Raw genomic sequence first — 72,089 nt, 5'->3', positions numbered from 1 at the left:
TGTGTATTTGCTACAATCTGAGAAGTACGTCCTTTGTCAAATTTAGGACCTAGACATTTGAGAGTGTGGGAATTTGTAGCCTGTCCTGACACTCCAAACACTACATTCTATGTGAAAGCATACTGGATCTCTTGCCAACCATGACTGATGCAGGACAAAACAAACTCCTCAGAAAGCAGTTCACAAATTGCAACATCTTGCCCCCAGCAGAGAGGATGAAAACCCACTGGAGGTCTCGACACAAGCCAGACCTTTTTTGGCCACCCTGTTCTTCCTCAGTATGGATCCCTTTGAGGATTCGATGGCTTACCACAACCAAAGTATTTCCAAATACATGTGTTTACTATTCAAGGGGCTTATGGGTCTTGATTGTGTATCAAAAGTCAGATTGACCTCTTGAGGGAATTATTCTGTCAGTTTCTCCAGGTTTTACCACGTCTTTCTGTGCCAAGAACTTGATTTGCTTACATGAAGTAGCCATGTGTGAACATAAATGTGTATGCCTGTGTGTAAATCCCTCTACCCAGTGAGTGGTTGTTAAATGTTGAGCTCACAGGGATTACATAGTGACTGTGGATGCTGCCCTGGCAGGAAGTTCCCACTGCTTTCACTATCAGGGCGGAAAATGCATGTTTGTTAGAGATCCTAAACCCGCACCATGTCATTCCTTAGCACTGGCTCCAGCTCAGCCATTTTATCTATATCCTCTCCTCGCCATCCATAATCACGCAGATTAGGAGACAAGCAACTGCCAAAGGAGTTTGATTTGTTATATGCAAACCTGTTTTCACAGTATGTCCTGTGAGTGATTGGGGAGCCTGTCTCTCAAAACAGTCCCTTTGTTCATGGTATTATGCATGTTCACCTCCATTGTAACTAGTCTGACTGTTTATTCAAGAAGTCTTAAATCGGACAATCTGCTTAGTGATGTAACCATTAGAACAAGACATCAAAGTGCATGGATAACTTTGGTTCATTGTCTTGACTGGAATTTGTTCAGCTGACCAGTTATCGTTCCCAGTAGTTCCCAGAAGCACTGGTCTGAATGCCAGAAAAGAACAGTTTTTCCCAAGTACGGTCATCAAATGTGGGTAACACAAGCTTAGGTCTTAAGGTTGTTGTTATTTCTAATGCCTAAAGGGCTGAAGAGTCAAATGAAGCATTTGGATACTGTAACATTTATAGTCCAGTTGCTCTGGCATTGCATCGTCCAACCAGTGCCAGTGCCTGGTTAAGGCAAATCAATGTACTTGACCTTTCAGTCATTCCCATTTTCTTTGGATAGGTAATGCAATGTGCAAAGTTAAAATGCATCAGAAACGTTACTTTATTGGTATAGCAGCTTTTCACTGGAGTAAGTACTTTGAAAGGTACTCTTCTGTACCTTATTTAACCCAAAAGGGTCTATATGAAAAGAAATATGGAATGTAGCCGATGCACCAAAATTTGGTCCAACAGAAACCTTCTTGGAGGATTTAAATCAGAAATCTTAAACACTTTATAGGATAAAATTTATGAGCGGATGAGGCATTTCTGGCTGTCTCGAGTTTTCATGTTCTACTTGTGTCGGCGTTGGTTCCCATCCAGGTGCTCTAGTTTCCCCGTTGCCTTTGGCCTGAGATATTGGGATAGGCACCAGAATCCTGTGACTCTGCATGTGACATTTTGGAAAGTGGATGAATTTATTCATTTTTGTTGTTTTTGGCCAAATGTGGCCAACAGTGATTACTAATCAACTAACTACAGAGTGACAAGCTAAAGATATAGTGCCTTATTCTTAACAATGTAAGCACATGGTCTAAAGCGCACGGTGCGGATGCACTTCGGGCATGTCTGAATCCACTTTTGCTTGTTTAAAGACATGAAAAATGGTTGGCGTGCCGGGCGCATGGTCTAAACGTTTTGTCCCTATTTTCTTAATGAGTCATGGGTTGTAAGTCATTTTGGGTGTAACTTGCATTAACTCTGATTGGTTTAATGCACTTTACGCCTAAAACACACCCATGACTAGGGCTGCATGAAAAATTGTGCGCGATATCAAATGCGCATCTTGTCAGTAAAGCCGGTTCTGTAATCAGCAGTAAATCTCCATCACGTGTGTGCTTTCAGATAGAGCAGCGTTTACGACACAGAGTTGTAGTTCATTGACAAGCAATGTCAATGAACTTTCAGGAAACTATTCAAGAACCTATCCATTCCATTTACGAGAACAGGGGCAACCCTATTTCCGTCCTTAAACTAGGACGCACAAATGGGTGCAAATGCATTTGCTATTTAAATTACGTGCACAGGATGTCAAAATGATATTTACACTGAGCTGAACTAGCAAAAAACACTTGCGTCTCACTGGGTGTACGATAGCGCCCTCAATGTTTTCTGTCATTTTTGTTATGCTAGTACTCTTAAAAGGAAAAAGATAGAAATCTTGATTGACATTTGGCTCTATATAGACCATTCCTAGAGACCCCATATTGTTATGATTTTCCCCATTTCATTTTCTACATGTGATCCATCTCGTTCCCTTTATAATGTTCCTGCTAAAGCATTACTGCAACAACCAACTCTAATGTCTGTAGCAGAGAGGCGAAAAGCTCCAGAGATGACAGGAAATATTTCAGCACCTTCAGCTAAAAGACGCCCCCCAATGTGATCAGAGCAGCTTCACTACCGTTTCACTTTGTTGAAGGCCTGGCCTGCAACACAACCACTGCAACCCTTGGATCCTGTTTGACGGACTTAAACTCAGGCCCAGCAAGCCATCTAAGCCTTCCCAAAAGCAGGAGCTCTGGATTTGGTTTCCAACCCCGCAAGCCTGGGGCTCAGCTTCCTGCCCCTGGAGCCCCAGAGACTGCAGGGGCTCAGGCTAGAAAAAGAGAGGTATGTTCAGCCAATATCCTCATCAGGACAAGTGCTTTGATGATGGGTTATACTGGCTGCGAGCACACAAAACAGCCCAGGAATAACACGCTGTAAAGCAAGACTGATTGAGATTGGACATAGGCTGTCAAAACTTAAAGGGAACGTTTTCTAAAAGATGAAAATTCTGTCATCATTTACTTACCCTCAAGTTGTTTCTTCTGCGCAACAGAATAGAAAGTCATTGTTTTTTCCATACAGTGAAAGTCAGAGGGGTCCACCATGGGGTTTGGACCCAACAGTTCTTGAAAATAGTTTCTTTGTCGACAATCTCTAAGAAGTCGCCTTCACTTCACTACATTTTCTAGGGCTGCTTGCTTAGCAAATGCATCAAGTTGTCACTGATCTAGATGTCAAAGGAATGAAATTTGCCTTTGATCACACCCTCAAATGTTGACATGAAAATAAATCTTACTAACTGAAGATGCATGTTGGAGGCGACACCAAAGCATCTTGCTCCTATCCTGGAGCCACAGAGGCTGCAATGAGGAAACAGATCTTGCCAAACTTTGACAAATAGCAATTCTGGTCTTGTCAGATACCCAAACAAGCACCAGAATTTCACCAGAAAAGTTTGTTTGTTCTAAAGAACAAACTTTATTTGGTTACCAAACTCTCTCAACCTATTATTTTAGCATTTGTCTGCATTTAGATAGGATTTAGATTGCAAATGATCCAATAGATCCTAATATATACTTAATTATACAAAATTATGCTCAATGGCGAAAGAAACAAAGTTATGGTATGAAATAAAAGAGGCCGTCCTTAATGTATCCACCTCACTTGCTGTAGAACGACCCCACTGACTATTCAAACATCAGCGGCCTCTTCCAGAATCCCACACTCTTTCTATAGTCTGTGCCTTTAATCAAGCTGTGGATCTATCCTAAAATCCCTTTGCCATTAAGTGAAGATTTGGCATGACAAATGGGAACACTGTGTACTGGGAGTATCCAGCAAAAATGTGTCCAGCTGTGTTTTTCGTTCCATATGAGAGATTGGAAAAAGAGATTGAAGAGGCAAATATGACAAAGGCTGGGGGTTTCAAGGCAACTTTGGGTGTCCACTAGGACACAAGGTTTGCAGAGTACTTATTATAAATTAAGTGAGTCTATATATTTCTCCTTGTCTTTCAGTAAGGTTGCTACAATATTGCCTTATTGACCTTATGCATCAGAGAAACAAGTTCACAGTCATCTTTAGAATTCTATAAAAACCTCTGTTTGGTGAGTAATTAGCTGGTCAGTAGACGGTGAGGATTTTAAACTGAGCAGTTCATTCATAAATTTGTATGACATTACCTTTATGCTGTGGAAATATGAACAGAAGACAACAAGTGCAATACTACTGAAAATTGTTTCAGGTATATGTACTTAATAAGTATTGTAATTTTGGAAAACATTGACTTTACTCCAAAGCCTGTTCTGACTTTTCTGTTCCACCAAATGTTTTAGAAAAACATGTAATTCCTTGTTATTTTAAAGTAACAAGACCTGATGCCAATATCTGACTTGGGAAATAGTCATTTTATTTAAGAAAATTATTTTCAAAAAACTAATTTACATATAATTTTGAACTATTTATTTGTGAATTTGAATGTCACGTTTTGGCCAAGCGTGGTGTATGCAGGAACACAAAGACGAAGATTGGAACCAACAGACTTTATTAACGAAAGGATACAGCACCAAACTGAACGTAAACATTACCAAGAACTGACAACTAAGTGAAACACAGGGATATAAATACTAGAGCAAACAAAGATAATTAATTAATGAAGCACTAGCTGGACTAAAGGACTAATCAAATGAGTAATCATAGAACTAATTAATGAATTCAGGTAGGCAGGAAGACAGCACTGACTGAAAACAAACTAAAAATAAAACATGACAGAAGTTGGTTTTCCATCCAAAGCTGCAAATTTAATTTATGCGCACAAACATTTGCGAATAAGCAAAGTTTCCATCCCACAAGTCAAAGAGAACAAAATGGTAACTTCCTGATAAACTGGCACTAAATATGACTAAGTAGGAGAAGCCACTGAATATAATTTGGGGCAGTCGTGAACTAATGAAAAGTAGAAAGTCGGACTTGTAACCCAAAGTTCACAGGTTTGAGTCTCAGGTCCGGCAAGATGAGTATGGAACACCATACTTGGTCACAAAACACATCCTTTCCTTTCCGTCCTTTCCTAATCATTTTCATATATAATAAATTACTTGCGACTCAAAGCAAGCAGACAAAACACAATAAATGCAGTCATTGCTTTCGGAGGTGGATGCCTGCTGTTTAAGACAGTTCTGGGAGGCAATTATACAGAAATACTTTGACAACAGACTATACTGGGGCATTTAAGAATGACAATAACAACATTTGAGATGATGTGCAACAAGATCAGTCTACTGGTTATGCAATCCCATAGTGCAAAGTCTTGACTTTTTTGATGCACATGGAGGAATTTATTTATTTAGCGAATGCCTTTCCATTTCTAATTATTCACATGAGTTTTTTGCACAAGTCAAATCCACCGCATATTAGTGAATTAAGGGATTTTTATTTTAACTTTATTTTCATCACTTGTTTTTGATGCAATACTTGTTTATGATACTTCAAAATAAAATAAAAAACAGGATGATGGAAACAGCTTGTGACAGATGTGACTACAGTAGTTAACAACTCACTCAGTGATCTGCCCAGAGTGAGTCTGAAGTTAAGAAACTAATGATATTTTGAGAAGGTTATGGAATAGCATATACCAAATAGCAAAAAAAAAAAAAGAAAAAAAAAAGTAGGTCTAAATGGCATACTGCTCATTGATAATTATCAAAACTAATTTTACTTTTAAAACCTACAGCAAGTTGTGTACGTTGAGAATGTACTCAGAATTACTTTAACTTATTTAAATGTACAGATATTTAATCAGAATATCTGTACACTTTTGTAAAAAAAAATGGTGTAAGAAAATTATTTCAGTCTTTTTACTTCAAAATGTCACGTTTAATTCAATGTGTTAATCTTATTTGTAAAATGTCAGGATTTTTTTTTTTTTTTTTTTTTGTGGTGTAGTTTAAATAGTTCAGAATGTTGTACCTTGTCAACTGAAAATAAGCTTCAAAATGCAATTAAAGGATTAATTCACTTCCAGAATAAAAATGTCCTGATTATTTACTCACCCCAGTGTCATCCAAGATGTTCACGTCTTTCTTTCTTCAGTCACAAAGAAATTAAGGTTTTTGAGGAAAACATTCCAGGATTTTTCTCCATATATACAGTAGTGTAAAAAGTGTTGGGCCCCTTCCTGATTTTATTTTTTTGCATGTTTGTCACACTTTAATGTTTCAGATCATCAAACAAATATAAATATTAATCAAAGATAACACAAGTAACCACAACATGCAGTTCATGTTCATTTTTGAATGAAGTTTTTTATTATGAAGGGAAAACAAAATCCAAATCCACATGGCCCTGTGTGAAAAAGTGTTTGCCCCCTAAACTTAATAACTGGTTGGGCCACCCTTAGCAGCAACAACTTCAATCAAGTGTGTGCGATAACTTGCAATGAGTCTGTTACAGTGCTGTGCAGGAATTTTGGCCCACTCATCTTGGCAGAATTGTTGTAATTCAGCCACATTGGAGGGTTTTTGAGCATGAACTGCTTTTTTAAGGTCATGCCACAGCATCTCAATAGGATTCAAGTCAGGACTTTGACTAGGCCACTACAAAGTCTTCATTTTGTTTTTCTTCAGCCATTCAGAGGTGGATTTGCTGGTGTGTTTTGGGTCATTGTCCTGCTGCAGAACCCAAGTTCGCTTCAGCTTGAGGTCACGAACAGATGACCGGACATTGTCCTTCAGGATTTTTTGGTAGACAGCAGAATTCTTGGTTCCATTTATCACAGCAAGTCTTCCAGGTCCAGAAGCAGCACAACAGCCCCAGACCATCACACTACCACCACCATATTTTACTGTTGGTATGATGTTCTTTTTCTGAAATGCTGTGTTACTTTTACGCCAGATGTAATGGGACACACACCTTCCAAAAAGTTCAGCTTTTGTCTCATCAGTCCACAGAGTATTTTCCCAAAAGTCTTGGGGGTCATCAAGATGTTTTCTGGCAAAACTGGGACGAGCCTTTATGTTCTTTTTGCTCAGCAGCGGTTTTTGTCCTGGAACTCTGCCATGCAGGCCATTTTTGCCCAGTCTCTTTCTTATGGTGGAGTCATGAACACTAATCTTAACTGAGGCAAGAGAGGTCTGCAGTTCTTTAGATGTTGTTGTGGGGTCTTTTGTGACCTCTTGGATGAGTCATCGCTGCGCTCTTGGGGTAATTTTGGTCGGCCGGCCACTCCTGGAAAGGTTTACCTCTGTTCCATGTTTTCGCCATTTGTGGATAATGGCTCTCACTTTGGTTCGCTGGAGTCCCAAAGCTTTAGAAATTGCTTTATAACCTTTCCAGACTGATAGATCTCAATTCCTTTTTTTTTTTCATTTATTCCAGAATTTTCTCCTCTAACTTCAAAATTGTCTGACATCATTGTTTTACCTTATTATGTAAAGGGTGTTTGACTTTCTTGTCACGCATGAGGTCGAGCTAGTGCAAGTTGAGCATTTGTGGTTTAAATGTATATAAATGTGTGTTTTTCTTAGAAACTGACCAATCGTTTCACTACGTAAGACCCTTATTCCTCAGCATAGAGTCTTTTGAAGCTGCACTATATGAAGAAAAATCCTGGAATGTTTTCCTCAAAAAACGAAAGACATGAACATCTTGAATGACACATGAGGTGAGTAAATTATCTGGAAATTGTTATTCACAGGATGATATCCATCCGGTGTTTGGCTTGCAGGCTGCTGTTATGTGATGCAATCCTGTTCCACATTACATTCTGTGCTTTGGGTGTGTATTACTAGAACGTAATTTAATTAGTGCCAATGGAAGTAGAAGCAATTTCCTCACATTTGGCATTTTCATTGGCATGTCTTTTCTAAATTAACTTTGCCTTGTTGTCCCTCGACTTTGAATAATGTGGAAAAATGAAAAACAGCCAGGTGCTTTTGTGTATAATATATCCCAAATGATTTCCAGCATATGACAACAAAACTCAGTTAGCACCACATGCTAACTCTCAGGCGTTGCTTAGCAGACAGAGGAAAAACCATTTAAATATAAAGCATGTTACTCAGTGATTTACAAGGTTCCAGAGCTTAGAAAACAACACATCAGACTTTACAATGAACAGTAAGTCTGCACTAAAAGACTGAAGGGGGAGGAGAGATTTATGTATAGAAAATTACAGATGGAATTGAATAAAGTGAGGTTTTACTACTGCCTGCATCGTGTGTGATCTTCCTACATATTGGTTTTACTGGTGAGTAACTAAGTGCTTTAATTTCACACTCGTGCTGCTAGCCACTTACTGTAGACCTTGGTGGCTTCATGGGCCGAGTTGTGGAACATTCCAGGCAATCAAACAATCAGGGTGCGTTTAAAGGGAGATCTGGCGGCTATTTCATGCAACGACGGATCTTGCCAAAACAGCGATGTTTGAATTGGACGTGCTTTACTGAGAAAGGTGTGATAGTGTGCCGTGCCAGGATAAGAGGAGGGTGGAACTGTGTGAACTTGTTTACCTTGTAACCCAGAACACATTCCATATTGCTGATCCTCCGTATGCTGACACTTTGATTTTTCAACTTGTTCGCCAGCGTGATCAAAGTCTCTGGTGGAAAACCTTGTTTAATAATATTTGTTGTTGCAATCAGGTCCACATGTGCTCTGGAACAATTCTGGCATAAGAGTCTGGATCAATTTGAATGTGTTTGCATTGACAAAAGAGATTTGGCAAGCCAAAAGGACTTGCTGGATATTGCTGGTGGTGTGGCATGCACATGTTTTCTTCAATCACTGTGCATGACTGAGTTGTCTTTAGGTATTCTTTAGGATTAGATGAAATTAAATAAAGTTATATGAGAGGAAATATGCCTATAAAATGAGGTGGTACTTTGAAAGCAATGATTTTGCTGAAAATGGACTCACCCTCAGGCCCTCCAAGTTGTTGATGAGTTTGTTTCTTTATTGGAACAGATTTAGCATTACATCATTTAGCATTACATCACTCCAGTGCAACATTTAACATCTTGTGAAATAAAAAGCTGCATGTTTGTAATAAACAAATCCATCATCAAAATGTTTTAGCTTTAAAGCATCTCTTCTGGCCAAAATACTACTCTATCCATGATAATAATGAAAAAGTCTATGCTTGTTGTTCTCACACATCAAAATACGCAGACAAATTTATTTTGAACTGTTTTGAATTCTAAATAATGCTTGCTCTGTGCATATTTCTCTTATGATTCAGAAGAGGCAACTTTTTTGTACTGGGGAAAGCAATATCGGAGAGAGGTTAAAAGCTCCTTAATGATGAATTTGTTTATTACAAACACAAAGGTTTTGCTTTACTGGAGCTGTGTGGATCACTTGTGGATTTTAATGTTTTTATCAGATGTTTGGACTCATCCTGCAAAGAATCCACTGGTGAGCAAGTGACGTAGTACTACATTTCTGCAAATCTGTACTGATGAAGAAACAAACTTTTCTACATCTTGAAAGGCCTGAGGGTACGTTTTCAGTATATTTTCATACTATTCCTTTAATGAGTAATTTAAATCATTGAGTTTTCAGTCTAAAGGACTGCACTGTATAATTTACAACATTAGCATAGCACTTTTTTTTCCTGTAAGAGTGGGCGTGGCTGTATGTAAATTTTATGGGTGTGGCTTCGGGACTCATCTGCATCCAGCTATTTTTAGCTGTACAAAACAGCTTGTTTTGCTGCTTGGTATTGCAAATTGGTGTGTCTTACCATATAATTCTAATGTATTATCTTAATTATGAGCACACTTGTAACAGTTTTACCATTTACTGCACGTTGTTATTCTTCTTGTTATAGCGGCTAATGAACTGGAAGTCTCACCCATATAGACTTACTTCCGCATTGAGGAAAAATGTTGGCTGTTGAATGCTTGAATCTGATTGGATGAAGAACGTTCTAAGGTATGCAATTATTTTCAGTTAACTGCACAGCTAAAGTTGTTCCAGGCAGGTCTTGACCACATTACATGCCCATATCAATTTGCCTAATGATTTAAGTTATTTCAAAGATCCTTAAGGCCTTTAAAAGCAAAAGAATCAAAACCAACAAAGACACTGACTGAACAAATAGACCAATTTGGAGTAGACATCACAGTTACGTAACTTGCAGCTCTGCATGCATTGTGGTGGCAGAAAAACACTGGGAACAAGTGGGGTGAAACGGGAAAAATCCACAAATTAGAGATAAAATGTGTTGTTGTGCCTTTGCATGTTAGAATCGGAATGCAAATCATTTTTTATAGAATACTGTTGTCAAAAATGGCATTTGAAGCTAAACGCAGATATTTAAACGTACAGGCTATGGATGAAACCTGCTATGATTACTCTACTCTTAAAGCATAAATTTGATTTAAACAAAATGTCTACAAAATATTCACGTATGCAGTTCATAGAAAGCATATTATGTTAGCCCTACAGTTACAGCTTGAAATACTATTCAAACCTTTAACATTTTACATTAACCTGTTTTATCTCACAATTCTGATTTGTTTTCTTGCAAAAAGTTCATATTTCGTATTTCAGACTTTATAATTAGATTTAACTCAACAATAGCAAGTTTGTCTACTTCTGAGGGGAAATAAAAGCCAGAAGAGTGGGAAATAAACTTAAAAGAGAAAATTATGAGTTTTTTTTTTCTTTATCAGAATTGTGAGACATAATCTTGAAATTGCGAGAATAAAGATTTTTTATATATATTCTTTTATGCCATGGTTTCCATAGACTGCCACTTGAAAACGGTCATTTTCTCTGAGTAGTATAGTAATTTAAAGCGTTCTATAGATACATTTATTGTGTCTGTGAGGCAAATATTTGCTTAGTTTAAGATCATTTTTGTGAAGCGCTCCTCTTCAAGGCAGAGACTGCAGAAAGGGCATGTTTGTTTTCTTTAGCTATTATACAAAAGCATAACGTTTTGTTGATATTGTAAGTGCACACAAATAAAAGTAGACCTTTTGCAGTTCTGAATGATGTATTACACTTACCTTTATGAGCAAAAATGATGGCGTATTTTAGGTTTCCACTGTTTTCCACTGATTGCGCTGGCATTTCTATGTCCTGCAAAGTGCTTTTTGCTTCCACTCTCCACGCAAACGATTGTATATGCATCTAACAGCGCACATTTATCTAGGTTAAATATGTTTAAATTAATATTGTGAAATGCATCAAGTGTTTTATGTCTATAGATTTTATTTTAGGCAATGCTAAATTGATCAAGCATGCTCAACTCATTGCCGTTGACACCTTGGCCATTATTTAAAAAAACTGAAGCTTGCATTTAACAAACATAAAATGTTCCAAATATATTTCCAAATTAAATTAATAAAGCAACTAAATGAAATCTAGCCATTAAAATACAAAACGTAACTATTTTAATGGTTGCATCACAGGCTCTGTTCTGATAAGTTGTCGGACAAGGGCAGAGCTTGGGCTTGAGCGTCTCGGGCCAGAGCTGGGTCCGTGCAGGACTCATTCCCTCTTTTAAAAAAAGTTCCCCCTTGGCTCGGCGGGCCCCCAATCTGCCCGGGCCCATATGCACCTGCATACCCTGCATACCCAGATGCTACGCCCCTGTTTCCAGGGTAAGAATCTTGACAACATTTGTGTTTGTTCTTATCATTTCCAGTCAGGTACAGTAGGTGAAATATTAGGCTAATATCCGAATTAATACTGCTTGCACATCTTTAACACCTTATTAACTTTAGTTTGTCAAAATATTGCACTCTTTCCTGCTTACTAAGTCATTCTCTATATGACTTAGTAAGCACATTTTTCCCCATGTTTCAGACAGCATAAATTAGCAGAACAATGTATTCAGTAGTATATTTACCACACAATCCATGCTGTTGTTTACATCCGAGTATCACCAATATGTCCGTGCATCCTGGTAACTGACCAAATCTTGACGCAAGTGCAAGCCCTCTATTCTTGTGATAAAATCAGAGCTACATGTGTGACCTAGACTGCAGTCCACAGAACAGCTGCTATACATTATTTAATTTTTAAACAGTCTCTGTTGTTTCTGTTTGCACTAATTAAGCTGAATTGGTTATTGTATCAAAAATGATAAACATAATTTGCACCTTCCGTCTATACACCGTTGACAGAGTGCTGTTGGTGAGAGGTTAATAGCTAGCTACAAGAACTTTCATTAACCAAGACCGGTATTTAATTAAATGTAAAATATATAATTGAAGTCAGATGGTGCAATGAGGCGGTAGTTTTATTTCTGATTGACCGAGTGAAATGAGCTCCAGCGTTTGCTTTCATCACACAGATTAGGCATCTGAGAAAACAGTGTGAATGTGATTCTAAGGTAATGAAGTATAAATGTGATGTAACTCAAAACATTTCAAACAATGATGTTTGGACACACATGGTGCACTGCTCCACGAGACAACAGAGCATTAAAGCTCCCTGAGGCACTTGTGATGGTCAGGGCCAAAGTTTTACTTCAGTGCTGTAAGCTGAAGTTCATGTGCGATTGTCTTTGGAGGACTGTAAGCGTGTGCAACATTTTACAGGACATTAGAGCTTTTGAGAGCCATTGTTTTGGCAGAGTATAAGTCACTTGACAGTTTGGATGTGTCTCAGTGCAGCCTAATTGGGTTTGAGAGCCAATAACTTACAGTCCTTTTACAGTGTTACTATAATCTAAATGATATACAATGGAAAACAGACTGCCTCATGCTGTTGTCTTTCTCTAATCAATCCTATTTTTAGGAGCTTCTTGTGTCTTGAGTTTGCGGCCCTACCAGTTTTCCACAAATTCTGTTGTGCCACATTCATGCAATCATGGACTTGGTTTTGTGTAGTGAGCTCTTATTATGGACGTTTCAATATTGCATGTAACTGGTAATCAATGGAAAATGTCCTTACACTTGTTTAAATGATCACTATTAATCAATTTGTAAGCACTGACAGACAAACAAGTGAAGATAAGTGAGATCCTCTGTATTTTGGTTTCATTTTACAATAATATCCATAAAAATGTCTTTATAATATCTTTAAAACAAGATATATTTACTTGTAGTTAACACTAGTTTTCATGAAAAATATCTTGAATTATGTTTAACACACATTGTTTTATTATCAGTTATCTAAACCAGGCTGAATGCAAATGGAAAAAGGACAGATTGCAGGTTTCTTATGAAGTTTTGAGAAACTCCTGTAACATGTTTCAGAAAGCTTCTAAGGCTGCAAAATGCACATTTTGTCTGAACTTATCACAAACTATTGTCATAAACCTCAAGTTTTTTTTTCTACTATTAACTCGGTCTTAAATTCCTCTGTGCATTCTATTCTAGAGCCCTCTATTTCTCTCTGTGACGACTTTGGAAAGATTTTTTGTTGTGAAGATCACAACATTAAGATCTAAGCTGTCTAATTCAGTATACATTTTGCATGATGCTCCGCTATTTTCTTTTACTTGGTTCTTTACTTAGTTTCAGCCTATTGATCTGATTTCATGTAATGAAATTGTTGCTCACCTAAAACCAACTATCTGCCTCTTTTCCTTCATAGACATAGTTGGTCCTGGCTTGTTATTAGAATAGAATAGAATAGAATAGAATAGAATAGAATAGAATAGAATAGAATAGAATGGAATAGAATAGAATAGAATAGAATAGAATAGAATAGAATAGAATAGAATAGAATAGAATGCCTTTATTGTTACTGTACACATACAATGTACATTATATGCATGTACAAAGAGATTGAGTGCAGCTCACTACTCAGTGCAAACATGTAAATATATCTTATTGGTTATTAAATGTTTGTCTACTGGTTCCTTCCCTACACTGCAAAACATTTTTCTTACTTAGATTTTTTGTCTTTTTTCCAGCCAAAATATCAAAAAATTCTTAAAGTAGGAAGGATTTTCTAGACAAGTAAAAATTTTCATGTTTTCAGAAAAAAACAAGTCAAAATTAAGTGAGTTTTTGCTTAGAACAAGCCAAATAATCTGCCAATGGGGTAAGAAAAAAATGTCTTATTTCAAACAGAAAACAAGATTATTTTTCTTACACCATTGGCAGATTATTTATCTTATTAAGCAAAAACACACTTAATTTTGACTTGTTTTTTCTGAAAACAAGAAAAAATTTTCTTGTCTAGAAAATCCTTTCTAATTTAAGAATGTTTTTTTCTGAAAACAAGACAATAATTTTTACTTGTCTAGAAAATACTTCTTGATTTAAGAATTTTCAGATATTTTGTCTGGAAACAAGACAAAAAAAGTAAGAAAAGCATTTTTTTGCAGTGTAACAGTCTTAAATGTGCTGTGGTGAAGCTATATCTTAAATAACAAACCTGGATCCTTCCATTTTTCGCAATATTTCTAATTTACATTTTATCTCAACAATCCCTAAAAAAAGTAGTACTGGCTTAATTACAGTCTGTTCATGAAAGGTTTCAATCTGGTTTTAAAGCTTTACCCAGTACTGACTCTACCCTTTTAAGAGTCTCAAGTGATATTTTTACAGAAGCTGATTCTGGGAAATCCATGGCTTTAGTTTTATTAGATCAGAGTATTAGATCCGCCTTCGATTTGGTTGACCATGAGGTCCTGTGGACACGCATGGAGATATCTGTCAGCCTTCATGGCAGAGTCTTACAGTGGTTCAGTTTTTGCCTGAATAACAGATGTTTTAGTATTCATATTGGTCATCAGACCTCCTCTAGTATACCTCTTAATTGTGGAGTTCCTCAGGGTTCGGTTGCTGGGCCGTTTTTGTTTACCCTGTACATGCTACCTTCGGCTTCGATTTTTAACAGATATAGAGAACCCTTTCATCTATATGCTGATGATACTCAAATCTATTTTCCTCTCAATCATATTGATTAAAATGGTTTAAAACCTCTGTTTTCCTGTTTGGCTTTTATTATGAATATGTTAGCCTCAAGGTTATGTATAAGCTTATGTGCTCCAAAACAATGACAAAATTTGCATTTACAAGATATAAGCATTCAAAACTTAACTTAAACTTAAACTAAATCAACGATTTTGATGACATCACCCTGCACTTCAGCTTCTCATCAAACTTTCTGTCCAATCAAATGCTCTCTAGAATCCGAAGCATCCTACCCCCTACACTATAAATAGATGCAGAATCTGCACCTGAAATTGGTCACTTGTTCACAGAATTAGTATTTTCGGTACGCTGAATGGCATCAAGTGCACTATATAGTGCATAGGGCATGATTCAGTGTAAATATGCTTTCCATTGGGGCAAAAGAAGTATGGTTTTGCGCTGTCTCACATGAACCACTGCAGGATGCAAACGGTCTACACCAGGCCAGAGACACTTAAGTAGCACGGATATATTTGTAGCAACACCCAATACATTGCATGGATCAAAATTATCGATTTTTAATGCCAAATATTTGGATATTAAGGGGAGACACTGCATGCAAAAACTTTGTTTTTTTCATGCACCTGTCCAGTTTGAGATTTTGGCCTTTTTGGTGTTTCATAAAGTGTTTTTTCAGACTAGTGGAAAGAAAACACCTAAAAGACACTGTTAAGTAATTCTTTTATAGCACTCTATCTATTTGTGTCAATTGATTTCAATTACAGTAAATATTTTTAAAGGCTGTTTTCTCAAAATGAGCATTTTTTCCTACACTGAACTAAAGGTTTTTACAGAGGGATTTGTTCATATATAATTAGCTTGATTTTCTACAACATTTTATTCCCTCCGAAATTATAAAAAAATACATTGTTTTCTATCTGTTCTAAGTTTTTTCTTAATTACGGAGTGACAAAATGAGATATCCCAAATCCCCGCTTTAAAAAAAAAAACATTTGACTTTAAAATGTCAAAAAAATAAATAATAAACAAGAATTTTGAAACTGACTTCATCCAGTGTTTTGATTTTTGTACTAGAAATGTATGCAAATTAGTGCATATTTCATTAAATAATGTCTCATTTGCATATTTAAACCTAACATTTTAGAAAACTTGTAATATAAAACAATTTGCAATTAACAGTGTAATCAATCAACTGGGTAAGGTGATAACTATTAGTTGTTTTTTCACCTGCAGTGTCTCACCTTAAGGAAAGATCATGTTCCATAAGGATTTTTTTGTAAAATTTCTACCATAAGTATATCAAAACATATACATTTTTGATTAGCAATGCGCATTACTAAAAACTTAATTTAGACAAAGTTTAAGGTTATTTTCCTCAGTATTTAGATTTCTTTGCACCCTCAGATTCTGGATTTTCAAATAGTTGCATCTTGGCCAAATATTGTCCTATCCTAACAAACCATACATCAACTGAAAGCTTATTTTCTCAGCTTCAGATGATGTATAAATCTCAATAAAAAAAATGACCCTTATGACTGGTTTTGTGGTCCAGGGTCACATGTGTGAATCGACACAGACCACAAAACATATCGGACCCATTTAAATTCTACACAGAATGCTATATTTTATAGCGATATGGATGAGATTGTAGCTGTCATACACAGCCAAATGTGGCTTTACCGAGCTTAATGGCTCTGGCCCAAACTGTGATAAAAACAAAACGCTATTGGCTATTTAAAAAGGGAGGCTGGACTGTTTGATATGTTCAGCCCTGTCCTCCTGTTTCAGTTTAAATTACGTCAACACAGAATAACGCTGCTTCAGTAATGAACTCCTCACCTAGAAGGCTGTTGGTGCAAGACTACAGGAACCAGATGAGTTCTTTGCTGCAACATTGAACTTTTGCACTATTGACACTATTGTCCTATTTAATACTGTAAAGTTGCTTTGACATAATGCGTATTGTTAAATGCGCTGTATAAATAAAGGTGATTGATTGATTCATGTTTTAAAGCACTTCAGTGAACCTTTAAACTTTGGCTCTGAAGTAATTGTCTAAATTTAAACAAAAATAAAATGGAAAATTATGTGTTAGATGTTGACTGTGGCTTTCTGCCACCCTACAAATCTGGACGTTCTTTTTAATCATATCTTAAGATTTGACAAACCAATCAGTATTGCTAAAATCATGCATTTTATCATCTTCATCAACCTTCTAAAATAAAAACCTTTTTTTAATCACAGAGTAACTTCCAAACGGTGATTCATGCTTTTGTAACAACTCGTTTAGATTATTGTAATTCACTTTATTACGGTGTTTCTCAGAAACTCTGGAACAGTCTCTATTTATTATTCTGCACAGCACTTTGGTCAACCTTGGTTGTTTTTAAATGTGTGTTTATTAAATATTGTATTTTATTATATTTGTAATTATCTTGTTATGAAGATGTTTAGACATGTTGTTAGGAAGAAAAAAAGTGAATTAAGAATATGTTTCTAGTATTTGATAAGTGGACAGCTGGCTTTTAGTTGCATCATTACTCAACTTTTCTTTAGCGTAGGTTTTATTTCTAAGATGATCAATAGTTTAACTTTCAAGCTATATCTCTTAATTAGTGTGGTCATTCTTACTTGGAAAAGCATTTTCTTGTAATAGTCAACTGTTAAAGGAAAAAATCCAGGTTTGCCACATCCCGCTCTTAGTGAGGTGGTTGGACCACTCAAACCCCTACATATTGGGGCTGGCTTTGGGACCTGTTTCCCGTTTGAAGTGGACTATTTATTTGTGAGTGGGAATCCATATAAAGTCATCACTCATCTGGCAAACATATGGCATTGTGGAGTCAAAACGAAACAAAATTTTCTGTGATTAACACACGGACAACTTCATCTTCTTATTTTCTTGGCCTTTGAAAGTCTTTGCTTTTTGACCCTTGATGTCTAGGCCTTCACCATAGGAATGCGTGTGAGTTATGAAATTATGACTGCATGCATAGGGTGTGTCTGTGTATGTAATCGTGTATTGCGTTTGTCTGCTGGGCAGGGTCTGTTTCCACCTCACTGTGCCACTGGTCTCTCAATATTCCAGACTTGGCCCACCTCCCAAAAATCTGTATTTTCTTTTCTTGTGAGTTCCCTTCACCTGACCTTTTAACTCATTCATAAGCACCTCACCATTCATCTTAAACCAGACCGTCCCGCCCAGGCCCTTAACTGTACTTTTCTGGTTTGGTGGTGGCGAAAAAAGAAAAAAAGCATTTACATTTCCCCCTCACTTCTATATCCTCAGCCTTACTCGTACCTCTTTTCTCTCGGCTGTGGGTCTGCTGTTTGATCCTGGCGTGAGGAAGTGTGGGTGTAATTGTGAGTAAAAATGTGCCACCGCTCCATGAGGGTAATTCCGCTGAATGGGTTTCAGGCTGAGCCAGGAATTTCAAGAGGGAGAAAATGAAGAAAAGAGAAATGAAAATGTCAAAGAGAACACTATAATAATAGCAACATGAATTAAAAACGAAGGAGTGAAGTATGCACTGCAAAAAATATTTTCCTAACATTTTGTGTTAATGCGCCAGCGTTGTATCATTTTTCAGTAACCAAAAAAAAAAAAAGATAAATAGCTTACTAAAGGTAAATTTGCTTGTTTAAACAAGTATTTGTAGTTAATATAATGTTAAAACTCTTAGAGTTCTTTGTTTACATCTTGCAGTTCTGGCCTTTTTTCTCCCAATTCTGACTTTATATGTCAGAACTATAAGATATAATTTCGCAATTCAGACTTATTTTATCTCTGAATTTTGAGATATAAATTTAATTTTTTACTTTTTTTTTTTGCAATTCTGACTTTATTTCTTAGAATTGCATGATATAAACATGTATTTGGATTTTTTTTCTTGCAATTGCGCGTTTATTTCCCACTGTTCTGAATTTTTTTTCAGAATTGCGAGTTTATATCTCACAATTCTTACTTTTTTCTTGCAATTCTGACTTTTTATCTCACAACTGTGAGAAAAAAGTGACTTTTTTTCTCACAATCGTGAGTTTTTATCTCTGAATTATATGAACTTAAATTCTGACATCTGCTTGTTTTTCTCACAGTTACGAGTTTATAATCTAGCAATTCGAACTTTTTTATCTCAGAATTGTGAGAAATATACTCGCAATTTTGACATTTTTCTAGCAATTGTGTGGTTGAATTGTGCAATTGTGTGACTGTAGGATCTCAGCGCGAATCAGACAATTCAGGAGATTCGATTAGAAGTTAAAACACTTCTACAGACTCAAATTCCACAAGAGGCCCCATCATAAATCTGACGTTTGATACCCTGGTGCCAGCCAGCTCGAAGCAACCATTTAAACTAGAAGCTTAAAACTAGGAACTTGCAACATTGACACAAAATGACCCTTGTTGACAATCACAAATTTGGGGCAAATAACCAAGATTAATGGTCAAAGAAATGCACATCATGAACATCACATGAGTAAAGTCATTAGCGATATTGGTTGGTGGGCTCCCCCACAGAGGACAGAGCCTGACATTCCTTCTACACCCTCTTGACCTCTTTGTTCCTCACAGAACACATCCAATATGCCTTTCCATATATATACAGCTAAAAGGTGCTAAAGAACTTAGGAGCAACTCATCATTTCTATGCACATTTCCTATCATTTATGTAACCCACACATTTGCCTATTATGTTTTAATCACTTATTGTGTATGTCCCTTTTGATAACTATTGAATAGTTTAATGGTTTATATTGGTGTTTGATATGCATGGTCTTGAAATTGCATTCTTGAAATGTTTCTATAATTCAGTTCTTTGTAAAATGTATTTTAGTCTTGTTATCGAAATCATGTCCAAATTTAACTTTGCCAAGAGCGGGAAAGGTGGGACCACGGGACTGATAAGATAACATTGTTGATTTATGGTTGGGAGGAGAAACCAGCAGTACCCTGACTTAGGACAATGTTCTAATTGGTCAAGACACCATTTGGGATGTGTCAAAAAGCTGAGTTTAAATACCCAGGACACCATCAAATCTCCCTCTTACTCTTCTCTTACGCTCTTACTCCATACCCTTGCTCTCTTACTCTACGGCTGCGTGCCGCCGCATTTCGACGCTGCCTGGCCTGCATGCCAGCTGCTCCTCTAAAGGAAACATGAGGAGATCATTACACTCCTGTCTTTTACTTTAATTCTTTTATTTCTTTTCGTTGAGAGTTTCGTGTTCTTGTTAAGTTTTGTGCAAGCCGCGACCGACCCAAACGTCTTTGCTGACCTGAACTTTAACAGCGCACAACTCGCATCCTCAGCCAAGCCAACGCCCAAGACTTCACAAAGGACCACAGAACCAACCAATCAGCAACCTCAGGAAGGCCCCCTTTCTGGAGCGACGCGCGAAAGGAATTCCCTCGGCACAGAAAAAGGCAACACAAGTAACCTCCAGGTTCTAACTGAACTGGTGCATTTGATATAAAGTTTAATAACCTCTTTGAGAGACTCAATACGAGGGTTAATTAAGTGATTTATGGTTGTTCAGGTCTAAGCAATTACACATATTGCTATAAACTTGGGACTTCATATTTTCATTCCTTTAAACTCATTCTTTCCTCACTTTCTCTTTCTGCAACCTGTGTGAATGCGTGTGTTTATGTTAAATTAGTTTGTATGTGTTAGGTTTATCCAATAAAATCATATTTTTATTAGAAAAGATAAGTATCTTGTGTTTTGTGCTTACAAGTTAATGTCTTAAACTGCCGATTTTGCTACTGTGCTAATATATACTGTTTTCACTATATTCTGGATAGTAATATCCATTGCAGAGTTTCTGTTACATGGCTCGTTTAATGAATCGCGGGTCGACTCTGAACAGCCGTAAAACAGCGAGTCTGTTCAAATTCCCTATTGAATCATATTCGATTCCCTTTGAGCTAAATTAAATGTACTTAATTCCCTTACATGACTATTTGTGACAATTCAAAATTTTTTCTCAGAATTAAGATGTAAACTTGCAATTCTGACTCTTTTTCTCACAATTGCAAGTTTATAATTTGCAATTCTGACTTTTTTCCTCACAGCTGCGAGTTTATATCTCGCAATTCTGCCTCTTTATCTCAGAATTGTGACTTTTTCTGACAATTCAAAAAATTTTCTCAGAATTGAGATATAAACAGAACAATTATAATTGATAATTGATAATTGCAGAACAATTATATCTCACAATTCTGACTTTATTTCTTAGAATTGCATGATATTAACTTACAGTTCTGACTTTTTTTCTCACAATTGTGAGTTTATTTCGAGTTTGCAATTCTTGCAATTCTGAGAAAAGAAGTCTGAATTGTGAGATTGAAAACTCAAAGTTATCTTTTTATTTTTTTATTTAGTGGCAGACTTCCATAAGAGTCTTTAAAGATTAAATAACTGCATTTCTTACAACACAAAAAGAAATGGTTCAACCCCAAACGTACTGTAAATTCGCAGACAATTTGCTCACCGTCAGGTCATCCAAGTTTGTTCAGAACAGATTTGAAAAAACGGATCCAGCAATGAATCCTCTGCAGTGAATGCGTGCCGTCAGAATGAGCTGATAAAAACTTCACAATAATCCCAAAGATACAAACCCATCTTCATCTTGGATGACCTAGGGCTGGTAAATGTTCCGCAAATTGTTCACATTTCTGGGGTTCTCAGAAATGAAAGTAATCATCGTTAAACTTCTCTAAACGAAACGTGTGTGTGTGTGTGTGTGTGTGTGTGTGTGTGTGTGTGTGTGTGTGTGTGTGTGTGTGTATGTGTGTACCTGGTATTCATCACGTTGTGGGGACCAAATGTCCCCACAAGGATAGGAATACCAGTAGATTTTGACCTTGTGGGGACATTTCTTAGGTCCCCATGAGGAAACAGGCTTATAAATCATGCACAATGAATTTTTTTTGATGAAGTAAAAGTATGCACAATCTCCTGTGAGGGCTAGGTTTAGGTGTAGGGTAGGTGTAGGGCGATAGAAAGTACGGTTTGTACAGTATGAAAACCATTACGCCTATGGAATGTCCCCATAAAACATGTAAACCCAACGTGTGTGTGTGTGTGTGTGTGTGTGTGTGTGTGTGTGTGTGTGTGTGTGTGTGTGTGTGTGTGTGTACTTGTATTTCTTACTTTGTTGGGCCCGGTGACAAGGAGCCCACCAACAGTGTGGGGTCCAACAGCCTTGTGGGGCCCAAAATAGTGGGCCCCACACCGATTTTCATTTAAACAGCCTCATAAGCCTCTCCTGGTGTGTCTCATGCCTTTTTTTCACTTTCCCCACAAGGTGACAAAGTATGGTTCTGTGTGTATGTGTGTTTGCGCTCTCTATCGCCCCCATATCTCAAAGTGCGGTAGTGCCGCAGATACACAATACCGGAAGTGTGTGTTATTTTAGCTCACGGAAAGGGAGGAGCTGTTTAGTTTCTGTGATTGACAGTGTTAATTCCTTATTTTACATCTATAATTTAACGTGTTTCAACTCTGTACCAAGGGAAAAAATACTTAATGTGAGCAACAGGTAGGTTTATATTATTTTACTGCATTTGAGTTTCGTGTCAATTACTACCCATATCAACAGAACGATGCTTAATGAAAAACCTTTTTAATCACACGGCTAATTGCTAATAGTTCACGGAAAGGGAGGGGTCGTTTATATTCGGTTACGCACGTTATCAACCGGAAGTTCAATGCGGTTTAACGTCGAACAGACGAACTTCACTCTTCTTGAGAGCAGCAGGTAAGTTAGGTTTATATTATTTGACTGTACATTTGATGTAGTTTTGTGTCAATTCCTACTCATATCAGTAGAATGGTGCTTAATGAAGTAAAGTGACCATTGTACTGAGATCGCTCGTTGTTAATAGCACATGGAAAGACGGACTTTTCTGGATTTCTGCATTTTCAAGTGGATGTAAACGGAAGAATCTCTTCAGGTGAATAACAGGTAGGTTTATGTTATTTGACTTTGTACATGATGTAGTTTCGTTCAAATGCTTTCTCCGTTTCGTAACGTATGAAATTGATGGTTAATAATAATGATGTGCTAGTTTATTCAGATCGCTAGCGTTAGCTTGCTAATCTTATCTCTAGACTAATAATGGTGTTGACAGCAGAAGAAAGAAGCATGTTTTATTGCAGTTGATAATTTGACTACGTATTTTTTGGTAACACTTTACAGTAAGTTTCATTAGTTAGTTACTTTTGTTAACATGAACTAAGAAGAACAATACTACTACAGCATTTATTAATCTTAATGTAAATTTCAATATCTACTAATGCATTATTAAAATCAAAAGTTGTGCTTGTTAACATTAAATAATGTTCTGTGAATTAACTTGACCTAACAATGAACGACTGTATTTTAATATAATTAACATTAGTTAAGATTAATTAATGCTTTAATATATGTATTGTTGATTATGTTAGTTGATACATTAATGCCAGTGACAGCTCCACTTGAATATTAATGACTTGAATTTGCTTGTTTTTTGTCTCTCATGCTAAATTCATACTTTTTCTTTGTGGATGTGTCTGTATTTTATTTTATAAAAAGCTATAATGTCCAAAAGAAGAAAGAGGATACGGCCTGCTGACGAAGCAAGGACCTATATTTTGTCTTCATGTGACAAACCAGAGTTTGTGGAAAGATATATAGATAGAAACAAAGGTATGTTGATGTGAATTTATCAGTACCTCTCATTTGCATACACTTACATAATAATGTATACCATTGTAGTTGGAAATGGTAAATTAGTAGAGTTTTCTTTCTTTCTTTCTTTCTTTCCTATTTGTTTACATTCGGTTAATACTCTGAATCCCTAGTTTCACCTCCAAAAGTGTCAAGGCAACAACTTTTTCCCCAAATTAAGTGTCTTTCTAATTATGTCTTTATAGGTAGAGGAGTATTTGCTAACCAGCCTGTTGAACCGGGAGCTTTTGTCTTGGAATACAAGGGGGAACTCGTTGCTGCAGAGGAATTCCAGGCGAGACACTACACAGAGTTACAGAGTACATTTCTATTTGATTTTGAGTGGCAGCAACGTCACTGGTGGTAAGTATGTACAGATGCATGTTTTGAGACATCTGGGAAACATGTATGCCATGCAACACACTTCTGAATAGTTAATGAGCAAAAGCATAATCAGCAGTTAATTCCGATAATACAGCCCCTGTGTACTCAATTCTATGGGTGATTTTAATGTTTTTCTGTCTGTTCTGTGGTCCTCGGCAGTTTTAAGTTAATATACTCCGCAATGGTATTTGGAGCAATATGCTGTACATTATCAACATTCAAAACTTGAGTTTCACTACAGGGCGACTTTAACATTTTAGGCTGATGATAAGCACTTTTGTTGATTAGGACTTTCTGCTTTGTATGTCTTACAGTTACAGTTGATGTGTAATTTAAATGTCTCTTTCGTGTAATCTGACCATTTGTGCACATGATATTTAAATATTTAAAGGGTTTTTCTTTAAATGAACTTACAAAGTTTTTTTTATACCTTTTAGTATTGATGCATCCAAAGAAGATGGCTCTCTGGGAAGACTATGCAATGACAATCACAAATCTCCCAACTGCTCTATGAAAAAAATCATAGTAAATAACAGGCCCCATTTGTGTCTATTTGCCATGAAAAGAATTGAAATCGGAAGTGAAATTGAATATAACTATGGTGATGCACAATGGCCATGGCGTAACAAGGTGAGTTAGACTAACACAACTACTTTTTTGGGTGTGTGTGTGTGTATATATATATATATATATATATATATATATATATATATATATATATATATATATATATACACACACACACAGAAATTTACTTTTTTTTTGTCTGATTTGCAGGGTCCAAAGAAGCAGTCTTCTGCTCTACAGACCGACTCGTCCCCAACAGATCACCCATCCGATGATGACCCCAAAATGGATGATGAAATCACACAGGTAAAAGAGTAATGTAGACAATCATCTCAAACTATTGAGCTCTTAGATTTCATAGTTTCTATTAAAGAAACAGGTTCACACTATGTTTATCATCATTGGGTGATATGTTAGAGTTCTGATTGAGGAAACAGTTAGTGTGCAGCAGGACAGTAAAACTAGAAAGGTTTCTGTCAGGTTAAGCGTCACACACGCATTTCTAGTCTTGACCTTATGGGGTCCTTATACACACACACACACATTTCTAGTCTTGGCCTTATGGGGTCCTTATACACACACACATTTCTAGTCTTGGCCTTATGGGGCCCTCACGTATGGATCTCATTCAAAGTGATTTTAATTAATTGGAACAGCACCTGTCATTATTTAAACTGAACTTATTGCAGGTAGAATTCAACACTTTACAAGCTGCTACATGTTCAGGTTGAGTATTTTAGATGTAATCCATTGCACGATATTAAATGTTGCTGTGACACTAGCTGTTAGCTCTAGGAAGGATCTGTAAATGGGTTTAGATTTCAACTATATGCTAGTTGAGAGACTATGAGATAACATGTGTCTCTTGTAAATGCCTGAATACACTACACTTGTCAGTTCTTCACAGGTTCTTGTTCTGTTTTTGTCTGATTTGCAGGGTCCAAAGAAGCAGTCTTCTGCTCTACAGACCGACTCGTCCCCAACAGATCACCCATCCAATGATGACCCCAAAATGGATGATGAAATCACACAGGTAAAAGAGTAATGTAGACAATCATCTCAAACTATTGAGCTCTTAGATTTCATAGTTTCTATTAAAGAAACAGGTTTACACAATGGATGATGAAATCACACAGGTAAAAGAGTAATGTAGACAATCATCTCAAACTATTGAGCTCTTAGATTTCATAGTTTCTATTAAAGAAACAGGTTTACACAATGGATGATGAAATCACACAGGTAAAAGAGTAATGTAGACAATCATCTCAAACTATTGAGCTCTTAGATTTCATAGTTTCTATTAAAGAAACAGGTTCACACTATGTTTTTCATCATTGGGTGATATGTTAGAGTTCTGATTGAGGAAACAGTTAGTGTGCAGCAGGACAGTAAAACTAGAAAGGTTTCTGTCAGGTTAAGCGTCACACACACATTTCTAGTCTTGGCCTTATGAGGCCCTCAACCCAAAGTAATGATTTTACAGTTAAGTTCACACACACACATTTCTAGTCTTGACCTTATGGGGTCCTTATACACACACACACATTTCTAGTCTTGGCCTTATGGGGTCCTTATACACACAAATTTCTAGTCTTGGCCTTATGGGGCCCTCACGTATGGATCTCATTCAAAGTGATTTTAATTAATTGGAACAGCACCTGTCATTATTTAAACTGAACTTATTGCAGGTAGAATTCAACACTTTACAAGCTGCTACATGTTCAGGTTGAGTATTTTAGATGTAATCCATTGCACGATATTAAATCTTGCTGTGACACTAGCTGTTAGCTCTAGGAAGGATCTGTAAATGGGTTTAGATTTCAACTATATGCTAGTTGAGAGACTGTTTTTACATGAGATAACATGTGTCTCTTGTAAATGCCTGAATACACTACACTTGTCAGTTCTTCACAGGTTCTTGTTCTGTTTTTGTCTGATTTGCAGGGTCCAAAGAAGCAGTCTTCTGCTCTACAGACCGACTCGTCCCCAACAGATCACCCATCCAATGATGACCCCAAAATGGATGATGAAATCACACAGGTAAAAGAGTAATGTAGACAATCATCTCAAACTATTGAGCTCTTAGATTTCATAGTTTCTATTAAAGAAACAGGTTCACACTATGTTTATCATCATTGGGTGATATGTTAGAGTTCTGATTGAGGAAACAGTTAGTGTGCAGCAGGACAGTAAAACTAGAAAGGTTTCTGTCAGGTTAAGCGTCACACACACATTTCTAGTCTTGACCTTATGGGGTCCTTATACACACACACACATTTCTAGTCTTGGCCTTATGGGGTCCTTATACACACACACATTTCTAGTCTTGGCCTTATGGGGCCCTCACGTATGGATCTCATTCAAAGTGATTTTAATTAATTGGAACAGCACCTGTCATTATTTAAACTGAACTTATTGCAGGTAGAATTCAACACTTTACAAGCTGCTACATGTTCAGGTTGAGTATTTGAGATGTAATCCATTGCACGATATTAAATGATGCTGTGACACTAGCTGTTAGCTCTAGGAAGGATCTGTAAATGGGTTTAGATTTCAACTATATGCTAGTTGAGAGACTATGAGATAACATGTGTCTCTTGTAAATGCCTGAATACATTACACTTGTCAGTTCTTCACAGGTTCTTGTTCTGTTTTTGTCTGATTTGCAGGGTCCAAAGAAGCAGTCTTCTGCTCTACAGACCGACTCGTCCCCAACAGATCACCCATCCAATGATGACCCCAAAATGGATGATGAAATCACACAGGTAAAAGAGTAATGTAGACAATCATCTCAAACTATTGAGCTCTTAGATTTCATAGTTTCTATTAAAGAAACAGGTTCACACTATGTTTTTCATCATTGGGTGATATGTTAGAGTTCTGATTGAGGAAACAGTTAGTGTGCAGCAGGACAGTAAAACTAGAAAGGTTTCTGTCAGGTTAAGCGTCACACACACATTTCTAGTCTTGGCCTTATGAGGCCCTCAACCCAAAGTAATGATTTTACAGTTAAGTTCACACACACACATTTCTAGTCTTGGCCTTATGGGGTCCTTATACACACAAATTTCTAGTCTTGGCCTTATGGGGCCCTCACGTATGGATCTCATTCAAAGTGATTTTAATTAATTGGAACAGCACCTGTCATTATTTAAACTGAACTTATTGCAGGTAGAATTCAACACTTTACAAGCTGCTACATGTTCAGGTTGAGTATTTTAGATGTAATCCATTGCACGATATTAAATCTTGCTGTGACACTAGCTGTTAGCTCTAGGAAGGATCTGTAAATGGGTTTAGATTTCAACTATATGCTAGTTGAGAGACTGTTTTTACATGAGATAACATGTGTCTCTTGTAAATGCCTGAATACACTACACTTGTCAGTTCTTCACAGGTTCTTGTTCTGTTTTTGTCTGATTTGCAGGGTCCAAAGAAGCAGTCTTCTGCTCTACAGACCGACTCGTCCCCAACAGATCACCCATCCGATGATGACCCCAAAATGGATGATGAAATCACACAGGTAAAAGAGTAATGTAGACAATCATCTCAAACTATTGAGCTCTTAGATTTCATAGTTTCTATTAAAGAAACAGGTTCACACTATGTTTATCATCATTGGGTGATATGTTAGAGTTCTGATTGAGGAAACAGTTAGTGTGCAGCAGGACAGTAAAACTAGAAAGGTTTCTGTCAGGTTAAGCGTCACACACGCATTTCTAGTCTTGACCTTATGGGGTCCTTATACACACACACACATTTCTAGTCTTGGCCTTATGGGGTCCTTATACACACACACATTTCTAGTCTTGGCCTTATGGGGCCCTCACGTATGGATCTCATTCAAAGTGATTTTAATTAATTGGAACAGCACCTGTCATTATTTAAACTGAACTTATTGCAGGTAGAATTCAACACTTTACAAGCTGCTACATGTTCAGGTTGAGTATTTGAGATGTAATCCATTGCACGATATTAAATGATGCTGTGACACTAGCTGTTAGCTCTAGGAAGGATCTGTAAATGGGTTTAGATTTCAACTATATGCTAGTTGAGAGACTATGAGATAACATGTGTCTCTTGTAAATGCCTGAATACACTACACTTGTCAGTTCTTCACAGGTTCTTGTTCTGTTTTTGTCTGATTTGCAGGGTCCAAAGAAGCAGTCTTCTGCTCTACAGACCGACTCGTCCCCAACAGATCACCCATCCGATGATGACCCCAAAATGGATGATGAAATCACACAGGTAAAAGAGTAATGTAGACAATCATCTCAAACTATTGAGCTCTTAGATTTCATAGTTTCTATTAAAGAAACAGGTTTACACAATGGATGATGAAATCACACAGGTAAAAGAGTAATGTAGACAATCATCTCAAACTATTGAGCTCTTAGATTTCATAGTTTCTATTAAAGAAACAGGTTCACACTATGTTTTTCATCATTGGGTGATATGTTAGAGTTCTGATTGAGGAAACAGTTAGTGTGCAGCAGGACAGTAAAACTAGAAAGGTTTCTGTCAGGTTAAGCGTCACACACGCATTTCTAGTCTTGGCCTTATGGGGTCCTTATACACACACACACACATTTCTAGTCTTGGCCTTATGGGGTCCTTATACACACACATTTCTAGTCTTGGCCTTATGGGGCCCTCACGTATGGATCTCATTCAAAGTGATTTTAATTAATTGGAACAGCACCTGTCATTATTTAAACTGAACTTATTGCAGGTAGAATTCAACACTTTACAAGCTGCTACATGTTCAGGTTGAGTATTTTAGATGTAATCCATTGCACGATATTAAATGATGCTGTGACACTAGCTGTTAGCTCTAGGAAGGATCTGTAAATGGGTTTAGATTTCAACTATATGCTAGTTGAGAGACTATGAGATAACATGTGTCTCTTGTAAATGCCTGAATACATTACACTTGTCAGTTCTTCACAGGTTCTTGTTCTGTTTTTGTCTGATTTGCAGGGTCCAAAGAAGCAGTCTTCTGCTCTACAGACCGACTCGTCCCCAACAGATCACCCATCCAATGATGACCCCAAAATGGATGATGAAATCACACAGGTAAAAGAGTAATGTAGACAATCATCTCAAACTATTGAGCTCTTAGATTTCATAGTTTCTATTAAAGAAACAGGTTTACACTATGTTTATCATCATTGGGTGATATGTTAGAGTTCTGATTGAGGAAACAGTTAGTGCGCAGCAGGACAGTAAAACTAGAAAGGTTTCTGTCAGGTTAAGCGTCACACACACATTTCTAGTCTTGGCCTTATGGGGCCCTCAACCCAAAGTAATGATTTTACAGTTAAGTTCACACACACACACACACACACACATTTCTAGTCTTGGCCTTATGGGGTCCTTATACACACACATTTCTAGTCTTGGCCTTATGGGGTCCTTATACACACACACACATTTCTAGTCTTGGCCTTATGGGGTCCTTATACACACACACACACATTTCTAGTCTTGGCCTTATGGGGCCCTCACGTATGGATCTCATTCAAAGTGATTTTAATTAATTGGAACAGCACCTGTCATTATTTAAACTGAACTTATTGCAGGTAGAATTCAACACTTTACAAGCTGCTACATGTTCAGGTTGAGTATTTTAGATGTAATCCATTGCACGATATTAAATGTTGCTGTGACACTAGCTGTTAGCTCTAGGAAAGAACATTTAGCTATTTAATTGTAATTGTTGGCATTTTTGTGGCTTATCTGATTTAACATTGAACTTCTTTAGTACTTGGATGGTGTACTGTAGCTTCCACTTTCTATTCCAGTTGTTCTCAGTGGGAAATTAAAACACTTATACATTGCCTTTTCCCTGATCTGCATTTGTGTGACTTTTTCTCTAGCTTCTGTGGAATGCTGTTTGGCTCTGTTTTCTTTCAGATTCATAAACACCCCAATGTTGAAGTCTCATTTATTCATCATGTTTAAAGTATTTTCCGTTATATTGATATTTATACCGTTTTTAGGCAGAACTGAATCAAAAACTAAACAGCTGAACAGTGACAACTGACTGACAATTGTTCAACACTAAACAATGACAGTATTTAAGAAGAATTAAAATGATTTGATTTGACAAACTAAACAAATTTAATAATTATCTTCTCAATAGACAGAACTGAGAAGGAACTGACTTCAACAGGAAATATATAATTCCATGATTCAAGCTGATCAATGAAAAGCTGCTTCAAAACTATTTTTATTGTATAAAGCGCTATAGAAATGAAGCTAAACTGACTCAACTTTAGATGGCCGTTCACTCTGTCAAACTAGATAAATGTTGTTGTTATTAGGTTCTTGCCCAAGTGTTTGTGCTAAATTAGTACACTGCTTATACATATATGGTTCCAGTTAACTCTTAATACATATGTTTAATTATATTCAGGTGTTTACTGGAGGGTTTGGCCTAGTAAATTATTCAGAAAGTGATGAGACTGATGAGGATAAAGACAACCCTACCTCTCCACCCTCTGGTGTTGTTCAACAGAAGACAAGGAATGGAAACATTCAGGTATTCCTCCGATGCAGTACTTAAAATTCTTGTGTAAAGTTTATGTAAATGGCTCAAACATCATTTGCCTGTGGCTGATTTTAATAGTGTGAGCAAAAATGTATAACCATATATTAAAATCACTCTTTTTGGCAGATGGATGCGGTTCCTGATTATTCTGAGCCTCTGTTTGACTCGAGTGAAAGTATAGTAGATGAAACTGATGAGGATTCCAGTTCGCAATCAGACAGCGAAGTTGTTTCAAAGCTGAGGATGACAAAAAGCATTTTGGTATGCCTCTTAAGCTCTGGTACCAACTATTTGACAGTTAATTTCTACCAAAATATTTTTGTTGTAAATGATTTTGATAGAATGTGAACAATCCTAGCATGACCTAACTCCCTTTTGGCAGATGGACAAGGTACCAGATTTTTCTGTTCCAAGTGATGACAGCACAGATGAGATTGCCACTCCCAAGATGGAAATGGCTCTAGAAAGACCAAAGAGAAGCTTTCTCCGTCCTGTAAGTGATTTTTTTTTCATGCTTTGTCACTTAATGGTTGGTGTTCTCAATGTTTTTAGTCCCTTGGTCTAATTTTTAATTACTAGTTTATTTCTTATTTAATTTACTTGTAATAAATTTTTACCTAGCTTCCTTAAAGAATGAATGTCATGCAGTTGACAGTTTTAGTCAGTTTATCGTACTAATGTATTAAAAGAACTCTCAAATAACTTTCATATATGCATAAATTTCATTGCTCGTAAATACAACTAAGAAAATAAACTTAGATGTTAAGAGACATGATGAATGGAAATTGATGGCAACCAACAGTTTTAACGCTTGTGTGTTTGTCCGTTATAAACTTTCATTACATAAAGAAAAAAGTTATTTGAAAAAAATATTTAAATCAATTATATTCCCTGCTGACTTTGTATGTTCACCCACTGGCAAATAAATGGTTGGTCTATAAATGTATTGGTTGATTTTAACAGTGAGAGACAGAATAACATAAGAAAAATGAATTTCAAAAAGTGGAGTCCTAATTTTTATGAGTTTTTTTTCTGAATTTTGTTTTGTCTCTCACTGTTCAAATTAGCCTACCGTTAACATTATACCACTGATCATTTCTTTGTTAGTGGGCAAACATGCAGAGGATTAAATATTGTTTTTCCTCACTGTATCAAGCTCATCAGATCACTCATGTTAAAATAACACATCATTGTTAAAATATTTCTAATATGGACTTTTATTATCTTGCCTAAATGACTTAAATGCTGTCCATTTCCATTCTGTCTCTTCACATCCAAAACTATTCATTTGTGCTCTGATGAACCGTAGTCATTTGTGTTGTAGGTGAGTCTTTTTTTTCCCTTCATTTTGGAGAGACTAATCCTGTTAACTTTATTTATTTTTTAAAGATTCAAAGGCATCTTGTAGAATCAGATGACTCGTGTGGCGATAGCGAGGATGAGTATATCCCAGATCCCAGGGAAGAAAGCACAGGGGATAGCAGTGACTGCAGCTTGGAGTTATCACTGAAAAATAAACAAAAGTCAGCTATTACACAGAGCAGAAGCAAGTCAAGTCAGAGTCAATTTCAGTCTTCAAGTCAGAGCAGAAGTGAGTCATCCAGTCAGAGCAGGTGTGAGTCTTCAGGTCAGAGAAGATTTGAAACAAGTCAAGACTCAGTGCAAGATTGCAGATTTTCCAATAGCAGAGATGAAAGAAGCAGAGAGAAAACAACAGCGCGAACATATAGTAACAAAGAGATGAGCATTTCAGTTCCGCTTGAAGAAGAGCCATCCGTCTATGTTAATCCAGTTTTGAAAAAGGAGGATGGTTCTAGAAGATATAACAAGAAACATCATTGCTTGTATTGTGGCCAAGTAGTTCAAAAAATGTCAAGGCACTTGTCGCGTAGACACAGTGATGTGGTCGAGGTTGCGAAGGCATTGAGTTTGCCAAAGAACTCAAAAGAAAGGAGGCTGCAATTAGATTATATACGAAACAAGGGGAACTTTGAACATAATGTTGAAGTTTTGGAGAGCCGGCAAGGCAAACTCATCCCGTGGAAGCAACCCAAAAAAAAAACTGAAGGACAAGAATTTATGCACTGTGTTTACTGCTTTGGGCTCTTCAGAAAAAGAGTCATGTGGCGACATTTTCAAGTCTGCAATTTCAAGCCTCAGGGCAAGTCTTCCAAGCGAGGTAAAACAAGAGTTCAAGCGCTGTGTGCGTTTGCTGAACCTGCTCCAACTGGACTTAGCGACACATACTGGAAGTTCTTAAATGAAATGAATCAGGATGAGGTCGCCGTTGCAATTAAGGAAGACCGCTGCATTCTTGAATATGGATTCAGACTGTTCAACAAGAATGAAAATGTAATTAGCCAACACCAATATATTCGACAAAAACTGAGAGAGCTTGCCAGGCTGGTACTGGAAGCTAAAAAGATGACACACGTGAAGTCCATCAAAGAACTCATAAAACCTGAAAAATACAGTCATGTTGTTAGGGCTGCAAGATGCCTCGCTGGATTCAGTGACAAAACTGGAAAATATCAACGTCCATCGCTTGCTCGCAAAGTTGGGCATGGCTTACATGCATTGGCCATGTTTATCAAATCTGAAGGATTAAAGACGAAAGATCAACAGACAGCCAAAGACGCTGAAGAATTTGCACTGCTATATCAAGAGAGTTGGAAATTTGACATTGCGAGCCAAGCATTAACTCAGCTTAATCAGACCAAGTGGAATTCTCCTCAAATTCTACCGTTCACACAAGATGTCCAAAAACTTCATTCCCATTTGTCTGAGAAACAGCAGACACAACTTGATGCCCTGCGAGAAAATCCTTCTCCCTTAAACTGGAAGGACCTTGCTAAAGTGACCTTGGCACAAGTTATTCTCTTCAACCGCCGTAGAGCAGGAGAGGTATCCCGAATGCCCTTGTCTGTGTACCTGTCAAAGGACACATCAGAAACTCACCAAGATGTTAACCTGGCCCTTACAGCGCTCGAGCAGAAGCTTTGCAAACATTTTGTCCGGATTGCCATAGTAGGAAAGCGAGGAAGGAAAGTCCCTGTTCTCCTTACTCCAGTCATGAGGGAATCCCTTGATGCTTTGACTGAGAAGCGAGAAGAATGTGGAGTGCTGAAAGAAAACTGCTACTTGTTTGCATTGCCGCACTCTGTCCATTATTTGAGGGGTTCTGATTGCATTAGGCAGTTTGTGAACGAATGTGATGACATCAAACATCCAAAAGCGCTAACTTCGACAAAACTAAGGAAACACATTGCTACTCTGTCGACCGTTCTCAACCTGAAAACAACAGAACTCGACCAGTTGGCAGATTTCCTTGGCCACAACATTGAGGTCCACAGAAAGCACTACCGTCTTCCAGAAGGAACCCTCCAGCTTGCTAAAATTAGCAAAGTTCTTTTAGCTTTGGAAAAGGGACGGCTAGGAGAGTTCAAAGGGAAGAATCTGGATGAAATTCAGCTTGATGTGACTGGTATTAAGCCTTTTTTATTTAAAATTTCCTTAAAGGATAGGATTGTCCATCTGTAAATCATTCTCTTTTAGAGAAGTGTATAGAATTTGAATTGAGTAGCAAAATCAAGTTTAGTATAATCGAATTGAATAAGAGTACAAGCATTTGTAATTATATTTATATGTATTTGTCTATTGTTCTGGAAGTGTGCTTCTCCTTTAACATACTGATGGGGAGAGCAGGTTTTATAGTTATAATTGACTATAACTGGACCATTTAAGACCGTCTGTTTTGCTATTTATGTATTATTTTTGACTACTTTTGCAAAGTTGACCACAGTTTCAGCTTTCTGACTCATTCATATTCTATTACTTTTTTTAGAGACTGTTGACCTGGACATGGATGGGTGCTCTCAAGAAGAAGGTATGTTTGTATGATTTATTTTTTTATTATGAATCATCTTATTTAAATATATTTTTAATATTTGTTTAATGGCTTCTTTCACTGTTAGCAATACTAATGTCTCTATAAAAAATTCTCCTTAAAGGGATAGTTCACCCAGAAATGAAAATTTGATGTTTATCTGCTTCCCCTCAGGGTATCCAAGATGTAGGTGACTTTGTTTCCTCAGCAGAACACAAACAAAGATTTTTAACTCAAACCGGTGCAGTCTGTTAGTGATTTAATGGCAGTGGATGGCACCAAACCTTTGAAAGTAACAAAAAACATGCACAGACAAATCCACATTACACCCTGCGGCTCGTGTTGATACATTGATGTCCTAAGACACGAAACAATCGGTTTTTGTGAGAAACTTAACAGTATTTATATAATTTTTTTTTACCTTTGATGCACAGCCACGTCCATCTGTCATGAGCACGAGTTCATCATCCGGCTCGTTACTCGTATAGCGCTCTGGTGTAGAATACGCAAACGCCGGAAGCCATCTGTCGCGTGTATTTATCACTCATTGTTTACACAGTGCACAGAGATTTTGGGTATCGCGGCTATTCAAAATGGTAATTACTTTCTATATGCTGATTGTTCAAACCGATTTAAAGGTAAAAGATTACGTTTGCTTGCATGAACTGATCCGGAATTGTTTTTTATCGCTGATTTCCCCTTTTTGCGTATTCTACACCAGAGCGCGTTCACATGTAACAAGCCGGATGACAATCTCGTGGTCACGACAGATGGACGTGGCTGTGCATCAAAGGTAAAAAAGGATATAAATATTGTTCAGTTTCTCACAAAAGCCGATCGTTTCGTGTCTTAGGACATCAATGTATCGTCACGAGCCGCAGGGTGTAATTTGGAATTGTCTGTGCATGTTTTTTTCTTACTTTCAAAGGTCTGGTGCCCATCCACTGCCATTATGAGGCTGACCGACTGCACCGGTTTTCGTCAAAAATCGTCATTTGTGTTCTGCTGAAGAAACAAAGTCACCTACATCTTGGATGCCCTGAGGGGAAGCAGATAAACATCAAATTTTCATTTTTGGGTGAACTATTGCTTTAATGTTTTACCGTTGACTATAGGCATTCAACATTACAGTATAATTGAGCGCTATCAATTTTAATATTTATTAGACTTTAAAAAAATAACTTTCAAATAAACTAGGGGTGGGCATAGATTAATTTTTTTAATCTAGATTAATCTAGATTAAATCTTGGAATTAATCTAGATTAAAATGGCTAATTTGAATTCTGCTGAAGGCATTCAGAATATGTGTGTTTCCCAAATAATGACTTAAAGTCTTTGAGAATGGATCATACAACTCATAAAGCTGTTCTATGATAATTTGTTGATGAAAATAAATTGTTCAATTAGATGTACTTGTTTTTACTAACTAACTAACAATGAAATTATTTTTTCTACCTATTAGATTGTGTTTTTTTAACGTCAACACCTACCCAGCCCATTACATGTTACACCGTACTTTTATTTTGACAGGTTGCCGTGAAGTTTCTGTGTCATACAGTTTGATATGATGCTAGTTTTCTCAAATGAAACGGTAAAAGTGACACTCACAGCAGTTTGGGAGATTGAGTTTATCTGTTCATGTGAGATGAAAATGCCAAACATTACCGGGAGCGTCACGTGTGTTTCAGTATGCGAGTACTCCGTGTAGTAAAAGCTCGTCTCCGCAATGCAAACACACAGCAAACGAACCTATCGGATTCATATTAAAACGGTCTTTTTGCATTTCAGTTTTCACAGACACTAGTCCATATCGCGATTTGAATTAAGTGACTGACCAACATTTGATTTATGAATCCAAAAAACGACGAATTTACGTGGCATTTCGCTATAGTAGATTCGGTTTTTATGAATGAAGGACGACGCGATCCCGTCTGTGTTTTGGCGGAGGAGACTTAAACGTACGGACGTGAAGGTGAAAGTCATCATAGCTTGCGTAGTTTAGACCCAGCTCCCAACCCAAATTTGAGAATAGATTAACGGCGATATTTTTTTTATATGCGATAAGAGTTTCACGTTAACGCAGCACGTTAACGCCGATAACGGCCCACCACTAAAATAAACCCATTATAATAAGTTAAATATTTAGCTACCTGTGCCCTTCAGCAGATATGTACAAAAATTTTATAAAGTTATCAAATACTAATTCTAAATACATTTTTAAAGAAATCCTTAAAGCTACAAAAGTTAATGTCTTTTTTTTTTTGGATTAACACATCAAAACAGCTGTTGTTATTTAAATACGTCTGCTGTACATGACCTTTTAGTTTTTTTTTTTGTTTTTTTTTTTTACTTAGTCTCTATGGAAGAGCTGAGAGTGTAATGGGGTGATTTAGATGAGGGAGATGATGCTGGGGAGCCTCAGGACAGTTTTTACAATTTCATAGATGTTTTTAATGTGATGCATATAGAACTTATGTCATGCACAGTTTTAAGGCAGCTTAATCCCCTTTTTTGGAACTTAATTCCTTAACCAATGACATATGACATTGCATGCACATAGTTTCTTTTGTAGTTTGATATGAAATGATACAGGCCGAGTCGAGCCTGGCGTGGAGGCGAAGTTAGTGTGTGTTTGAAACGCCTCTCGTTTGATGTGCTCGTAAAGACGTTCTGCATCTCATAAAATAAATAAAATAGACAGAGGCAAAAGTTGTAAATGGGGATGGCTAACCCTAGCCCTGCCCCTGTTTTTATTGCATTAAATATTTTTACTGTGGTAATCTAGAAAAAATGAACCACATGTTATTTTGCTAATTTTGACACTACTAAAATATACCATTTGCATCTCATCTTGCAGCTTTTTCAATGTCTTGTGCTCCATACCCAGCTTTTACATTCATCAGGGCTGTGACTCGACAGCTGGCTTTCCAAGTACCACCATAATGACCAACAATATTTATTATTGTCAGCCACTTTAAACATTGTAAATGCAGTTTAAGCATTAACACTGCACTGTGCTTACATCCAGGTAAACAAAAAAACTAAAATAATTGTATACAATATATTTACATGTAATCTTTAAGTACTAACATCTTGGATGCTAAGGTGGTGAAATATTACGGTTTCCCTAGTAATAGCTGTACACAAAGCAGCATTAAGGCAGTTTTACCAGGGATGGTAATTAAAATGGCAAAGACTACTGATCTATATAATGATGATATAATGTTCTTCATTATAAATCAGTGCCCACGACACGTTTCTGAGGACAGTTGGTTCTCTTCAGATATATTCATATAAAGACATCCGTGCCGCGTTTTGACTTTGAAGTGTGCATCATTGCCTTTTGAAGTTTTATCCAGCCCTATCGTGATTCTAGTCTTTCCATCCCCAAATGTAAGACCTCTTTAAATTATTATTAATTATAAATTAGTATTTTCATATTCTATTAAAATTAACAAACTTTTTATGCCCTTAAATTTGATACAACTAAATTAAGGAGTTAAGCCCTCTACTTTATGATAGCCTGTCGGGCAGTCCGGTCAAACATTTTGGTAGTTGACTAAAATAGCCCAGGGATGTCGGACTGGCGGTTTTTGTGAGCCCAGAGTTCTCATTTCAAACATAATTTGTATTTGTCATGCAACAACCTCCCGGCATGTCTTATCTCTCGCTCTGTTCCATCAGAGGCATTAAAGCATAAGCATAACAAAAAATAATTGTTTAGAATGAAAGCGAATTAATATGAAACCAATGCAACTGCACTTTCAAGCACTGTATCCAAAATCCAAGCATTTTTCAAACCTTGAAAACACTACATTTAAAATTCAAGCATTTTCAAGGAATTCAAGCACCAGTACGATCCCTGTGTGATTTTGTTAGCTGACTACAGTTAGCGTTGTGTTTTACCCAAAGTTGAACATTCTTCAACTCTCTGTGCCAGGGGAAAAAAACAAAAAACAACACCTGAGTGCTCAGCATTAAAAAAAAAGTTACTCTATAAAACGTGGCTCTCATTTAAAAAAAATTGACAAAATGTGCTAACCTATCTTATTTTTTGTAAGCTGGTAATTTTTTTACTGTTAATACCATACCCAGATAGCACACATACGTTGGGCCGACGTCGTCCCGACTTACAAAATTCCATCGGCGCGATGTCGCTCCGAGGTCGTTTGCTAATCGGCAAGACGTCGCCGCGATGTCGGCATTTAATCGCAAATACACTCCGGCCGACATTCGGCCGATGCAGCTTTAAATCCCGGCTGCTCGGCGTGGGCGCGGTTCACCGGCGTTTTGCTCATTTCTATTCTCACGTACCACCCGCGGCAGGAGCCGCTGGTTTATAATAAAACAATACACACGACACCACTCTCAATAACGGTTGCTTGTTTATTAATATTTTCAAGGCAGACATTAAACATACAAATACATTTACATTTATCAGATATATTTGTATCAAAAGTGACATACAAATGAGAATCATTCACTCTTTCAAGGATTAACCACAGCATTTGCAGTAAAACCATAGTAAAAACTAAATCAATATTTTTACTACAATAACCGTTTAACAATGACTGTTGCATTAAAACCACAGTAAGTACAAAACTAACCATTACTATAGTATTTGCAGTAAAACCATAGCAACCACATTTATTATGATTTTAAAAAACTATGGTTACTACAGTCATGCTTACCACAGTTTTACTTTAGTATTACTACAATTCAACTATAGTAGAACCATGGCATCAAAACCTTATGAACCAAAAAAAAAAAAAAAAAAAAAACTTGTTTACTATAGTTGCTACAGTTTTGCTATTGAAATCATGGTTAACATGGTTAACTGCTCTATAATTATATACACATTTCATAATACTTATCATTTCAAAGTAGGTTTACAGAAAATGCATTGTTCCAAGGTTACAATGTAAAAAAAAAAAAAAAAAAAAAAAATCAGCCAGAGGTGACTGAGACTTACTGGGAAAGATCTTTTAGCAACAAAAAAATGTCCATATGACAGAATCTCAAAGATAAAGGTAATTATCTATTTTCATTGCCACATCAGAATCTAATCTATCTTCATGGCAAAAACCAATGTACAATATTACAAGAGCTACATGAACACAAAATAAAAAAATGAGCAAACACTACAGCAGTTAAAATGTTTTAAGTTATATGATACAAATTTTAAAATCTTTTATGATAAAACATTACTAAAGTCTCCAGTGAAGTGTTCAGTTAAACACAATCATTTAACATTATTAAAGGGTAAGGTCAACAATTTTCAATCCACTTTGTATGTTACAAAGTTGTTAATGTAAAAGATTTCTCAGAGATCCCCAGTTTATTTATGAGCAAAACTCTGCTGCATGACGGAAAACACAGTATTTTGTCATTTTGTTGATGCAAAAAGTGTTTTTGTCAAAACTCATCATTTCATTAAGAGTCATCCTGCAGAGTGTTGCTTATAAGTAAAAAGGGATTTATAGGTAAACAGATTTACAGATATTAGAAACACTGCAATAATACAAAGCGGCTTGAAAATGTATACCCTTAAAGGCAATATAAGGATAATATTTCACAGTTTTGTGTGTCCATGTACAGTTGGCATCATCTGAAAACTTGAGTGTTGCCGTCTTCTGAAGTCTTCACAAGTAAGGCTGGATTCGATCTAGAACTGGCGTAACCTCTGGTAACCTTGGGATGGGCATCCAGAGAAAGAAACAGGAAAGCAAAAGGAGAAAGATTAGTATAGCAGCTGTTCATATTATTTCAGACAAAGGATGAGTTATTTAAATTACATATAACTGTAGTGCAATGTTATGAGATGTGTTATGTGAATGCTTGGCTAAAAATGTGTATTAATTAATTTAAACAAAAAGATTGTACCTGACCCCTGGACATTATCAGGAAGACTATTTTAAAGTTAAGGAATAAAATACAAAAAATGTGCTTATATACTTTAGTGGACTTTTGATACATTCTCACTATTATCAATAGTCCAGAGTTTTGTAACCTCATTACAGGCCAAGTACTATAGCTGCTGTTGCCCGTATTTGTGTTTATTGTGATCTGGTTTAATCACAATAAGAATTTTTATAGAACCCTTGGTAAATATATTATTTGCCCTCAGTATTCAGGGAACAGACACGGAATGGACTACATATACCACAGTATAATTTTAAGGGTTAGTTCACCAAAATATGAAAATTCTGTCATTAATTCCTCACTCTCATGTCATTCCAAAACTGTAAGACCTTTGTTCATCTTAAAAACACCAATTAAGATGTTTTGGATGAAATCTGAGAGCTTTCTGACCCTGCATATACAGCAAGGGCCCTACCACGGTCAAGACACAGAAGGGAAGTAAAAGCATTATTAAAATAGTCCATGTGACATCAGCGATTCAACCTTCATTTTATGATGCTACGAGAGTACCAATTTAGTTTATTTTGTGCACAAAATTACTCTTAGAGTTTCATAAAACTACAGTTGAACCACAGATGTCACATGGACAATGTCAACAATGTCTTTACTGCCCTTCTCTGTCTTGACTATGGTGGTACCCTTGCTGTCTATGCAGGGTCAGAAAGCTCTTGGATTTTATCAAAACTATCTTAAATTGTGTTCAGAAGATGAAAGGAGGTCTTACGGGTTTGGAACAACATGAGCATGAGTAATTGATGACAGAATTTTCATTTTTAGGTGAACTAGCCCTGTAAGTGTGAGGTACATCATAACTGTAATGTGCACTACCTTTCAAAAGTTTGTCTTAGAAATAAGATGCTTCTGCTCACCAAGGCTGCATTTATTTGATCAAAAATGAAGTAAAAACAATAATATTGTAAAATATTATTACAAATTAACTGATTTTTGTGAATATATTGTGAACTTAATTTCTTTTTATCAAAGCTGCATTTTCAGCATCTTTACTCCAGTCTTCAGCGTGACATGATCCTTCAGAAATCATGCAATGTCTTATTATCAATTATCAAAAGTTAAAGGAAACTAAATAAATGCTGTAAATGAAAAAAAAAAAAAAAAAAAAAAAAAAAACTTTTTTTATTCATCAAAATATCCTCTTGCTTAAACTCAAACACATGATTAATGATTTCTGAAGGATCATGTGACCCTGAAGACCGGAGTAAAGATACTGAAAATGTAGCTTTGCATCACAGAAATAAATTAGTTCTCTAACTATATTAAAATAGAGAACAATCATTTTAAATTATATTAATTTTACAATATTACTGCTTAACTGTATTATTTATCAAAATACACAAAGCTGTGGTGGGCAGAAGCAACTTTACCATACCAAAACTTACGAAACAGTAGTGTATGTTTGATATTTTACTTACTAGATCATTGGTTTACAACACTTTGGAGAAGAAGGTTCACTCTGAGTCTGCTGATGTGCCACAGGCCATCATCATGGAAGAATCTAGGAACAAAACATTTGTCACAGAGACCACAATATTTAGTATGCAGTTGCTGGTTTATTAGAAGGTTGAACAAGTTAAAGTACAGGTACAATGCAGAAAAAAGAATACATAATATACTACAATTATATAACAATATGTTTTTAGTGTTAAGTAGTTACATTTGGCTGTGAAAAGCTTCTTAAAATTACTATAATAAATATTTAATTTAGCAAAATAATTTAACAGACACATGGTTATATAGGTTAAATATATTGTGTGAAAAATGCATATTAAGTTATTTTTATGAGCTTCTTCGGTTCACCTGTATTTCCTGCTTCTGTCAGCAGCTCTATTCAGACATTTTGAAACCTTGGAGCTTCCCTTCTGTTGTGGGGGCTTTATTTCTGTCCTCCTGAAAGAACAAATTTTGTCAGTATGTGTTTACCTTACAAGATCAAGAAGCATTTTCACTTGTTTTCAGCCATTTAGGTTCAATAAATGAGCCTACTTCCAATAACCCACAGACAATCTGTCAGCAAAAAAAATAAATAAATAAATAAAAATAAAAAAAGTTTCATAAACAAGAGCTCAATCTCTAGAGTTAGCATACCTCATCTGTGAGATGCTAACGAACTTTTTCGAAGACATTAAACCATTTATACGAAGTAAATATTCAACAGAAACGAGTCAATTACAAGTAAGGAACAGTTATATGTAATACTTGTGTGATTTTAAGCACTAAACTTACCTAAAAGCAGCGACGACAACAGCACCGAGAGACTGAGTTTAGTGTCAGGTGACTTGCTGCAGCCCCGTTTCCATGGCAACCTCTCCAGCGTAAACTTAGATATTCAACATATTAAAATACGTCAAAGTCACGCAGTATTTACAAAAGTAAACATCTAGAATTAAATCATTACATTATTAATCTAGTTTCATTTAATCATTATCCAATAATGAATTTAAAACAGACTATTAGTTTAAAAAGGAACCACAACAATAGCTGGCTCACCGTAGAGACGGAGACTTTCTGGCAGCCTGTAACAGAGTGAAAAACACGACGAAAAACGTTAGTTAGGACAAAGTAGTGTAACACTACTGAAATAAAAACTAAAAACAAACTCTGAACTAAGCTTTTTGCTGCTCAGTGTCTAACGTTAGCTCGTCCCCTCAGAGAAACAGCTGGAAACACAGTAAAATAAAATCCGTTAGCGTTAGCTAAACAAGAAACGAGCCAAAGTCTCAAGTAGGGCTCACGCAAAGTCTTTTACCTGTACTACAGTGCACCAAGCGCCTTACTAGTTATAAAGTGTCACAAAATTAACAAAATAATATATTTTTTCCAATTTAACTCAAGTGAAAACTTACCTGAAAGCCACGGATGTCGCCGGGGGAGTCGCCATCTCTCTGGTGGGTTGCTAAGAGACGAGTAACCGTACAAGTTCAAACAGAAAAACGCGGCATCGGCCTTCTGTCGTGAGCCGACTCAGAGCCGACCTTTGATGAGCTGGCAAAGTAGAGCACTGACCAAATTACACCCGCCTACGCCTGGCCGATCCTTTTTAGATCTTAGAGTTTATGAGGCCGACGTTCTGCTTACGGGCCGACATCGGCCCGACGTATGTGTGCTGTCTGGGTAATGTAACGAGGTTAAAACATTTCCTACCGTAAATTGCTTGTTCCGATGATATAACTTTACTTTAAATTATAGACACACACAAAAAAATTATGACACCTCTCTACTTCCACTATAGAAAAGTAAAACCAAAAGATCCCAATATGGCTGCTGTCATCTTGGACTGATTACGTCATTTGGCTGTTTGCACAGTAGTGATTTTTTTTTTTTTGGAGCCCTAGTCTAAAGTAGTCAAAAGTCCTTAGTATCAAAGTCCTGCCTAAACTCCCACAGACTAAACTGGCAAGTTCATTGTCATGATGCCACACCTGTTTTTGTAACGTATCTCATGACTAACTAAAAACTTGTAAACAAACTTTAACATCTGAACATTTAATGGGACGTACCTAAATGACTGAAACTTATGCGTGATTGATCATAATCTTGTGTTGCTTGCAGCTAATGTATATGTTTTATTTCATTAAATACTTCTTCTTGCACTCAGATGAATTCATTCCAGAAGCTGAGGACAGTGTGACATCCATTCAGGAACCTACTTCCACAGTATATTTGCAACCGCAAACAAAGTCGGCCAAAAAGAGAGGTGAGCTTAGAAAAATAAAGTGGATTGATGGTACAGCTGATCTTTAACTGCGGTCCTGATGCGGGTTCCCGATCTGTGTCCGTTCTCAAACAGTTCCGTGTATTTCCATAAAGAAAAGGTTGTTCTGGACTGTAACTGACTTTTCTTTTATATTTATTGACCAATATGCACGAAATATGTCAGTAAATCATCATAAACAGAGTTTTTTGGTCTTAAGTAGGGCTGTCAACATTAACGCGTTAATGGCGCGTTAACGCAAATTAATTTTAACGGCACTAATTTTATTAACGCGCGATTAACGCAGCGCGCATTTCTGTTTGACCCACTATAGCCCATAGTTAAATGGATGCAGTGCTGCCAACCTAGCGAAAAGTGTCTAGCAACAATACACAAACACATAATTGGACAAACCCAATTTAGTTTCTGAGGCTCTCCGGTTTTGCTGAACGTGCGTGAGGTCTCCCAATGAATGCGCGCGCACCTCCCTCTCTTCATATCTGCGTCTGCTCTGTTCAGCGAGCGGCAGTGGAGCAGCGCTTTCGGTTAAAACAGATGTTATGTTCATTCCAGTGCTTGAAGTGGGCCGGTACGCAAGTACTTCTGTTTTTTATCATTTTGCGTACACCGGCACTTCTGCCATATTTAATGAATGCAAGCGGAGTCGGGCTATGTTAGGATTGTTGCTGTGTGGTTGATGCGTAAAGCCACATACGAGCGAAAATGGCGTATTAAATGCACGTCAAACACATGCATAATTGCATTTCATATGTACTCCAAAGTTAATTTCAGCTTGTTAATAGCACGCCAAATAGATACAGAAAGTCGTGCTAGTGCGCATTTGCATGAGACCAGGCTCTCCAATCAGTACAGGCCAAACTCCTAAAAAGTCAAAGGATCCTGAAGGCATTCAAACAGGAAGTTAAAAACAACGATAATAATGCAGGGAATAGTGACTTATGTCCAGATGCCGGTAAATGATTCTTTTCAGTGATTGAATCATGATCATAATTCAGGATTTTTTTTTTCAGTTATTATTTCATATTACTTTGGTTATCTGATAACAGAAATATTACATCAAAACAATGGAAACAGTTTTGTTGAGAACGTGGCTGCATCAAATGACAGTATGTGGGCACTGAGAGGCAAACAAATGTAATAATAAATGTAGATTTTGCATGTTCAGAAGAAGTGAGCTGCCCTGTCCTGCAAATAATGTAAACAGGCTTGTGTAAGTAAATTGCTCAGTGCAAAGAAAGAGAAGTAATGGGAACCTGGTGTTTCTATGTTCTTTTTTTCATGTGTCTAATAGACATGAACAAGTTATTTGAAAAACATCTATGACATTTGAAACAAGTTAGTCTAGTCAAGTATGGTTTCACTGATAATAAACACATATTTGCTTAAAGCATCCATGCCAATGTTGATTAGAGTACTAAAAACTTTAAAAAGTGTTAATTTAAGGTACATTTAGAACAGATAAAAATGTGCGATTAATCGCGAGTTAACACAAGACAACCATGCGATTAATCGCAATTAAAAATTTTAATCGATTGACAGCCCTAGTCTTAAGTGAACGTAAACAGGTGAGAAAGAAAACGCATGTTCAGTGTTAAAGAGACAGCCATCTAATAAACGTGCCGTCTGTCGTTAATGTTAATCAAAGAACAAAAGAAAATCATTAAAATTACGAAAGATATTCAGTCAGTTAATGTTTTATTAACAAAGTTCGGGAGGAGCGCGTCAGATACTTAGCCTAATTAACACAAGTGGAACGCACTCAAGTTAATCTACATCAGATATAAATACAGTTGACTTGCCTCTACCCATTTGATGGTTTATCAGCATCCCTCCACCACCTTATCTCCTCATTCCGAGTTCTTTTTAAACCTATACGGGAGGCTACTCTAGGTTCGGGCCATTCCCGAGCTCGGAGGCCTTCCCTAGACAGCCCGCCAAACATGCTTTACGTACTTCACCTAATTATATGCAAGTGTGAACTCATGAAATGAGGGCTAATCAATATTTTATTTATGAAAGAAAACCATTGCCTGGGTTGTACCTGGCATTTGATCAGTTTTGTTTATGCTATTGCTAATTGATTTGTTTGTTTCCATTTTATTACTAGTCTTTAACATTTTAAGGTTTTACATTTATATTATTCTAGTTGTTGTTTTTCTGAAGGAAAGGAATAAATACATTAAAAAGACAGAATATACATTTGACATCTAAATGTTTGACATAACTTTTTAATGGATTTTTATCTTATTGGAATCGTCGTTAGGAATAGATCAAATTCAAACGATACATTGCAGATAATGAGCTCAGACGGTAGCAACTACCTCGCCTTGGTTCCGTACGGATTATTTTATCAGAGAATATTTGTTTTTGACATGACTGACTAAATTTCAGACTACACACTTAAAATATTCTATACGAATATTTCTCATGTCTGTGTCAAGCATGTTCTAAGAATCTATACAGAGTAGTTTTATTTTTATTTTAGGGAGATCATGAACAAGGCCACCAATTCAAACACTGCATTGTTCTTTTGTAGACCCATGAATAATGTCAAATAATGCACCTTATTAAAGGGAAGTGTCGTTGTACAATGTTAAAGGAGAACTCCGGTGTGATTTTGACCTAAAGTGTATTGAATCATGATACCGAGTGTAAACGTACCTTGCATATCTCATCTCGTCTTGTCCACTGCTGTCCGAAATCTGGGGTCAGTTAGCCGATGCTCACAACAGCTTGTCAATGATATTCAATCGGGCATCGAAGGAGCCATGTAAATAAATCACTGTTTTACGCCATTTACGAGGCACAAAGTAGCTCCAGACTTCATTGGTAGACTTCCAAGGGCCCTGACATTTAAAACGAGACATTGAGAACTTAGAAAAAGCACCGGTAGTTTATTTACAAGTAGATTTATACAGACAGTAACCGCAAGAAGTTTAGCGGCCGCCGCCATCTTAAATGTAGTCACGATAAGTCGAGTGTCGATCACCAAGGAATTTATCAGCTTATCAACGTACCAGGTTGTAGTTTCCTTGGTGCTCGACACTCGACTTATCGTGACTACATTTAAGATGGCGGCGGCAGCTAAACTCCTTGCCGTTACTGTCTGTATAAATCTACTTGTAAATAAACTACCGGTGCTTTTTCTAAGTTCTCAATGTCTCGTTTTAAATGTCAGGGCCCTTGGAAGTCTACCAATGAAGTCTGGAGCTACTTTGTGCCTCGTAAATGGCGTAAAACAGTGATTTATTTACATGGCTCCTTCGATGCCCGATTGAATATCATTGACAAGCTGTTGTGAGCATCGGCTAACTGACCCCAGATTTCGGACAGCAGTGGACAAGACGAGATGAGATATGCAAGGTACGTTTACACTCGGTATCATGATTCAATACACTTTAGGTCAAAATCACACCGGAGTTCTCCTTTAACTCAATGGGTAAAAAAAAAGGTCAGTTTTTTTTTTGTATTGTTTTTTTTATTTTTATTGCAGTTCCGCACTCCCCTTAAACGGCATTCCTGATTTGTAAAACGTACAATACAAAAGAACCTGCACCAAATATGTTCATCTGTATATACAGGTGCATCCCAAAAAATTTGAATATCATCGTAGTTGGGTTTTTTTTTTTTCACTTTTTTTTATTGTAACTTAAAAAAAAATCTTTCATATGTTCTGGATTCATTACATGTAAAGTAAAACGATTTTTCTATTTTGATAATTAGAGCGTACAACTCATGAAAGTCAAATTCAGCGTCTCAAAATGTTGGAAAATTTACATTTGAGTTTCATTAAATGACCATACCTACAGTATAAATTCCCGGTATCTCTTGTTCTTTGAAACCACACTAATGGAGAAGACTGCTGACTTGGCATTGGTCCAGGAGACACCCATTGACACCCTCCACACAGAGGGTAAGTTACAGAAGGTCATTACTAAATGGGGTGGCTGTTTAGAGAGTGCTTTATCAAAGCATATTAAATGCAAAGTTGACTGGAAGAAAGAAATTGAGTAGGCAAAGGTGCACAAGCAGCAGGCATGACTGTTAGCTTGAGAATACTGTCAAACAAAGCCGATTCAAACACTTAGGAGAGCTTCAGTAGGAGTGGGCTGAAGCCGGAGTTAGCACATCAAGAGTCTCCACACTCAGACATCTTCAGGAAAAGCACTACCAAGCCACTTCTGAAACAGAAACAACATCAGAAGCATATTACCTGAGCTTAGAAGAAAATTAACTGGAATGTTGCTCAGTGGTCCAAAGTCCTCTTTTCAGATAAAAGTAATTTTTGCATTTCATGTTGAAATCATGATCCCAGAGTCTGGAGGAAGCCTGGAGAGGCACAGAAGTCCATTGAGAAGATTCTGAAGTCAGTAATACCATGGGGTGCCTTGACGTCTGCTGGTGTTGGTCCACTGTGTTTTACAGTATCAAGTGCAAAGTCAATGTAGCGTCTACCAAGAGATTTTGGAGCATTTTATGCTTTCATCTGCTGACAAGCTTTATGAAGATGCTGCTTTCCTTTTCCAGCAGGACTTTAGCACCTGCCCACAGTGCCAAAACCACTTCCAAGTTGTTTTGCTGACCATGATATTACCGTGCTTTATTGGCCAGCCAACATGCCTGACCGGAACCCCATTGAGAATCTGTTGGCTATTTTCAAGAGAAAGATGAGAAACAGTGGATCCAACAATATACAGGCGATCTGAAGGTTCAGTAGTGCCTCAGCAGTGCCACAGGCTGATCACTTACACGCCACACCTCACTGATGCTGTCATTTGTGTGCTGCTGAGCAAGAATTGAGTACATAAATGAACATACTCTAAAGAACTTGAACTTATGTTTTGCAAATCCTTTTTTGTTGATTGATCTTTGCAAGTATTGTAATATTTTGAGATACTGGATTTTTGACTTGAGCTGTACGTTCTAATCTTCAAAATTAAAACAAAAAAACTTAAGGAATGTTTAACTTTACATGTAATTAATCAATGAATCTAGAATATATTAAAGTTTCAGTTTTTGAAATAAGTTGCAAACAAAAACCTTTTAGGATATTCCAATTTGAGATGCACCTGTATTTTAACATGCATGTTCCCATCTGTGTCATGTTGCTGTGTTTATCAGTACATGACAAAATCATTGGTAATATTTTGAGGGTCCTTTTTGAACATTATGTTGACAATTAATGTTACACTTACATGTCAACTAACTTATTAGAAATCTGTCTACTTAATATCCTCTAACTCTTTGTGATGGTCTCCCAACAAAGTTAGTAGACATGTAGAGGCAATGTTACTTAATGTTGATTTTTTTTTTTTAAGTCCATTTCTCATATAGCTGTCTGTTTGTCTTTCAGATTTTTGTTTTCTTTCAGTTCTGATGATTTAACTATTCTTTTTTTTTTTTTCCTGTATACTTAGGCAAACAAACTGCAGTCAAAAGAAGCTGGACATCAGATGAATGTGCTGCAGTCGAAAGGCACCTAAGGAAATTCATTGTGAGAAACCAAGTTCCAGGGAAAATGGACTGTCAGCATTGCGTTGATGCAGAAGCTGAAGTTTTAGTAAATCGAGACTGGAAGGCAGTGAAATATTTCATCAAAAACCGCATTTCTTCCATAAGAAAAAAAGTACATTAAAATGCGGGTATTTCAGCCTTCCTACAAGCGTTCACCTCGGGGAAACAAGTTCTAATTGTTTTCAACTAAAGGTTAGTTCCCCAAATCAGCATTTTTAGGGAATGTGGTGGGAAGAGCAAATGACAGACACAGTGGGTGTAGAGTCAGGCCTTGGAGAGGCTTTTATTAAACATAAGAAAATTAAAGTGTCCAAAGGAGGGGAAAGTGTCCAAAATAAACAGGGAATTTGGTGTCCCCTTCGTGCAGGGGATTCCTTGAAGCGACAGTGTTCGATAGGGAAGGGTCCAGTAAGGGATGAAGTCCAGAGGCCGCACACGCTGCCCTCTCAGGACACTAGCGTGCAGGCACAGGGAAGAGACCGGTCTCTCAAGGAGAGGCATGCCTGGCATTTAAGCAGCGGCAGTGATGAGGCTTCATTAACATCAGGTGTGCCTCATCACCGCCGCTGCTTAAATGCCAGGCGTGCCTCTCCTCGAGAGACCGGTCTCTTCCCTGTGCCTGCACGCTAGTGTCCTGAGAGGGCAGCGTGTGCGGCCTCTGGACTTCATCCCTTACTGGACCCTTCCCTATCGAACACTGTCGCTTCTTCAAGGAATCCCCTGCACGAAGAGGACACCAAATTCCCTGTTTTTTGTTGGACACTTTCCCCTCCTTTGGACACTTTTCTTTTGTTTAATAAAAGCCTCTCCTAGGCCTGACTCTACACCCACTGTGTCTGTCATTTGCTCTTCCCACCACAGGAAAAAAGTTATGTATTCCAAAGGCAAAGTTCAGTTGGGTCAACTAACCCTTTAATGTTTTTTAAAATACGAAAGAAAAACATTGACGACCGAGGAAAATCTCTTTTTTTATGTTCAGTTTTTTATATCAAGGAAAAAGGCTGTTGTGAATCCTTATTAGTTAAAGCATGTTCTTCGACATCAAATTGACCAAAGATTTGACCAAAGTGTTTTTAGTATTCATTTGAAATGTAAAATGCAGTCTAACCTCTTTTTGTATGGAACTGTCCATTGTGTATTGTTACCAAATACATTTTCATTGAGGACATATGTTGTACTTTTTTATCTTTTTTCTTTTTTTTTTTTTACTGTGCGTCTAAAATATTACTCATGGCGTGTACAAAAGGAAAAACATGTTTTCAAGTCATTTTCTTTACAGTGCTTACATTGCCCCAAATCAGCTTTATAGGGAAAAATTATGTATTTCACATTCTCAATTCTTTGTTCCTTGGATGAATGGTGAGGTCTATGTTAACTTAATTGTCTTTAGGCACTGTTAAATAAAACAAAGGTTACTGGCTAGGAACACAATTTCAATAGAAATGGAGAAAAATACCCAGGGAGAAACCAAGATCCCTCTATCAACACTGCATTATAGGAGTCCATTCCATGACCAGTACTATGCAGGTAAAGTTCAGTTGGATCAAAATTTGAGTACTCAGATTTTAGAAGAAACTAGGATTTGAGATCTGTTAAGCTGGAAGTAATTTCTCTAAATGCCATTTTAGATGTTTTCTGCCTCATATGTAGCTCAGCCAATCATAGGAGTGACAAAGCTAATAGGTTTGTGAGCTAATTAATTTAAAAGATATAAATTCTAATCTATAAAATATGATAATCAAAGCCAAACTAATGTAAATTTCCAGATAGTACCTTTTGTTCCCCGTTAGGATATAAAAACTAGAAATATGTGTGTATCTGTAATAGCGGACCTCACAAGTTCTAAATGTTTAAACCCGAACCCCACAAGTAACTCAGAAACAGACATGGAGAAATTTTTGTTTGAATTTTGTTACATTTAAGTGATATTTATTATTAAAAACTGGTCATAATCTTGCTTGATTTTTTATACATGCATAGATCCACTGGAAATGGTGGACCCCATAATTTGGTAAAAAACGATGGACCCCCTTATGGGAGAAAAACAAGTATGTGTGTGTGTGTGTGTGTGTTTATTTGTGTTTGAGTAGAAATTAGTTTCGTGTCTTAGAGTAGTCAATATATCATTGTTTCATTTAAAAGAAGTGTCTTGAATTTTATGTTTACAAAAGTTATATCTGTGTTTAGATCAAGCTACCTCAGCTTTGAAATTTCCTAACATAAATAGTTTTTTTTTTTTTTTTTTGTGATCTTGGCCAGGAGCATAATATAAACCTTTTTGAGTTAATACAGTATACCGAATTGACCACTTTGCAGGACGAATGGTTAAGAAGTGTAATCTATTAATTCTGAATCAATTTAATCAAGTCTCGAATCTTTCGATTCGATTCCTTATTTGAATCACTATAAATTTGAGCTAATTTAATCCTTACAAATGGTGGAGATAAAACGCGAACACATCTAACTATTTGAACATAAAACAAGTCATTCTGTATGTGTATTTGTTCTATTTTTATCCGAAAAAAAAAAAAAAATAGATCAGAGACAGAGAAACAGTTTATTGTGTTACTGTATCCTTTATTGTGGCTGCCAGTCTGGAATGAATGAAATCGTAACTCGAGTTGTGTAAAGAATTTAAACTGCAGTAAAGATTTAGAATTGTCCGCTGTGACAAAAGAAAAGAAGAGCAAGCGTGTTCCTTGTTTTTCTGTTCTGTTAATAGCGCTCTGTAGCGAAGCAACGCAGTGCGTGTCCCACTGTGATTTCAACTATGCTACATAAGTTATCTCCCAAGTTTAAGATCGCTAGAATAGCTAACTAATGCTCTTTTACCAAGTGTTTGCTAAAAACCAGTAAACTTGAGACGCGCCGCGTAGAGCGAGCACCCAAGTGTCAAGTTGTGGAGAGTTGTGGAATCTTGATCAAGTAAAATTGTGTGGCTGAGTCCACATGTGCTATAGTGTTGTCTAAACAGACTAGCACAGAATTAAGGTCTGCCGAGACCTGTACAATATGTTGTAATAATCGCAGTAAAACTGTGGATAAATGTGCCTCACTCTCACTTTTCAAGCTGATTAATTTTATTAAGTTGATCAATCTTAATAAATAATTACATCTCCTTGCCACACCGCAATTTCCGTGATTGATTTAACATTGATTATTTGTAATCAATTTTAATGAAGCATCATTAAAAATTTGGTCACCAACTTTCATTGCCAAGTTTATGTTATTTTATTTTATTTTTTTAATCTCTTATTAAAATTTTTGATTTGAATTTTTTATTTAAATTATTTAAATCATAATCACATTTCCCCTTTTCAGACGGCAATGATACACGTGGAATAGAGAAATTATAATTTCCTTGACCAATTTTTTATGAAATCTTCTAAATTATAACCAGGAACAATCATTATTGATTTGAAAACGACTCCTTTTTACTCCTTTTTTTTGTAGTTGTTCCTTTTCCCATACCTCAATGGTTTGTGCTGATTCATTTGATTACAACCGCTGACTAAAACTTTAACAAAGCGTTACAGTTTGAGTTCTGTCAATATCATTACTGAATTGAAACATCAATTTTAATTTGCAAACCAAGGCTTTAATTGTCCTATCAAGTCTTGTCATATTCCCTGACTTGGGAGCGAAACTTCATTTCCAATTGGCTGTCTCTCTCCTCACTCTCTCTCTTTCACCTAGCTGTCCTCCTCTTGATTCGACTACTGCTGCTATTTCCTTGATTGTGCCTATGAGAATCATAAAAGCAGAGAATTTTGGTTGTTTAAAAGACATTTAATCAATGTTCATACGACTTGAAAACGCCAATTAAACTTGTGCCTAACTCTCACTTTCCCCTCTCATCGTGGAACCCTACAGCCAAGGTCCCAACAAATCCAGCGAGGACTGATAGGCGCCAGTCATGAACCCGTTTCCAGAAACGCTCTGATTGGTGAACAGTCAGTGTCATTGTTTTTTTATGTTCCCACACCCAGAAGGAGATTATAATAACAATCATAGTCCTTGTGTGTTGAAATTCTCATTTCTGAGCACCGTATCTAGAAGCATTCATCAAGTTGAAAAAAAAAAAACTTGACTGTACTCATTCTGCGGCCAGAAAGGTGTATTTCACTTTCCCTCTCTCTCCCAATCTCTCTCTTTCTACCTTCTTCCCAAATTGTTCCTTTTGTTGTTGTCTCTTTTCTCTCTTCTCTTTAGAAAAAGGGGGAAGCAGCCGACAACTACGCCGTTCTTTGCTGTAGGTGTTTGTTCCTCTTTCCTCTCTCTGTTCTAGCTACAACACCCGTGGGTACCCCCTTGCCTCCTCCACAGCGACGCTAGCTGGAGGCGTGCCCACCAGTGAACCACCTGCGGGAGAACCACACTCACCTCAACACAACACACCCAAAACCCACTTACACCCGACACCACCACACTCACACCACTGTTTTGGTTTTGTTTGTTTGTTCTTCTTTCTACATGTCTGTGTCAGTCAGTGGTCTGGTCTTTCCTCACGGCATCAAAACATGCCTCGCCCAACAGACCCCGTTGGTCACTAGGAGGACTTGGAAATCTGGTTAAGAGCGTGACAGACAGCCTCTTACCCAAAGCCGGCGAAGCTGTCAAACACCAGACACAAGACCAACTGGACAACAACATAACAGGCATCATGAAACATGATCCAGGTCAGAGCTACGGACACAAAGAGCTAGCAAAGATCACTGGCTCCCTGAGTCACACCCTCGTCGCCTCCCTCAAACGGAGCGACAGACAAGCCGCTTATCTCCAGCAGGAGCTGAAACGCGCACAGCGACGCATCGAGCAGCTAGAGCTGGAGGCTCAAGATCAACGGGAAGGGTCCAATGAGACAGATCCCAGAGCAACTGAGGAGATCGCTAGACTACAAGAAACTCTAGCTAACAACACACAAGATATGGAGCAAGCAAAGTCAGCCCGCGCCGAACTCGGCGACGAGCTACAGTACGCCTAGCAGCTACTGGTAACGGCAAGGCTAGACTTCAGAGACAAGAACAGCAGAATTAAAGCCCTCGAAACACATCTGAACGAGTTCCCCCATATGATTGTAAAGCGCTTTGGGTGTACGACAATACACAATGAAAGCGCTATATAAATCCTTCATTCATTCATTCATGAAAGAGGAATTTGACAGTGTCAAAAATGAACTCAGACATGCTTATGAACTGCGCCCGGAGCCAACCAGGACGCGACGGGCCCCACCCTCACCCCTGCCAAGCAGGCCCCGGTCCCATGTTCCTGAAACGTCACGTGAGCAAAAGGGGGAGGGAGCGACTCAGAAACCCTCGCCACCTCCCTCTGAAGAAACCTACCTCACACCCAAACTACGAGAACTCCCCAAGGCCAGCCATAACCCATCACATGGCATGAACCTCAAAGACCTTGACAAGCTGGCCCGAAACATCAGCAAATTCACCCCGAGTGTGCCAGATGGACAAGACGTCCACTCTGACTTGAATGATGTCCATTTCCACTTAGAAGTAAGACCCAACGTTACTGACAAAGACAGATTACATTATGCGAGTGAGATCCAGCCCTGAGGTACGGAGCTTCCTAGACCGACAGCCGTCTCACACAAAGACTGACTACCAATCGCTCCGCCAAGCCCTCATCAAAGAATTTGCAGACCCAGAATCAGAGCAAGGACTGGTGGCCGCCCTGGAGACAAAACAGGGTCGTCATGAATCCTCCCAGGCATACTATAGCCGGCTTAGAGAAGCATACTTCGGAGCTCGCAATGAACCTGACATGGAGCAGGACATGAACTTTAAGCCTCTTTTTCTGAGTAATCTCCATCCTGCGGTAAGCCACCACCTTGGCGTCCTTGCATGCCCACAAACAATGACGTCTCAGCAGCTTCGAGACCTGGTGCACAAAGCCTATGGCAAGCAAAAGATGGCATCAGAAAAGGGGTCCAAGTCTACAGCAGTTCTTAATTTCAACACACAATGTCAAGAAATGACCCTAGAGGGCGCCCAACACCAAGAAAGCTTCAAGCCACCTCCTAGAGAATGGAGACCATCCTCATTCAACAGAGAACGTGACTTTCACAGACAGAAACTGACTCAACACATGACGCGTCAGATCACAGAAGCTTCCAACAAACACCTGATGACATAACAACTCAATCAACTGAAAGTGCTGTCCGGGTCGTCTGCCACTCCTCCGAAGAACACCGAATCAGTCCTGAACTTGTACGTATCTCATCTCAAACTCCAGCCCCTCAACTCCTAGGCGATCTCACCGAGAAAGGTACAACGAGAAAGTTTTACCTCCCCATCACAATTGTCGGTCATGTCAAAGTGGAAGCCCTTCTAGACACAGGAGCCGACATCACTCTAATGTCAACTGAACTCCTTGAAAAAATTCAAAGAACGATAACTGATGGAACTTTCAAACTCCAAAGGTGCGAACTGAACCTGCAAGCATACTCAAACATGGGCCTACAGCTGAAACATGTGGCCCCAATTTACCTAACAGTGGAACCGATGAATCTCATCCACCCAGTCTACATCTCACCTCTAAACAACTATCCGCTCCTCATAGGAAAGGATCTGCTAAATCGCTTCAAACCCTTGATAGACTTTAAGCACCTGAAGTTGTGGACGCAAGTCCGTGAGCCACTGCCCTTCCAGTCAGTAGTCCCCAATGAGTCGCAGTGTCAAGCCACAGACGTTGCCTTCAATTTGCTTAGTACGCAAGTCCGTGAGCCACTGCCCTTCCAGTCAGTAGTCCCCAATGAGTCGCAGTGTCAAGCCACAGACGTTGTCTTCAATTTGCTTAGTGACGATGCAGTGTCAAAGTCAAGGCCAAGCTCATGTTCAGGGCCTCCTCCCACATCTGCAGACTTGCCCATTTCTGCTCACATCTTCGAACTTTACTCTCCTACGAGTTCTACACTTGACTAATACACATCTTCAGACCTCTGCACTCTACAATCCATCAAGTACATGCTGCATCTGCTAAATGGTGCCCTCACATATGTCTCTGAGCCCCTAACTGTGCCAAAGCTTGTAGTCCCTCAGAGCCAAAGGGGGATGAGGCCTAGGCATGCATACGATGCACAATGCGCAGTGCACTGTGGTGCCAAAACCACCTACAACCCATTCAAACAGATGGCACAGTGGCCTGGCATACAACAAGATGTGGCAGATAACATAGAAGGATGCCTGATATGTTGCCAGCTTCAACCAAGAAACCCAAGCCACCGAGCTTAACTCAAAATTGAAAGAAATTATGCAGGAAATATAGAGACATTTGGATGTAAAGCCCCATGCTAGCCATCTCCTTCGCACAAGGAATTCAGTGTTGGAAACAAAGTTTGGTATTACGGTTTCGCCATCCTTGGCAGAACACTCCCTATCGCCTGTCAGAGAAAGTCCTTACCCCACTGAAAGGAATCCCACAAGCTCTCGGCTGTTACCGACCGAACCAGAATCAGACAAGGGCGCAGCGAGCCAGTTCATCGATGGGTTCACCAAAAGCCGATAAAGAAACATTGGGACTCCAACCGACAGCAAAAGGGGGAAGACCAAACCCACTGACACGGACCGACAATTCCTGACCATGCTTCACACTAACATGATTTCTATCCTTCAAGGTAAACACACAGCTACCCTCCCAAACACAACACAAACCACCTACACATTCTCCTCCGCCGCGCTGCTAGGACCAACCTCCGTCCAGCGGAGAGGAGCTTTTCCACACCTGTGACACTTGTCTTTACTGTCTATCCTCAGTCAATGTCATTGTGTCTCTTTGTGTTTTCCTTTCTCTCCCTTTCTCTATAAAGAAATGTAATCTATTAATTCTGAATCAATTTAATCAAGTCTCAAATCTTTCGATTCGATTCCTTATTTGAATCATTATAAATTTGAGCTAATTAATAATTACAAAACTTACCAAATAAAAATACATTTGGAAGCTGCACATGTATTACAAGTGTCTGTATATGGATAAAACTTGTAGCTTATGGTCATATTTTGTGTTTTTTTCAAAAGCGAATTAATCAAACAAATTACTTTTTCCCTCATTACAACGCCGATACCGTTACTAACAATTAAATGCACGTTACTATAACTGAGAACTCTGAAGAGGTTTTCATGCGAGCAGCGTCTCTCTCAGCCATCGGACCTCTCTGTCTCTGCGGGGTGTGTATGTTTGTGTGTATTCGGGGTGGGACACATAACCAGCGATGATGATTGGTGTGTCTGTAAACGTGGTGTAACTGAGAACGCGATGATTGGCTTATATTGACTAAATTTCCACTGTTAGCCAATCAGAGGCAGAGTAGTGCGGGAGTTCACACACAAGAACGCACATGGTCAGGCGCACACACCAACATCCACAAAATCACAATGATGGCAAGTCCAAGAAGTTCAAAGGTAGCTTTTGCAAACTGGAACTATAAGCACTACTTTTCCCCTCGCTGAGGTGAAAGGCAAAAATATTTATGTAACGTGCAACTTATGCCCAGGAAAAGAGTCTCTTCGTCTGTGACAAGTAATCTTATCCACTGAAGCATCTCACATCGTCACATGCCGCCACAAAATTTGTGGCTGAGAACGCATGTGAAAACGATATTAACCCCTTAAGCTCTGCGGCTATTTGGGGGATTTCCGCCTGCATTTGGCCTACCTAAATTCAAATGGTTCCCCTATACACATACAATGGAGGAAATAAAAAAAAAATGGTTTCATTGTATAGAAAACCTTTTAAACTACATAATATCAGTGTAATTCTTTACAAATGACATTATATAGATTTCAAATATTACAATAAAAACAAAAAAAACATAGGCGCTTTTTGATTTTTTTTTTCAAAAGTTTTTTTTTGAAAGTCTATAACTCAGGATTTAGGTGTCTCAGTTCTTTGCAAATTGTTTTGTTTGATTCCACTAGGTCTCAGGATATACCAGAAAATTTTTTTTTCATATAACAGTTTCTAATTGAAAGTTATTGAATTATAACCGAAGGGAGTCGCATTGCCCCTTTTCCCCCTTTTTCCCCCTAAAAGTGTCCTTCTGTTTCTTTGCAAAAACAGGCTTTATAAAGCACATTATTGAGAATAGAATATGATGGAATACTATTTTACTATGTACCATAGCACTTTTCATGATAATTGACTGAATTATGTTTCATTTTTATGTTTGCCTGTGTATTTACTGAAACACATACTGTACTTTACTGTCAACATTCAATATACACTCAATACATAGCTTAGCATATTGTTTTGGTGTCCTTTACGTTTCAAAGTAATTATAAGAATAAAACAAACCTGAATAGAAGCACTGTTATACTTATAGATGCGCTTATGAGCCGCGGATCCTCTGCTCTCCATGGAAACGGCCCGTTATTTATTCATTTAGCGTCTATTTTGGATAATTGAGACCGCTATATTCCTCTGAGACGCCAACAGACGCATATCTCCGGTGTAAGAGTCCAAAAACTACATATCCCACAATGCCCGGCACCGTCGAAGCATCTTTTGTGACCCGGAACCTCTCCTTGGCTCTGGTTCTTCTTCGCGTCTGGAGAGGCTGAGCTGTCATCGTTCACACCTCGGAGCAGCACGGCATGCGGTCGGAGGGTGTAATCTGATCTACTGACACGCTCTAAGTGCAGCCGCAGACACACACACACCTGCTTGAGCGGCTCAGAGCGCGTTTGGAAAGCCGCGGCCGAGCGCATCTGGCAAAACAACGGTTCCTCAGCAATGGTGCAACGCAGAAACGTGAAAATGGTCTTGTTTGAAAGAAGAGATCCTAATCTAAAAGATAAAATGGAGTTTGTGGCTATTTGCGGCTAACTGAAGCAGTAGTATGTGGAGGAAAGTAATATAATATATCATCATATTCTTCAAGTATATTCTGACATCGTGATTCAATTGAAGATTATTCGATCTGTGTTTGTCACACAATAAAATGATTTATATGGTCAGATTCTTGAGAATGAGCACTTTCTTGTGATATAGGATTTGTCTGTTTTGAGAAAAATATAAGAAATACACATTCTTTGTAATAATCCTTCACAATTGTTAGGCGGAAATTTGTGTGTGGAACAACATAAATTCTAAGCACAATTTTACTACTTTATGAATCATAAAACTAAAAGTTATGGTATTCCTAGTAAAGAGGAGACTCTAAGCTTTCAAATGAGACCATTTATGGGCTGATACTATGTGAAGAAGGTCGTGTAAATGAAGCAGCAACATTTTGATTTTTTTTTTTATTATATTCTGACATCGTGATTCAATTGAAGATTATTCGATCTGTGTTTGTCACACAATAAAATGATTTATATGGTCAGATTCTTGAGAATGAGAGCTTTCTTGTGATATATGACTTGTCTGTTTTGTGAAAAATATAAGAAATACACATTCTTTGTAATAATTCTTCACAATCGTTAGGCGGAAATTTGTGTGTGGAACAACATAAATTCTAAGCATAATTTTACTACTTTATGAATCATAAAATCCTCGTAAAGAGGAGACTCTAAGCTTTCAAATGAGACCATATATGGGCTGATACTATATGAGGAAGGTCATGTAAATGAAGCAGCAATATTTTGAAACACTTTCCGCAGAGTTTAAGAGGTTAAAGTTCTAAACCATATATTGTGCTTTATTGTTTCACTATAGTAATGATAATATTTATAATAATATGTTGAATTTGATAGTTGTCTCTCACTCTGTTCCCACAATAACATTAAAATAGTGTAGATTAGTGTACAATGTTTTATATTTATTTTACAGTTATATTAAATTAGATTTTTTTAAAGTAACGCAATAGTTACTTTGCCTGGTAATTAGTTACTTTTTATAATCTTTATAATCAGTTACTAACTCAATTACTATTTGTGAGAAGTAACTAGTAACTATAACTAATTACTTTTTTAAAGGTACATGCCCAACACTGAATTTAACAGACTTATGGTTGGGCTGACCAAGCTCTTCACTTGGGATAACTGCAAAAAACAAACCAGGGCAATTAATTGTACACATGATGACGGCACATACAGATTCAGAAAGATATATCATCTCACTATTAAATAAGTTCTGAATAAAAAAATCATGCTAATGATAAGAAAACGTCTCTGGTTACATACGTACATCGGGTTAGTTCCCTGAGGGAATGAGACGCCGCGTCAGAAACGCTATGGGGAACGCCATTGGCGGGCAGCATTCTGAGTCATTGTCTAACAACCAATCATACGACGCGAGTGACATCACAGGTGCGGTGACGTCAGCGACCAGGAAGTATAAAATATGTGCGTTTGAAGCCAACGGCAGCTCTTTAGGAATGAAGCGAGCGCCGCAGGGTGCGGGAATTATGGTCCGTGACGCGGCGTCTCAAGAGGAGTCACACGAGGAGAAGTGGTAGTCCTTTGTCTTGGGTACCGCCAGAACAAGAGGGACTGAAAGACTCGGCCTGGTGACCTTGCCAGGACGCGAGGGGAATAAGCCATTGTCTAGTATTCCACGGACAAGAGGGCTATATGATCCTCGGCCCTCAGGCACACAAGGAAAGTAGTGGACCTCTGCCTGGTAGCCAGCCAGCGCAAGAGGTACTCCTCGGCCCTCGGGCACACGAGGAGTCTTAGTCCTTTGTCTGGGAAAGCCCAGAACAAGAGGGACTGAATAAGCTCGGCCTGGTAACCCTGCCAGGACACAAGGGGAATAAGCCATTGTCTAGTATTCCACAGACAAGAGGGCAGTGAGATCCTCGGCCCTTAGGCACACAAGGAAAATAGTGAATGCGTCTGCCTGGTAGCCAGCCAGCGCAAGAGGTACTCATTGCCCTCGGGCGCACGAGGAGTCTTAGTCCTTTGTCTGGGAAGAGCCAGAACAAGAGGGACTGAATAAACTCCTTTGTCTGGGAAGAGGGACTGAAAATGATCCGGCCTGGTGACCTTGCCAGGACGCGAGAGGTATGAGCCTTTGTCTAGTATTCCACGGACAAAGAGGCAGTGTGATTCTCGGCACTCAGGCACGCGAGGATACAGTTCTGTACCCCTGCTTGTCATGTGACCAGTCGCAGGGGGATAAATACTCCTCGGCCCTCAGGCACTCAAGGAGAAGATGGCAAAAGGACTCCTCTTCTTTGTTAACCCTTTGAGCAGTACGGTCCCACATATGGGATTCTAATTTCTGTGCCCCTGCGAGTACGGTCCCATATATGGGATTTAGAACGTTCGGTGACGTCACGCAGCTGACAAATTCAAACTGCGCTTTGGCGCGATGGCTGGCGCTGAGCCAGAGACGGCGGAGCTCTGCACTTGTCATACAATCACAACTATGCAGTGTTTTTAACCACATAACGCTTATTTTAGGTTTCAGACATTTAAATACACATAAGTACTAGTAAAACGAGACATTAAGAGTTTGTAAAATACACACATAGGTCTATGGAAGCAGCAAATAACCATCTATTCAAATATAATTTGCCGATGTGTTTTATTTCTATCACATACACATAGGCAAAGTAACTAAAAGGTTCACTCTATTCCTCTTCTAGTTCACCAGCCAATTACTTGCATGTATTTTGGGAGAAACGGATGAATGTACATGATGTAAACGCGGCTGACAGGACTCTCTGAACTGCAGCACGAACAAACATGGCCGCGCCTATCTCACGTTTCAAATCACGATCCAGATCATTTACATAGGGTTTTAAACGACGAATCATACTAATTCACACATATTTGTGAATCGGAATATTAGATAGTTCATGGCATGGTAAGCAAGTGTGTGAGTATTCTGGATAAAAAAGGAAAAACGAAATTAAAGCGATCTATCTGTCATACAGTGTTATTGTGGCTGTGTTGTGTCACGCGACAAGCATGATGCGTCGCCATGGAAACAATAAGGACGAACGTTTTAAAATAACGGTCGCTTAAAAAAAACTCACTCTCGGGGGTCCACTAGAATATTTTAAACTCACCACTGAAAGGGTTAAAATAATGCGCCTTGAGAAGTCTCCTCCTGGCTAAGGAGGGGGCTGAGGAACCCGGAGTGGCTCTGAGTTCGAGTTCATAAAACCTGACGAATGTCAGGGGCGAGGACCAAACCGCAGCACTGCAGATGTCCTGGATAGGGACACGTGCACTGGATAGTGCTCACACTGGACACATGCAGTTATACTTCCAATTTGGTCGCACTCCAAAAATGGAGGAAATAAAGGCTTTGGACCCCTCGGGTCTCAACCTGAGTGCACCGCTGAGGAAAACATATGACCAAGGGGCTTTTACCCACCAACAAGCCACTGAAAGGGGTGTGGCAGGCCAAAGAGCTGCCACGAACGCCTTCAAGGTGGAGTGAGCTGGTTTTGTGGACAGGTGAGTTTGCAGGGACTCTAGTACTGTACCAAACGGGCAGTAACTTGGTCTAAACCGTGTTCGTGACACCACAAAGCAAACAGGTTCCACTTAGGCCATAAGGTTTCCTCGTAGAGGAAAAATGGTCTTGACAACCTCAGTTGAAAGACCAGATTCTATGAGTTGCGCCCCCTCAGGGGCCACATCTCCGGGTGGCGGTGGCAGATTGCGCCCCCAGCCTGGGAGAGGAGGTCCAAGAACCATGCTCGGACTGACCAGTACGGGGCTATAAGTAACAGCCGTACTGATACCGGTGTGCTCTTTCCAGAACTCCTGGGTGCAGAGTGATTGGGGGAAATGTGTACGGACGAAGCCTCGGCCCCGTTTGTACCATGGCGTCCAGTCCGCTTTAGCTGGACTGGAGGCACTAAGGAAAACCAGAGGGAACATTGTGATATATCTCAAGTCGCAAGAGGTCCGACTGAGTCTGGATAAAAATTCTCCACGCTTCATTACATCTTGATGAATCATTGATTCCCCGCCCCTGCCTCAGCAGTACGTCTGCTCTCGAGGACCGGCTAGGTCACCGGGTGCACCGTGGAGGAAAACGTATGTCTGAGGGGACTCTACCCACTAACAAGACCCGAAATGGGAGAGGCAGGCCAAAACTGCCACCACATCCACCATCAGGGTGAAGGGGGTTAGCCCTGCGGAAAGCGATACTGCAGAGACTCCAGTACTGTACCAATTGGGCAGTGAACTGGGTCAAACTGGTGCTGGTTAGACCGTGCAGCAGACCACTTCCTCTTGACCCCCTGGGGTCGAAAAACACGTACAGATCTGGCCATTTAAAATGCGCGCGGGAAGTAAAGCTGTCTCGCGTGATGCCGGTGTATTCCAAAGGAACACTGAAAATACATTGACATAGGAAAGACATGATCAGTAGGGGGCAGTCACGTAAAGCACAGAACTAAAGCGGCAGCAAACATCGCTCTAAGCTAAATGTGTAGCCTGTTTGTACAGTGACCTGGAGAGGACATCTTCTTCGGACATTATTCGTTTATATTCGTTAATTTTCCTATCATTTCAATCTCTTTTAACATTCAGAATCTAAATATATATATGTCGAGGTAATGACAACCTAATGTTTAATGCATAAACAAACCTGCGTGACTATAACACAGGATTATCAGAGATAGGTTTATTAATATTTTTTTTTTTTTTGAGTTAAGAAATGATTATATTAATTGTTATAGAAATTAATGCAATATTAAGTTATTATATTAACAATAGGCAATGCTGTATATGCAAATGCTCTCTGTGCGCGATGGAGACAGCATTCAAAAGCTTATCCTGAAAAAATATTACATAAAGTACTTCAAATTAAATAAACCTGCAAGAAACATTTTATGCATCCTAAAGTCTTATCCATTAATTGATCCTCTTTTTTTTCTGTAATAAATTTATTATTCGTTTATATTCATTATTTCCCCCTTAATTTCGATCTTTTAACATTCTGAATCTAAATGATAAATGCTGACATGCCATTAAAGCTTTGATTATGCTATATGGCTGGGATTTTTACTGGAATGCAGTGTATAGGTTGAATTTAACAAATATATATATATTGTGAATATATATATATATATATATATATATATATATATATATATATATATTAGGGGTGGGCATAGATTAATTTTTTTAATCTAGATTAATCTAGATTAAATCTTGGAATTAATCTAGATTAATCTAGATTAAAATGGCTGATTTGAATTCTGCTGAAGGCATTCAGAATATGTGTGCTACCCAAATAATGACTTAAAGTCTTTGAGAATGGATCATAAAGCTCATAAAGCTGTTCTATGATCATTTGTTGATGAAAATAAATTATGTTCAATTAGATGTACTTGTGTTTACTAACTAACTAACAATGAAATTATTTTTTCTACCTATTAGATTGTGTTTTTTTTAACGTCAACACCTACCCAGCCCATTAGATGTTACACCGTACTTTTATTTTGACAGGTTGCCTTGAAGTTTCTGTATCATACAGTATGATATGATGCTAGGTTTCTCAAATGAAACGGTAAAAGTGACACTCACAGCAGTTTGGGAGATTGAGTTTATCTGTTCATGTGAGATGAAAATGCCAAAAATCACCGGGAGCGTCACGTGTGTTTCAGTATGCGTGTAAAAAGCTCGTCTCCGCAATGCATACATACAGCTAGGCAAACGGAACATTTCGGATTCATATTAAAACGGTCTTTTTGCATTTCAGTTTTCACATACACTAGTCCATATCGCGATTTGAATTAAGTGACTGACCAACATTTGATTTATGAATCCAAAAAAACGACGAATTTACGTGGCATTTCGCTATAGTAGATTCGGTTTTTATGAATGGAGGACTAACTTACGTGATCCCGTCTGTGTTTTGGCGGAGGAGACGTAAACGCGCAAACATATTCTACAGTCTTCGGTATACATCCGCGTTAAACTATCAAGGTGAAAGTCATCATAGCTTGCGTAGTTTAGACCCAGCTCCCAACCCAATTTTGAGAATAGATTAACGGCGATATTTTTTTTATCGCGCGATAAGAGTTTCACGTTAACGCAGCACGTTAACGCCGATAACGGCCCACCACTAATATATATATTCATTTTTTTAGTCTAATTATAACCTATATAGTGTTTCATTGTCGAGTGAATCATTCACGTTCCATTTGTAAATCGTATGGTCACACACGGCATTAATACAATCATAAAGTCAAAACTTTATTTGCATAATTGTCGTTTACAATATTTGCTAAATATATTGCAAATAGCATATACAGAAAGATATTTAGGTTAAGCGATTCACAATAAAGAAAAAAGTAGTGTTCTCTATCTCTAATTCACTCATTATTATTTATTATTATTATTATTATTATTATTATTATTATTATTATTATTATTACTATTATTATTAGGTTATTATTATTTAAATAACTGGTTAGGGGTATTTATTTTTAACGCCTGACAATTATGCCAATAAAGTTTTGACTTTTTGATTGTATTTATCCCGGTGTGTGACGATTAATGAGCATGTTTTCATTTACAAATGAAACTACGTGAATGATTCATTCCTCAGTAAAGCAGTTTAGAATTTATATAGTCTAGTCTATTAATTAGACGAAACAAAATAAATTATTTTCAATTCAACCTTTAAACTACATTCCAGGAAAAATCATTCATATAGCAGAAGAAAACGCTCTTAAGCGCTAAGATTAATCGTTATCGGGAAATGCAGCCCAGAATTTTATGTACAGAGATCAAAATGAAGGTGAAAATAACGAATATAAACGAATAATACGGAAAAAAGAGGATAGGTTAAAGGACAAGACTGTGTGGGATCAGGGGCGGACTGGCCGTCTGGACGTTCTGGAGAATTTTTTTTACCTGCATATTTTTCAGCAGAGAGACATTAAAAGAGTCCTGTTTATTTCTGTGAGTATTCTACACTATGCTTTTAACACATCTTTTAGTCAACATCAGAGATAATAATTTGGAAGGTAAAACATCATGGGTTAAGATTTAAGTATTTTGAGACCCGTGTCTGTTGCTGATTAGCTTTCACACACTGTTGTTGTGGGCTGAGCCGAGTCAAAGTCCAGGGCTGTTTTTTAGTCCCAGTCCGCCACTGTGTGGGATGCATGAAATGTTTCTTGTAGGGCTATTTAATTTGAAGTACATGTAACATTTATTCATGATACACTTGTGAATGCAGTCTAAATCGTGCACAGACAGCATTGGCATATACAGCATCGCCAATATAATTTTTTAATATTGTATTACTTTCTATAACAATTAATATAATAATTTCTTAACTCAAAATAAAATATTAATAAACCTTTCTCTGATAATCCTGGGTTACTATGGTCACGTAAGTTTGTTTATGCATTAAACTCGTGTTTATGCCACTGCTGTATGTTCATCGAACTATAATTTATTTATGGCATCAATTAAATCAGACTTTGTAGTTGGTTTTGATACTTTTCGAATATAATCTATCTGGGGTGCGTTTCCCAAAAGCACCGTTAGCCAACTATGGTTGCAAGTTCCGTCGTTACCAACATAGTTCAACGATTGGGTGTTTCCCAACACCATAGCTCAAACGAACATTCGCAAACAGCGTCACAAACTTACTTGGTTGGAACTACAGCTCTCGACCTGTGGTTAGAAGAATCGTTGCTTCTTAGTAACACATGTGGGCTTAATAAATTGTGTTCTTGGTCACAGTTTGCAAGCTAACACGCAGTACAATCTATATCCTCAATTTTATCTAAAAATAAATGCGTTTTACTATGTATTTTTGTGCATCCTTTATTAGCGTGGTAACACTTTACAATAAGGTTCATTAGTTAACATTAGTTAACCACATTAGTTAACATGAACTAATAATGAACAGCACTTGTACAGCATTTATTAATCTTTGTTAACCCCTTGCACTCTGCGGCTATTTGGGGGATTTCCGCCTGCATTTGGCCTACCTAAATTCAAATGGTTCCCCTATACACATACAATGGAGGAAATTAAAAAAAATGGTTTCATTGTATAGAAAACCATTTAAACTACATAATATCAGTGTAATTATTTATAAATAACATTATATAGGTTTCAAAAACTACAATGAAAACAAAAAAATCATAGGCGCTTTTTGTTTTTTTTTTCAAAAGTGTTTTTTTGAAAGTCTGTAACTCAGGATTTAGGTGTCTCAGTTCTTTGCAAATTGTTTTGTTTGATTCCACTAGGTCTCAGGATATACCAGAAAAAAGATTTTTTCATATAACAGTTTCTAATTGAAAGTTATTGAATTATAACCAAAGGGAGTCACATTGCCCCTTTTACCCCCATTTCCCCACTTTTTTCCCCCTAAAAGTATACTTCTGTTTCTTAGCAAAAACAGGTTTTATAAAGCATATTACCCCTTAGAATACTATTTTACTATGTACCATAGCACTTTTCATGATTATTGTCTGAATTATGTTTCATTTTTATGTTTGCCTGTGTATTTACTGAAACACCTACTGTACTTTATTGTCAACATTCAATATACACTCAATACATAGCTTAGCAGATTGTTTTGGTGTCCTTTAAGTTTCAAAGTAATTATAGGAATAAAACAAACCTGAATAGAAGCGCTGTAATACTTATAGACGCGCTTATGAGCCGCGGATCCTCTGCTCTCCATGGAAACGGCCCGTTATTTATTCATTTAGCGTCTATTTTGGATAATGGCGACCGCTATATTCCTCTGAGACATTATATCTACACTCAAAGAGTCCAAAAACTACATATCCCACAATTCCCCGAACCGTCGAAGCATCTTGTGTGACCCGGAACCTCTCCATGACACTTCTTCTTCTACGCGCTGGATATGCGTCTGTGTCATCGTTCACAGCTGTGTTCAGCACAGCGGGCGGCCGGAGAGTGTAATCTGATCTACTGAGACGCTCTGAGTGCGGCCGCAGACACACACGCAGCTGCTTGAGCGGCTCAGAGCGCACACACATAAGAGCGCAAGTGGAGGAAAAAGCGCGTCTGGCAAAACAACGGATTTCTCAGCAATGAAGCAACGCAGAAACGTGAGAATGGTCTCGTTTGAAAGAAGAGATCCTAATCTAAAAGATAAAATGGCTTTTTGTTTAGTTTGTGGCTATTTGCGGCTAACTGAAGCAGTAGAATATGGAGGAAAGTTATAGAATATGTCATTTTACTCTTGAGGTAATATTCTGACATCGCGATTCGATTGAAGATTATTTGATCTCTGTTTGTCACACAATAAAATGATTTATATGGTCAGAATCTTGAGAAAGAGAGCTTTCTTGTGATATATGACTTGTCTGTTTTGAGAAAAATATAAGAAATACACATTCTTTGTAATAATTCTTCATAATCGTTAGGCGGAAATTTGTGTGTGGAACAACATAAATTCTAAGCATAATTTTACTACTTTATGAATCATAAAACTAGAAGTTATGGTATTCCTCGTAAAGAGGAGACTCTAAGCTTTCAAATGAGATCATTTATGGGCTGATACTATATGAGGAAGGTCATGTAAATGAAGCAGCAACATTTTGAAACACATTTTGAAACACTTTTTATTATATTCTGACATCGCGATTCAATTGAAGATTATTCGATCTGTGTTTGTCACACAATAAAATGATTTATATGGTCAGATTCTTGAGAAAGAGAGCTTTCTTGTGATATATGACTTGTCTGTTTTGAGAAAAATATAAGAAAAACACATTCTTTGTAAGAATTCTTCACAATCGTTAGGCGGAAATTTGTGTGTGGAACAACATAAATTCTAAGCATAATTTTACTACTTTATGAATCATAAAACTAGAAGTTATGGTATTCCTCGTAAAGAGGAGACTCTAAGCTTTCAAATGAGACCATATATGGGCTGATACTATGTGAGGAAGGTCGTGTAAATGAAGCAGCAACATTTTGAAACACTTTTTGGACCCGCCGGCAGAGTTTAAGAGGTTAATGTTAATTTCAACATTTACTAATACATTACTGAAATCTTCTTAACATTAGTTAATGCAGTGTGAATTAACATGAACAAACAATGAACAACTGTATTTTCGTTAACTAACGTTAATAAAGATTAGTAAATACATTAACAAATGTATTGCTCATGGTTAGTTCATGTTAGTTAATACATTAACTAATGTTTAACTAATGAACCTTATTGTAAAGTGTTATGAATAGTGCGCATGCGCACAAATGCCTGAGGGAACTCCGGAGTATGACTTAAGAGAGAACGCGCAATGAATCAAACATCAAATAAAGCAAAATGACAGGGAACAAAAATAGTAAATTAGTCATTAGGTGCCATGTTCAATATAGCTGCATTTTTGAGAGACCCTAATCAGTTAAATAGCAGAAGTTATTACTCGGTGACGTCATTAAAAACGGCCCTAAGTTGTTGAACTAATGTGGTTCAAACGACGGAGATGCGACCGTGTTCGGGAAACACACGTGACTAGCTAGTTCGTTTCTACAACGATGCATCGTACTATGGAGGTTAACCAGCGAGTTATGTCGTTGTACGGGAAACGCACCCCAGAGCATTCCACACCATTGCAATGGGATTTATGTCGTCGGATTCGGCGGGAGTCTTAACCCAGTTTATACCCTGTTCAATGAGTCTGCCTGCAGCAGAGTGCTTCGGGTCATTGTCCTGGTAAAAACGGTGATGTGCTCCAATGTTTTCCCTAATGTATGGGGTAGCAGTTTCTGTTACAATAGCATTTTCAAAGAAAGACCGGTCCACCCCCATTCGGCTATTCATAAAAATTTTGCTCCTTATATTGCTGCTGATGGCCTCATTAACTACTACTTTTAAGATAACTGAAAAATAACTGAGTGATCTTTAAATTTTGTGTTGAAATTGACACGGCTCATGGCTAGTGTTTGCATATTTCTTTCTATTGTGCAACCAGGGGTGCGTTTCCCAAAAGCATCGTTAGCCAACTATGGTCACAAGTTCCGTCGTTACCAACATAGTTCAACGATTGGGTGTTTCCCAACACCATAGTTCAAACCAACATTCGCAAACAGCGTCACAAACTTATTTGGTTGGAACTACAGCTCTTGACCTGTTGTTAGAAGCATTGTTGCTTCTTAGTAACACAAATCTGGGCTTAATAAATTATGTTCTTGGTCACAGTTTGCAAGCTAACAAGCAGTACAATCTATATCCTCAATTTTATCTAAAATAAATGCGTTTTACTCTATGCATTTTTGTGCGTCCTTTATAAGCGTTGTTTATGAATAGTGCACATGTGCACAAATGCCTGAGGGAACCCCGGAGTATGACGTAAGAGAGAACGTGCAATGAATCCAACATCAAATAAAGCGAAATGACAGGGAACGAAAATATTTGAAATATTTGCATTTTGGAGAGACCCTAATCAGTTAAATAGCAGAAGTTATTACTCGGTGACGCCATTAACAACCGCCCTAAGTTGCTGAACTAATGTGGTTCAAACAACGGAGATGCGACCGTGTTCGGGAAACACTCGGAGTTCGTTTCCACAACGATGCATCGTACTATGGAGGTTAACCAGCGAGTTATGTCGTTGTTCGGGAAACGCACCCAGATTAGTGTTATATACTGTGCTGATCGTTCTGATAATTTTTTTTTTTTTTTTTTTTTTTTTTTTTTTTTAATCGGACAATGCACCTTACTACCTTATTAACTCTAAATTCAAAGTAGACTAAAATAGCTGGATCTGCCATCCCAGTGGATGGGCAGCGCGCCACCATAATGCAAAGCACAAAAACGCAAAAAAGAAATCTAGAGAAAATTGTACTACTAATAATAATACATAAAATAAATTAACACTCCAAACTACAGTTTATATTTCTCCTCTTACACAAATCAATCAAATAAAGTGTATCTTAAATTGTATAAATGGTATGAAAAAGACGAGTTACCTCTCAAACACGCAAATCTTCATTTGCTGTTGGTTTAAAATGTTGAAATTTATAATGTATTTTTTAATTTTGTAGGCTACTTGTTATTTTTTTTCTCTTT

The 72,089-nt window shown here is 37.7% G+C and overlaps 1 protein-coding gene, 1 long non-coding RNA gene and 1 pseudogene across 2 annotated transcripts; 2 read left to right on the top strand and 1 right to left on the bottom strand.

The window, feature by feature from the left end:
* Positions 1-22,611: 22,611 nt before the first annotated feature.
* Positions 22,612-50,192, top strand: LOC141285458 (uncharacterized). The gene is made up of 11 exons (XM_073818499.1): positions 22,612-23,573; positions 23,801-23,957; positions 24,416-24,608; positions 24,756-24,851; positions 29,526-29,621; positions 30,964-31,089; positions 31,225-31,359; positions 31,481-31,591; positions 34,943-34,984; positions 44,520-44,618; positions 50,054-50,192. Exons 1-10 carry the CDS (start codon positions 23,465-23,467, stop codon positions 44,550-44,552), a joined length of 1,098 nt encoding a protein of 365 aa, XP_073674600.1. The 5' UTR covers positions 22,612-23,464; the 3' UTR covers positions 44,553-44,618; positions 50,054-50,192.
* Positions 39,928-44,000, bottom strand: LOC141331175 (uncharacterized). Its single transcript, XR_012355238.1, has 5 exons — positions 43,412-44,000; positions 43,148-43,241; positions 42,722-42,811; positions 42,337-42,419; positions 39,928-40,675 (listed from the first exon to the last, which is right to left on the bottom strand). It is a non-coding gene; the product is annotated as an uncharacterized lncRNA (long non-coding RNA).
* Positions 50,193-51,592: 1,400 nt separating the features above from the next.
* On the top strand, positions 51,593-55,275 carry LOC141285357 (uncharacterized; annotated as a pseudogene).
* The last annotated feature ends 16,814 nt before the right edge of the window (positions 55,276-72,089 follow it).

The sequence above is a fragment of the Garra rufa genome, chromosome 1 (genome assembly GCF_049309525.1).
Source record: "Garra rufa chromosome 1, GarRuf1.0, whole genome shotgun sequence".
In the NCBI taxonomy this organism is placed as follows: Eukaryota; Metazoa; Chordata; class Actinopteri; order Cypriniformes; family Cyprinidae; genus Garra; species Garra rufa.
The sequence above is the reverse complement of the archived record's forward strand: the minus strand, read 5'-3'. Positions and strand labels throughout refer to the sequence as shown.

Coding starts and splice junctions, on each gene's coding strand:
- LOC141285458 (XM_073818499.1), top strand. CDS start 23,465: ATGTCCAAAAGAAGAAAGAGGATACGGCCTGCTGACGAAGCAAGGACC. Junction 31,090..31,224: donor CAAGGAATGGAAACATTCAG/GTATTCCTCCGA, acceptor TCTTTTTGGCAG/ATGGATGCGGTTCCTGATTA. Junction 31,360..31,480: donor GGATGACAAAAAGCATTTTG/GTATGCCTCTTA, acceptor CCCTTTTGGCAG/ATGGACAAGGTACCAGATTT.